General features: G+C 43.9%; 1 protein-coding gene and 1 non-coding gene across 4 annotated transcripts; one reads left to right on the forward strand and one right to left on the reverse strand.

The window, feature by feature from the left end:
• Positions 1–2,030: 2,030 nt before the first annotated feature.
• Positions 2,031–36,108, forward strand: STYXL2 (serine/threonine/tyrosine interacting like 2). 3 transcript variants are annotated; one of them, XM_057725468.1, is made up of 6 exons: positions 2,031–2,146; positions 2,933–3,058; positions 17,753–17,847; positions 25,522–25,753; positions 27,579–27,796; positions 32,738–36,108. In XM_057725468.1, the coding sequence occupies exons 2-6, from the start codon at positions 2,949–2,951 to the stop codon at positions 35,557–35,559; spliced, it is 3,477 nt and encodes a 1,158-aa protein (XP_057581451.1). In that variant the 5' UTR covers positions 2,031–2,146; positions 2,933–2,948; the 3' UTR covers positions 35,560–36,108. The 3 variants fall into 3 exon arrangements, with proteins under 3 accessions (XP_057581451.1, XP_057581452.1, XP_057581453.1); XM_057725469.1 differs by lacking the exons at positions 2,031–2,146; positions 2,933–3,058 and adding an exon at positions 4,108–4,140; XM_057725470.1 differs by lacking the exons at positions 2,031–2,146; positions 2,933–3,058 and adding an exon at positions 12,103–12,121.
• Positions 36,109–43,351: 7,243 nt separating this feature from the next.
• LOC130850557 (U6 spliceosomal RNA) lies at positions 43,352–43,458 on the reverse strand. Its single transcript, XR_009052929.1, has one exon. It is a non-coding gene; the product is annotated as a U6 spliceosomal RNA (small nuclear RNA).
• Between the last annotated feature and the right edge of the window lie 28,631 nt (positions 43,459–72,089).

Here is a 72,089-nt window from a genome sequence, read left to right on the forward strand (position 1 = left end):
CCGTCCCAGGCAAACTGGGATGGTTGGTCACCCTACTTAAAGAGAACCAGTGCTGTGGGGAGCGTGACCTGGGAACTGACATAGATAATGAAATTGGAGCAGTGGAAGGGGTCCCACCTTGGACTGGGTGGTCAGAAAACAAAATGGGAAAATGAGTATTGGGATTCTTTATGTTACAAACAGACATCTAAGTCTCAAAGTAGGTAAATGGGTTCTCCAAGGTCACACAGCTAGTAAGTGGTTTTCTGATTTCTAGTCCACGATGCTAGTGACCCAGATGTCACCCTCTGTGAGTTCAGGGGTGGTGAGTGAGCGTCCTCTTTCTTCCCTCCTCCTGAGTGGTCCCCTCTTTATCTGCTTCCTGTTTTAGGTGTGTTGTCTCTCCATCTTTCTCTCCCCCACCCCCCCATCCACCTTCTGCTTCCCTACCCTGGGGGTCTGTCATCTTGATCCCCACCCTGACTGATGCCACCCTTTAGTCCCCTGCCCCATTCCCACCCCACTCTCCATCCCTCCCTCCTTCATCTCACCTCTCTCTCATACCACTTTTCATCTTCATGGAACCTTGAAGCCTGGAGGTGAATTGGACCCCCATGTTTACTCAGTTGTGGTCATTCTTCCATTCTTCAGCAGCCACACACTGAGCCCCTAGTTTGACGTTCAGGATGGTGGTTTGGCAACTGGCCAGTGGTGGTGCCATGTGCCTCCTCAGAGCTGCCTTCCTGGACCACTCTTATCCAAACAAGCCCCCATCCCAGCTTTACCAAGTCTCTGTACACAACCTTGTTTTCTTTCTTCAAAGCTCTAACCGCTATATGAAATAAATTTTTCTACTCCAAAACTTCTTCCATGCCATCCCCTCTGGAATTCCTTTCCCCCACCATATCTGCTGTTGTAATCCAACATGTGCTTTAAAGGCCAGCCCATATGTGATCTGTTCTTTCATGTAGCCTTTCCTGACTTCTTCAGCCAGAAGGGCTTTCTCCCTTCTTTGCACTCACACAGCACTCTGGATCTCTCTTAGGACACTAACTACATTCTGCCTTATGCTTGAGTTATTTTTGGTCTATGTCTCATCTCTCGTAATAAACTGTGAGCTCACTCATTTATTCAGCCAGTTGTTAATGAGGCTACGCGCCAGGCATCGTTCCCCCTAGCTGGGAAAAAACACCATTTTAAGCATGTGATTAAGTGTCTTACTATGTTTGGTCAAGTATAGAGCCTGATGCATAGTCGATATCAGTGGATATTTGTGAATGGGTAGACAAATGGGTGGATGGATGGATGGAGGGATGGGGTCAATGTGTGGGGTAAGGGAGCAAGTTATCGGGTTATTGGGCTTTGCTTTGATCGTAATGATGGTGGGAGTTGGTGTAGTGGAGTAGGGAGAGTTATGAGCTCATTTGAAATTAATGAAGCTCATGGAATCTTTATATCACCCAGGGTTGCCAGTTGACCATCACCTTGGGATGTGGGTGTGGAACAGGGGTTGTGGAGGGAAGTGCACCTGCCTAGTTCGCTGTGCAGAGTCATCACCTCTGTCCAAAGAAAGGGAGCCCTGGTCAAAAGCTACAACTGTACTTTACTCCCACCATGGTGCTCTCCCAGCATCTATCAGAGGACACCCCCCCTTTCCATAGATCTGGTATTTTTTCCCCAACCCCCGCTATGCTGACATGGGGCTGAAGTACAGTTCATTTCATTCTTCTAGAGCTTTGGCTTTAGATTATCTTCTGGAAGCACAGTGAATAGGCAGCCCCAGGCAGGAAGGTATGGAGAGAAAGCTCAAAGCAAACCTTTTCTTTAGGCCTCTCTGCCTACGAAGCGAGAACTTCTCCCAACTCTGCTGCTCAGGGTCAGTGTCTAGAAATCAGCCAGGAGGGAGAGAGTTAAGTGGGGCCTGCATTCAGGTCTGGGTCCTGAGCCTGCATTCCTTCCTCCCAGAGATCTGCCAGGCTGTGGGGCCAGAGGCTAAATTTAGAAGGTAGCTAAGGTTTCCTGTGACCAGCTGTCCTGCCCCTCAGAGAAGAAGCACTGGAGAGACACAGTCGGTCCCTCTGGCTGGTCAGAGCTTCTGGCTGTTTCGTCTGGGTCCCTCAGCCCTTGGGTGTCTGCTTCTTGGTGTGGAGATACAGGCAGATCAGCGGTAAGTGTGCTTTCCCTTCGTTTTGTCCTGTGAGCCCAGGACTTACAAACAAAAGGGCAGCAGCTCTGCCCTGAGTGTCAGGGCCTGACCATGTCTGGGGCCAGATCCTGGGGGATCTCACATTCTTTCATAGGCTGTGGGATGACGTCTGACCCAAAGGCAGCGGCTCCTGTGGCCTTGGGTAGAGACACTGAAGACAGCGCCTTCCTGGTAAAGACAAAAGATGTGTGTGTGTGTGTGTGTGTGTGTGTGTGTGTGTGAGAGAGAGAGAGAGAGAGGAAGAGGGAGAGAGAGAGAGAAAGAGGGAGAGGGAGAGAGAGAGAAAGGGGAGGAGAGGGAGAGAGAGAGAAAGGGAGAGAGAGAGAGAGCGCGTGTGCACACGCGAGGGCACCAAGGAGGCTCAACAGAAAGATCTTCCTGGTCTGGGGAAGACGCTGTTTTCCAGCATTAGCTACAGTTAAGGCGAGCTTCTGGTTCCCTCACCGCTTTCTTGCGGGCATCTGTGGAAGGAGCCAAGCTGTCCCTTCTTGAACCTTGTAACTCCTGGGTGGGCTGCCTACACGGCCGGGGGTGTGCCCCTGGTGTCCTGATAACAGCAGCTGGATCCAGTCTGACTGGGGTTTCCTCATGGGTTGTTTCCCCACCAGACTGTTAGCATGCGGTGACTTTCCCATTCCTAGTTCCACTGAGGTGACGTCACTGATACACTCCTTCCACCCCCAGCCCCCCCCCACAAAACCTCCAGAACAAGGTTTTCTAACTGCCTTTTTCATGCCAAACCTACAGAGGCGGACAGGCCGTCATGGCGACCGGTGGGGACCCAGAAGAGGAGCAGGTAGTCCCAAGTGAAGAGGATGAAGCCAGTGTGAGGGCCGTGCAGGCTCGCTACCTCCGGAGCCCCTCCCCCAGCCAGTAAGTGTGTACTTGCTGAGCTGCATGCGCCTCCAGCCATGGTGGGAGGGACTAGGACGCATGATGACAGGTGGGCCCCAGGGAGCTGCAGCCACCACCTCTAGTTCACTCATTCAGCAAACACTGCTGAGTGCTTTTTATGTGTCATACTGTCTGGAGGAAGCAAACACGCAAACAGACGCATTGCAGCATGGCATGGTAAGTGCTAGAATCAGTATGCCTAGGGTCTAGTGGGGGTGGAGGGCAGGGGAAGGAACACCTGGCCTTGGCAGGGTCATAGGAGGCTTCCTAGAGGAGAGATGATGCTGGACTTGAACCTCAAAGGATGATTAGGAGTCTGGCAGGTCTCCCTGGATGACAGTGCATGAGTCCCTAGGACTGAGGCTGGAAATGGGGATGGTAGACCACAGATAATAGTTGCTTTATCTTTTCTGTTTTGGTTTTAGGGTTTTTTTTGTTTTTGTTTCGTTTGGTTGTTTTGGTCACATCATGCGGGATCTTAGTTCCCTAGCCAGAGATGAAACCCATGCCCCCTGTAATGGAAGCGCAGAGTCTTAACCTCTAGACCACCAAGGAAAGGTAGACCGTAGATCATAGATAGATAAGAGAAGGCATCAGGATAGGAAGAGGGCCTTAAGACATCAGAGTCTAGTACTGAGATAATTTGTGTGGGTGATCAAGCTGTGTCTTTCAAACCGGGACACGTGCATGCCTGGGCGTGAGGGGCAGTGTGCCAGGCAACAGTTGGACACGTGCATCTTCCCGGAGGCTCTTCTTTATTTTGTGACAAGCACTTTTAAAGTTCCTTTTACATAAAATCATTGAGGATATACGATGATATAGAATGAAAACTTTGCATAAAATGTTAAGAAAAACCATGAGGCATCAAAGAAATGCTTAATTGCTGCTAAAGCAGTAGTGTGTATGCCTATCCTTCTTCTTCTGCCATAAATAATAGCATGGGACCTGACTTCTAATCTTAGCTCTGTCACTTAGTTTATGTGAAGAATCACTTTAATTCCTGAGCCTATGTCTCCTTATAGATAAAAGAGGAAGGAAAGACTCCACTCGAACATCTCAAGGTACATTACGTCCGAGTATCTCTGATTCTGCTTGACTTTCTTTTCTCTCAGGTCTCCTGGGGTCTTGCTGGCCCCTGCTTTTCAGAGCTCAACAGGCTTCCCCTTTGGCGTAAGATGTGAACAAAAGCAGGTGTTCATCACCCATGGGCCAGGGCACTTTGTCCAAATGGAGCTTGGGGACGTTTCCTTTAAAATTCAGCCTTGCGTTCCCACTTAGGAAAACTGTCAGGATTGAGAGATTTAAAATATGCCCTCCCCTCTCTACACTCCCACACAAGGCAGAGGTAACTTTGTGTGTGGTTGGGGTAGGCGATGGCTTCGTGCAGTCGTTAGGGTAACGCCAGCTGTTAAAGCAAACGGACATTTCTTTCTTACTCAGATACGCTTCATAACAGGTACCTGAGCAGTGATTCAGGGACGGAGGCTCCTTCTATCTTGTAGATCCTCCACGTTAAGCCCCGACCTCTAAGGTCATGGTGTTTGTCAGCGTCAAGAATGGGGAAGTGCACGAAGACGCTCTCAGGAGGTTTTTATGGGCCAGGCCTAAAAATGGCCATTTTGCTTCCGCTCGTATTTCACTGGCTGGAACTCAGCAAGGCCATGCTTTCTTGTAAGGGGAGACGGGAAATGAGGTGCATGAGCCCAGGGAAAAGAAGTGGGTTTGTTAACACACAGCATTCGCAGCGCCAGTAACCCCTCTAGCCAGTTAATATTCGTTTCCACTCGTAGAGCATACCTACTGCCTCCCAAGGGAGACAGCCCCAAATCCCATTCACCAACTGCTGCAAAGTTCAAAGGCTAGGTTCTCTAAAAGGGATGCATCCTCCTTCTCAGGGCTGAATGCAGCTCCTCACGGTCTGACCAGGATAACTGCAAAAAAACAAAAACAAAACCCCCGTACGATAAATGGAGGAGTGGTACCACAGCCATCAGTCCATATGATTAATGAGCCTGCTGAGCGTCTTTGCCCCAGAAGTGGGGAGCTCTCCTAGGTGTGACCTTGATGTGGCTCTCAGGGTGGAATTCCTTTGTCTGTTGTTCTCTGTGGCTTCCAGCTCCATCCCCTGGGCCTTTTTCCTTGTCTGTTATCCTCTGTAGCCACATCTGAACTGAGGTTCGAGAGGGGCTCTTCCTTGAAGGCTGGATAGCTTTTGCAGACTTGTCCTGCTTATGGAAACTTGGGGGTCCAAGGCCTGTTTTAAGGCTTTTACCACCCAATGGCCTTTTTTCCCAAAGGCTTTTAAAAGCTCGTGGTTTCTTGGAAAATCTGATCTCTTCGAAAACTTTATTGGTTTCTGATCTACAGAGACCAGACAACGCCACACGCCAAAAAACACACCTGTAGTTTTTTCTTAGGTATAATTTTCAATCCTAATGTATTCCCTTGCTTGCTTGTCTACATGCTTCACTCTCAGCTTAATGACAGGTATCTTGAGAGATTATCTGAAACTTTATATTTGAGTGGGAGGGTCGGGATGCATTTGTAATTTCTAGTATAATTGTTAAAAGTTATTTGGAATGTATAACCAATAAGCTAATGAGGGGAGAATGCAATAATAAAATATAATCAATCAAAAAAAGGCAAGAGAGAAGAGAAAAAATAATATAGAAAAAGCATAACAAATAATAAGAAAATAGTAGGATAGAAGATTTTAAACCCAAATATATAAGTAATTAGGTTAAGCATAAGTAGACTTAATACTCCAATTAAAAGAACAGAAATTTTCAGACTCAATTTTTCTACAAGCCTACACATTTTTTACAAGAGATACACCTTAAAAATAAAGATGTACAAAGGTTAACAAAGAATAGAGAACTTATACTACACGGTTCCAGTTTCTATTGCTCATAACCAAACTTAGTGGCGTAAAATGACCATTTTATTATGTTCACAATCTGGAAACTAGACAAGGCACAGTAGTGTGGCTTGCTTGCTTCAAGATGTCTGGGATCTCAACTGGAAAGACTTAGAGACTGGAGACGACTTTAAGGCTGGGGGTGACTCACCAGCTGAGGGCTGGAGTCATAAAGGCATCTTCACTCGTTTGGCACTTCATGTCAGGACCTCAGCTAAGCAATTGGCCTGAACACCTAACATGGTCTTTCCATATGATCTCCCCATGTGGGCCAGTGTGGGCTTTCTCAGAGCCTGGGAGCTAAATTCGAAGAGAACAGGACGAAAGTGCATTGATTTTCATGATCTAGCCTCAGAATTCACATGAAGGACCACAAAGGTTCAAAAGGAGGCAACAAAGCCTCCACCATTCCATTGAAGGAATATCAAAGTCACGTAGTAAAGAGAGCATGTGGGATGGAATGCATTGTGGCCATCTTTGGAAAGTACCAACTGCCATAATCCCAAACACTAACTGAAAGCAAGCCAGTGAAGTGATTTATTGATATCAGACAAAGAAAACTTTAGGGTAAGCATTACTGGGGACAAAGACGGATGTTTTGTCATAATCAAAAGTTCATTTCACCATATAATAGGTATATTCATTTTAAATTTCTGTGATCTGATAAAGTAGCCTCAAAATATATAAAGCAAAAAATTGACAGCACTGAAGGAAAAATAAATTCACATAGTCAAACACACATTTTAAAAATCACAATGTCAGCAACTGATAGAATGAAGCAAAAAATATCATCAAGAATATAGAAATGTAAACAAAACAATAAGCAAAATTAACCTAATTGGCACTTACAGAACATGTACCCAACAACTGCAGGGTATAGATTCTTACCACGTGCACATGGAATTTTTACTAAAAAGATCATGCACTGGGCTATATGTATATCAACAAATTTTTAATGCTTGAAATCATACAAAAATATGTTCTCTGACCTTTGCAGAATTAAACTAGAAATCGCTAAAAACAAAAATATACAATGGAAATTCCAAGAGTTTGCATCCAAGAGAATAGGACAGAAGTGTGTTGATTTTCATGACCTAGCCTCAGAAGTCACATGAAGGACCACAAAAATTCAAAATGAGGCAGCATAGGCTCTACCACTCCATTGGAGGAGTATCAAGGCGACACTCTAAAGAAAGCAAGTGGGATGGGATATATTGAAATATATGGATAACAGAAATTCAAATTAAAACCACAATTCACTACTACTACATACTCACCAGACTGCCTAAAATTTAAAGACTGACAATAGCAAATATTAATGAGGATGTGAAACAATCAGGACTATCCTGTTCATTGCTGGTAAGAGTGTAAATTAGTACAACCATTTGGAAAACTGTTTCGTAGTATCTAAACACATGCCTGTCCTATGACCCAGCAGGCTTACCCCTGATACATACTTAACAGAAGTAAGTACATATGTGCACCAGAAGAGAAGTACTAATACTAGAATGTTTTAGCAGCTAACAGTCATTAAGAATATAGAATGTTTAAACAACATTATAAACTGTCCAATTAACAGTAGGCTAGATAAATAAAGTCTACTATATTTAAATATTGCCCTAAGGAATAGGCATTTTTATTAAGTGCCTATCACTTTGGTGTGACTGAGCTTCTCAGATTATTTGTTAGGGAGGGCGATCAGTAAGTGAGGGCTGGCTGCGAAGGTGGAAGGTGGGTCACTGCAGGGAAGACCATTTCTGCTGGTTTCAGAGTTGCACATAAAGTGAGCCTGCCAAAGAATGAAAGCATTTATTAATAGAGCCTTTCTAACAGCATTGAGTCCTTAGCCCTTCCAGCTGCCAGTCCTCCTCCTAGATAAAAACAGGCTCAACCTGAAAGCCCCGCTTACCTGTGGAATGGGCTGAGCTCCCTAAAAGCATGGTCCCACATACAAATCAAATTTTCTCTGGGTCTCCAGTGACTCCTCCTGAATCCTATTAGTTTTCATGCTCTTCTTGGTTTGTGTATGGTATACTCCTTAGCAACTGGTTTTTTGTTTTTTGTTTTTTTTTTTTAGCAACTGGTTTTTAGAAGCTGATCTCAAATTGGCTAACACTTTTCAGAAATTTTCGAGGAAGGCAAACACACAGTAACACTTCAGGGACTATCTCTTCCTGCAATTATCATCATAAAATCTGAGGTACAAACTAGTGCAGCTGCACTAACTTTTGAGTCATTATCCAGTCAATCCCACTGCCTTACACAGAACCAGGCTTAAACCAGCCCCGATGAATGAGTCCACGGTATCTTTAAAAATGAAAAGACAGCCCACAGACTGGAGGAAAAAAATTGCAAATCACGTATCTGGTAAAGAACTTGTATCCAAAACATACATTTTTAAAAAATGTTCAAAACCCAATTAAAAAGAAACAACTCAATTTAAAAATGGACAAAACATTTGGACAGATACTTCACCAAAGAAGACACATGGAAGGCAAATAAACACATGAAAAGATGTTTAAAATCCTAGTCACTAGGGAAATGAAAATTAAAACCACCATGGCTACCATTATATACTTCTTAGAATATCTAGATTTAAAAAGACTGACCATAACAAACACCAGTGAGAAAGTGGAGGACCTGAAACAATCCCACTGCTGGTGGGCATGTAAAATGGTACAACCATTTTATAAACTGTCCATCAGTTTCTTTAAAAATTAGACATACAGCTACCTAAACACTCACATATATCTATATGATTCAGTCATTCTACTCCTAGGTGTTTACCCAAGAGAAACTAAAGCCTATGTCCATACAAAGACTTGGACATGAATGTTGGTAGCAGCTTCATTTGTAATAGCCTGAACCAACCCCAATGTCCGTCAACCCCATAAATACGTTGTGATATACTTACTCACTGGAATACTCTTCAGCAGTAAAAAGGAATGGATTATTGATTCGCACAACAACATAGATGAATCTCAAAATAATTCTGCTCAAGGAAGGCGGTCAGACAAAAAGACTACATATGATTCAATTTACAGAAAATTCTAGAAAATGCAAATGAATCTCTGTAGTGACAGCAAACAGATCAGTGGTTGTCTGAGGTGTACAGGGCAGGGAGGGGGTAGAGGGAGGGCCTACAGAGGGGGAGTGAGGGGTATCTCCATCTTGATCGTGGTGCTGGTTTCACAGGTGTGTACATACGTTAAACTTTACCACTGCACATTTTAAATATGTGCTGCATGTGTAACAATCATACCTCAAATAACAGCTGTGGATTTTTTTCAAAGCTGTGAAAAGAGAATTAAAACTCTCTTCTAGGAGGCAGTATGGTGATGGGGAGAACGTAAGCGGCGTAATTAAGGCCAAAATTAAGGTCAGCTCTGCTTTCCCACTTATCAACCATGTGAGGTTACATAAATTACTTAGTCATAAAAATTGGAATACCAGTTTTACCCAGTGATAGAAATTAAACAATATTATAAAACATATATTATTTATAATATATTACATGTAATATGTAACTTTCATTATTACAATACAATACATATACAGGCATATTAGGTATTAGATAAATGGTGCTATCTGACAACCAATTCTTTTCAGTAACTCATGATATCAAGAAATTTTTATTTCAGCAGAGTCCCACACACTGTGGTTAAAACGTTATGTTTCTCTAATTCTGCCACAAGCAATTACTATATTCTAAGCAACTGATCATCACCCAACTCTGAGCAGTCCCCCCTGTACTTAATAAGTGCCTGAAATTCCATCCTTCTTGTTTTATCTCTTTAGCTAAAGGCTTGAGCCTTTTTAAAATTAAATTATGCACTGAGTCAGCAAATATTGCACCAGCAGACTCTCAGTGTTAGTTTCCTAGGGCTACTATGACAAATTACCACAAACTGAGTGGCTTAAAAACGATACAAATATATTCTCCAGCAGTTTGGGAGACCAGAAGTCTGAGATCCAGGTGTTGGCAGGGACACCCTCCTTCCGAAGCCTCCAGGGAAGACTCCATCCTTGTCTCTTCCTAGCTTCTGTTGGCTCCAGGAGTTTCTTGGCTTGTGACAGCATAACTCCAACCTCTACCTCTGTCTTCACATGACCATCTCTTCCCTGTCTCCTCTTGTGTTCTTTTTAAGTGACATCTGCCACTGGATATATGGTCTACCCTAATCCATGACGATCTCTTCTCAAAATCCTTAGCATAATTACATCTGCAAAGATTGTTTTTCCAAATAAGCTTGCATTCACAGGTTCTGGGAGACATATCTTGGGTGGGGCCACCATTCAACCCACTGTAACTTTAGATCCAACCCCGGGGGCAATATAACGGTACTCGTTTCTGTGGAACCAGGATAGGGCCTTGCAAAAGCCCATCCAGTGCAGCAAACAACCATTGTCAATCAACCGGAGTTAGTTGGGGGAAGGAGCGTGCTTGCTGTTTCAGCAGGGAGTCTTAACATTTCCAGCCTCATCTGTAAATCTCATCCTAGGGTGAATTAAGAACCCAACAAAGGGGTGTAGACAGTGGATAGAGGTGTCAAGTCTCCATTTTTGCCTGACTTAGGCATTGACCTCAAATGCCTTAAATTCAACCCTAGCGGCTGTGAGTCACTCTCTCTGGAGGAAAGCCTGCAGCTAGAGATTCATCCATCTCCCTGCTAGGCAAATTTCCCGAGCTAACTCATGAGTTAACATTAAAATGTAAAACCCCTATCCAGTGGGACAACTTGGTGGGGCCTTCACCCTGTCCATAACCTCCATCAGACGTCCCCAGTGACCCAGGTGAGCACAGTTTAAAACAATGGTGTGCTTGTGATGCAAACCAACCTCAAGACAAGCCCATCCCTCCCTTACAGGAGACCGCTGCCCCCAAGCCCTCCCACACAGGTGGTCTAGAGCCTACTACTGCCCTTTCTGCTCCTCCTCAGCTATGACCAGTTTTCTCTTCCTTTCCAAATAAAGGATCAGACTTCTTTATCCTTCTCTTATTCTGACTTGAAGAATATTTTTGTTTTCCTTTATTTCTTTCTAAGTCAAAAATCCAATTCTTACTCTGGCTTTGGATCTGAATTTTTCAGGCCTTTGCAGTGGTTGAGAACTCCTCAGTGATTTGGTCAGGCCATCTCTCTTGGTGGCATTTTCCCCTCCATTTCCAGCAAAGAACCTGAGCTGTGCTCTGCTTGCCTTTCTTACCATGAGGTCTGCATGCCTGGTGGTGGCGGTGGGGCAGGAGATGGGAACACGGAGTGTCAGGTCTGTGTGTCCTCATCATGTGTCCTTAGCAAATGGCTCCTTGCATACACCCTTTCTCTTTTATATTTCTTTTTTCCATGAAATTTTTCTGCCTTGGCTCTTTCATGATACCTGCTGGAAGCAGTTTGCTAAAAATCAATTTGCTTTACTGACTTCTCTCCTTCCTTGGAGCCTGAACTTTGCCTGTGCGGTCACTTTTTTGGAAGCTCAGAAACCTGTTCCTCTTTTGCAAAAGCCAAATCAAGAAAGACACCCCCTCCTGGGCCTCCGCCTCCATTTCATTTCCAAGGGACTCACAGAAAGGAAGTGATCAGCTGTCAGGGGGTCTCGGTTGAAGGACCCAAATTCCACTCCATTCTGGGTCTTGACAACCTGGCAATTGGCTTAAAGAGCTGGCTTTCAAACTTTGCCAACTGTAATCCTCAGTGGGACATACCATTTACTCAGAGCATATGCATATAGGTACATGTAAATTTTAAAAAGTTTTCACAAAATTATACCTATCTTTACAATGGATGGTGCTATACTCTATTTTATTTTATTTTATTTTTTTCCTTTTTTTTTTTCCAGAGGCTAGGCACAACCCATGATTTTATGATACACTAATGGGTCACAGTCTGCAATTTTGAAAAACACAGGTTTAAAGAAAGCTGCCCCCATCTCTGCTCTTGGTTAGGAAGTCCATCAAACTCTGCTTTATTGTTTCTCTTCAATTCACCCTCAAGGCTTTTTAGCTGCTGCTTCCTGATCCTATGATGAGGTGTTTATCGATCCTAGAGCCTCTCTTCCCCTGCCGCTCTTTTTGAACAGCCGGCCCTTGCTGCTTTCCAGTCACAGTGTGTCATCACACTCCATCTCAGGTATGCAAGTGGAGGCACAGACATGGTCATAAATCAGAACCTCTAGGGCCGCTGTCTCACTCACCTGGCAAATATAAACAGGGCCCCTTGTCCAGATCTCACCCTCATTCCTCCTCTCTTTCTCTGCAATCCTGCTTCTCAGTGGAAAACAAGAGCGGCTTCTCAGTGCTGCTGGGACACTGCCCTCCTCTCAGGTCCTACCCCCACACCTTCTTTATTAGACTCGGTAAACCGCATCTCTGGCAAAACAGTCTTCGGACTGTTAGGTTTACATCTCTTCCTTTCATAACAGGTTAACTCATAAAACTGCTTGGGATTTACATCCTACCTTCAACCCTGGAGGATGCAGAGCTGAGTTTACTATTGCTCGCATTTTTGCATCAGCAGCCAAAACAGATGCATTGTGGGGTTGGGGAGGGAATCTGATCTTAATCCCCCTCTTTTTCTCAATCATAAAACCTCCAACTTCTCAAAAGTGTACTGGGTAATCTTCAAACATGATTTCTCTGATTCACTGACTCATGAGCTTCCTTCTTCCACCAACAAGAAGGAAGGATGTTTCCCCGTCATTTCTCTTTTCAGATTTTAATTTCAAATTCTCCCCTATCAAACGTACAGCCTCAGAGTTTAGGTATATTCAGGACAGGTTGTCAGTTCCCGGTATTTGTCATGTGAAACCAAACCCACACAATCTGAAGTCAACGTGGCTTAGGGAAAATGGCAGGATCAAAGGCTCACAGAGAGATAGTACCAGGCGGGGGTCCAGGGGGCCACTACCCACTGGGTTCCTGGTCCAGGTCTTTCTGCACACCTGACAGGTGAGGACTTCTCCTGTATCTCTGTTCAGTTTGCACCTGTAACCTCCCCAGAATGCAGAGCCCTGGAGGCCTGCAGAGGAACAAAGGAAACTGACCTCTGGGAGAACTGAGGTGCCAGGCCAGGAGGAAGGCCTTATCATCCCCATAGCAACCTGAGAGCTTTTGGTTAAATACCCTTTCAGGGTTTTGTTTTGATTTCCACCCCAAACCTCATTTTTAAATAATGCTGATCCTTAACAAACAAAATAATTACTTGAGCTGATTTACAGAAAAACCTGAAGATTTACAGAAAAACCTGAAGAAACATTTTGGACAACCCAATATTTTATTAATAGTAGTATAAATAATATTAACTATTAATAAAAAAATAAAACTCCCTTAATAAATATTGTTGAAATGGAAATGTGATTCACATTTATACAAAGTTTAAGGCTCTGACATTTATACAAAGTTTAAGGCTCTGACTCTAGTTTCATGAAACGTTGATATTTTAAAACTGAGACTGTCCTGAATCCTGGGCCCAGGATATCCCCAGGGTCTGGCAGAGCTCTGGGGCTCACTTTCATATTGGTATTATTTTGTTGTTACCTCCCAACTGTGACAAATTGAGCTCAGTCACTGATATTTACTAAGTTCTGTATTACTATCGGGGGAAGAGTGCCTTAGCATTTGCTCAGAATTCACTTCTTAGCCCTTGCAATAGTGCTAAGCTACCGCAGCCTAACAAATCACCCCGAAACGTAATGTCTTAAGACAATGATTTTATTTTGCTCCCGTCTTTGTGGGTAGGAATTTGCGCAGGACAGAGCAGCGTGTCTGTGTTTCACATGGTGTCAACTAGAGTGGCCCGAGGGGTGAAGGATGCCCCTCTAAGAGGTTCCCCCACGTGGCTGACTGTTGGCTGGGAGCTTGGCAGGGAGTGTGGACCAATGGCCTCTCCCGCTTGGCGGCCTTGGGGTGGCTGGGGTCATCTTGCTTCTAATGTGGCAGCTCAGGGCTTCTGAAGAGAGAGCGCCAACACCCAGGAAGGGGGAGCTGCCCTTAATGCTCAGATTCAGACACTGGCAGTGTCACCACCATATTCTATTGTGAGAGCCGTCACAGAGACCGCTCAGATTCAAGGGAAATGGACATAGACCCAACATCTATGTGAGGAGTGTCGCAGATCTGGGACCACATTTAATTCGCCATAAGAAAAAATTCCTAATTGCCAGTATAGGCCTCCGAGATTGTATATATGTGGGCCTCAGAAGGGCAGAGAGTGAGCATGGACAGAATACAGCCAGGACCCTGGATCTGCTTCTGGGCTTGCTGCTGGCATCAGTAGCAAATACTTGATAAGTACTCTTGTGTTGTAATTGTTGTACCTGCCACATTCTCTGAAATATGGCACTGTGCTGAGGACAAATTCAGAGAATCAGAAAATATCTATTAAGCAGATATTAAGCTAGGTTCTGGGAGCCCAACAGCTCACAAAATACCCTAATAGTCCTAAGTCTATTTTGCCACAGACATGGTTTAATGAGTTTAATAAAGAAGGTGTGGCCTCTGTCTCATAAAGAGTATGGTCTCATATAGGAAACAGAATTTATCAAATTATTTCATAAATAAATGTAAAGTTACACCAAATAGAAATGCCATAAAGGAAAGGTGTATGGTTCAATGAGAGGTGGAGATCAGGGAAGACTTCCCTAAAGAGATGATGATTGAACTAATATCTGAAAGATCGGTGAGGAGGGAGGAGGACTGATCATCCAGGCATTGGAAATGGGCTTTGGCAAAGTGCCTGGGCAAAAGGAAATTTGGTGAGGATGGGAAGCCAAAGGAGACCAGTGTACTGGAAAGGAATGAGGTTGAGGGAAGCCAGTGCAAGCTGAGACTGGAGAGTAGACAGGGACTGGAGAGTAGACAGGGACCAGAGACTGCAGGGCCTTGGAGGCAATTAGGTTTGATCCCCAAGGTGGTATGTGGACCCCTTGCCCAGTGCCTAGCAAATTCTATCCATTTATCCAGCCAGCCATCTACCCATCTGTCCACTCACATTCTATTCAGTCATCAAATCCTGCCTGGTTACTCATCTTCCATGTGCTGGAGGTACAGGGATAAATGACTCCCTAATCTGTACCTCTACAGAGCTTGTGTACACCCCCACCAGGTGTTCTATTCTTTATTACCTTTACCAAGCAACCAGATCTCTAAAAACCTCTCTAGTTCTTGCATCCAAGGATAATATCTCACAAACCTCACCCTTAATTCACCCTCACTCACCAGTCATGTTTATTTCAAAATGCAGCTTCTGGTCACAAGGAGTCCTTGGGCTAGATCAGGAATGATCTGACACAACTGCTCTTGGAAATCCGTCAGGAACTACCAATGATGATGCTACATCATGCTGCCCTGCATGGGCAGGTCTAGCCACATCCTGGATAGAGTTACAGGCTGCTCCTTTTTTCTGTCAAAGACATTTCTTTCTTCATAGCCTCGCTGGCTCTGATCACATCATTCTCCCAAGGGGGAAATCTGATGTGGATATCTACTACGAGGGAATTATTCTGCTAATCAATTCAACCAAACTTGTCTTAGCACAAAGGTCCAATCAGTTCAGCTGGACTCAGCTCAACTCAACCCAATCCATCCATCCATCCATCCATCCATCCATCCATCCATCCACCCATCCATCCACCCACCCACCTATTCATGCTTTCAATAAGTATTCTTTAAGTACTTTCCTGTGTCAAAATCTATGTTGGGCCTTGGGATCCAGCTGGGGGTTCTTCCACCAACCAACTCACCTCCCCCTTCCAATCAAAATGGTATCAGTATATTGTGTGGAGAGAAGACTGGACTCAGAGCAGGATTGCTCTATGTTTGCAACTTAGCCCTGGCACTTATTTACTGTCTTGGGCAATTCTGTTAACCTCTCTGAGCCACAGGTTCCTTACATTAAAGCTGGAATAATAATACCTACTTTGTGAGGGTTTTGTCAGGATTAAATTCATAAAAGGCACTCAAAAATGGAATCCAGGAACTTCCCTAGTGGTCCAGTGGTCAAAACTTCACCTTCCAATACAGGGGGTGCAGGTTCGATCCCTGGTCTGGGAGCTGAGATCCCACAGGCCTCATGGCCAAAAAACCAGAACATAAAACAGAAGCAATGTCATAACAAACTCAATAAAGACTTTAAAATGGTCCACATCAAAAAAAAGAAAAAATCTTAAAACAAAAATGGTACCCATACCCAACACAGTGAATGAACATAGACCAAGGAACATCACTGGGAAACTTCTAAACACTGCAAACCAAAAACAATCCTACAGGTTTCCACAGAGGTAAAATAGGTCAATTACAAGGACCAGGAAACACATTGACTTCAGACCTTTAAAAGCAAAAAGATAATGGGCAAGTGTCTAGTTCTGGGCAAGATGGCAAACACACCCTCCACCTGGACTCTCCCATGATTACCCTTATAAATCCCAGACAGAAGGATACAGCAGCTGTTTGAGGACTCTGAAAAGTAAATAGTAGCAGGCAGATTGAGGAAGAAAACCAGAATCCAAAGTACTACCAAATCAGCAGTGTGTCTACCTTGTTTTCTTCTGGAATACCCAGTCCTGACTCAGGGCAATGTGACAGTGATGGCAGCAATTGCCTGAGGTGCCTAAGAAATGGAATGTCATTTAGCAATAAGAAGGAACAGATCATTGACTCCTGCAATAGAATAGATGACTCAGATGCATTTTGCTAAGGGAAATAAGCCAGATCCAGAAGACTACTGTATTATTCTATTTAATGAACCTTCTGGAAAAGGCCACACTGTAGGGAAAGAAAACAGATCAGTGATTGCTAGGAGATAAGGTGCAGGGAGGGTTTGACTATAAAACAAATGAGGCATGATGGAATTTTTGTGGGAAAAAAATGGTATCCATTAAGTCCTCTTGCTTTTTTAAAATTCTCTCTGGATAGAAAGGAAAGACTATGCAAAAAAAGACCCAAAGCTCATCATGACACCGGGAAAAGAGGTGAATCCACTAGGGAGGAGGGCACCCACCACTGTAGGATGGTCCTAACCCTTGTTTTTGCTCTTGATTCACCTTGTTCCTCAAAGATCCCTTCGGACACCTCTCCTGAATTCTTTCCGGGAAATTGAGATTTACCTAAGTTACTGTATTGCATCCCTGGGCTTAGGCTGATCCTGGATTTCTTGTGTTCAGAACCAGGACTGTGCAGTTGAGCACATCTTCACATTTCCCTCGGTGCTGTGCCAGCCCTTCATCATCAACCCATGCGCTTAAAGCACGGAGAAGATATGGGGCAGGGAGGGAATGGTGGCAGCCTACCCAGCCCACCAATCCCGCAGAACCCTGGTGGAAGCACAGTTAGGGACATCCTATAGTATTGATAACAGAAGAGCAGGGACAAGAAAAGAAACAGGGACATCCTATAGTATTGATAACAGAAGAGCAGGGACAAGAAAAGAAAAAGGAGCAGCAGTACATCCAAGGGTGGAAACACACAGAGAAAGTGAAGCCACATCAGTGTGAGTTCTCCCCAGTCTCTTCCTTCCACAACCCAGGCTACCATGTCATTAAACATCAACTCACATAGGTGCCAACGCTGGTCTAAAAATAGGTGACTAAGCCATAGCATACTCAGGGTTCTGCATCCTCAGGTTCCCTAAAGTTAGGAAGGCGTTCCCTTTATCTCGTTGTTTTCCACTCTGGCTATAATCAGATCTAGGTTTCTTGTCTAAAACGATTGCCTCTGATTCAGATGCTGCCCAGAGTTATCTCACGTGAATATCCTCTTCTTTCAGGTACTCAATGGTCTCAGATGCAGAAACGGAAAGTATTTTCATGGATCCCATTCACCTCTCCTCAGCTGTTGCAGCTAAACAGATCATCAATGAAGGTGATGTTCTCAGACTCTGGGTGGGAGAAGGGGGAGCCCATGGGTCATCTGGAGACCCTCGGAAGGGGCCCATTGGAAGGTGTCATGTGCTTCTCACATGCTTCCCATCCCATTAAGAGGAGCAGATCCAAAGAAGGCAGTTCCTCCAACCCCTCATCATCAACCTTCACGGGACAGAGGTGGAAATTACTATGCCTCAATGTGAACAGTTCTCTAGTCAACAGCCAGGGAGGCAGCTCCAGTCTACCCCTATGGCCCCTCATTTAGTTTTTCAGTTAACCTCAGGGATCCTGGGATGGCTTATGCTAGAGATGCAGACCTGAGAGTCCAAGAAATGGCAAGGAGCATCCCCAGAGAGTTCTGTTCAAAACGATGTCTAGATTTAAACCTGCATTTCCACTAGTGATTAAAGATGGTTTTCAAACTGAAGAATGAATGGGGAAGAGGCGAGGAAAGATGGGGTGGCAAAAGATGTTAATGTTTACAAAAAAAATTTTAGAGCGGAAAACGCACTATGTTTCATTCAAGGATACACAACCCGATTGGATGTATTTTTTTTCCTAATCAATTTTGGGCAAATAATCTTTCACAATTTCATTCCTCTCCTTTATCCTCCCTTTGCCTTTGGTGTCTCTGTCACTTCTGATGGGTGGGGTGAAATAAGACCATCCTGTTAATGACACAGGGCCCACCTGGCCTTTGGGCTTAATCTGGCATCCACAGCTGGTGGCCATGCTCACTTCCCTAGTGATGAGAAACACACAGGCTACTCCTTCTCCATGTAACCCCAGGTGTTTCTCAGTCCCTTCGCCCTGTGGGTCCCCACCAGCATCCCCAAGGACATCTGAATCTCCTGTACACCTCATGAGCAATGAGACATTTTATCTGATGTTGCTTGTTGATCTGGGAACCCTAGGAGGCCCCATCTTCTCAAAGAACTACTTTTTTCTGTTTTCTTTTATCACCCTACCTGGGGTCACTGTTACCTTGCTCCAAGCCAGGCCAAGGCGTCTTGACCCCAGTCCAGTTTTTTCTAAACTGCTCCCAGCATCACCCTAACTCTGGAAGTTCTTTTTTGCTCTGTGTGGTTGGGAATCTCCTGAACCTTCTATCCTGCATCATCCTTGCTTTGTGGCTACTCCCTGTGCCACTCTCCAGGCTTTGGCTCTTGATAAGTAAGAGTCCAGCTTTAGGGGCTGTGAGAAAACCATGTCCTCTCTTTGAAAGCTTCACTTTCTGGTCTATGGGATGCTAGGGACATTCAACATTTATACTGAGACCTGAAGCTGAGCAATGCCTTTTTTTATCCTAAGTCTTATCTAGGCATTAAGCCTCAGTTTCATTAGTATGAGTGGCTGAAGGGTGGTGGGGGAAGAAAACAAAAGAATAAATTACAATAATTACAATAAAAAAGTTGCAGTTTAAGTGATAATTTGTATATCAATTGGTACTTGTGTGCGCTCTTAGACCCCATTCGTGCCATCCTAAAATCCTGTGATGTGAATTTTCCATTTGGTACAATTAGAGATGAAGCATTGAAGCAGAAGGGTAAGAAAAGTCCATGGACCCCAAGTTGTGATTCAGTGTTTCATTCTGCCTCTAAACCATCCTGTTGGTGTGGGTGTGGATGTCCGGGTCTAGCCTGACAGCTTGCTGGTAGAATCGGGGCATGTATCTATCTGATGCTGGGTTGATGGCCTTTTATGGATGTTTGGCAGAAGACGCTAGACTGACCCAGAGACGAATGCTCATCTTTGGGAATGTGTGAAGTCTTGCCTGGTGGAACATATGCTTTAAAAATGTTGTCCAGTGTGACAAATGCTTGGAAAGAGCTGTGGAAAGAGTTATAGGAAGATCAGACTCTAGTCTGCTGCTAGTTTCCAAAGTCCAGGGACATTCCTGTGGAAGGTTAGTTGGGCAAGAAGGCAGCCCTTCAAAAAAAAAAAAACAAAAAACCATCAGGTTCCTCGCTGGGACATATGGGGAAAGGGGCAGGGTACACAGTCATCCCCTTGCATTATTGGAGGCAGAAGACTGGTTCTGATGGGATGCAGGCATCTTGGGCTTTTGTCTTTCTCTGTTTGTTTGGTCCCCTGTGATGTGCCTGTGCTTTAAGACCCCAGAGAGAGCTGGAACAAGGCAAACAGACCTCCAGCATGCCATTGATAGCAGAGCTTGGAGGACCAGGGTATCTTGCAGCCTTCCTTGGAGAAATGGTCTTTCCAGAAAAAGGACCTTTGTCCCTCACTTCTGGCCGGCATTTGATGTGGTGAGGAGGCTGGCCAAGAAGGCAAGGGAAAGTAGGCAGTGGAGGAAGCCCTCTAGCCCTTCCCACCCCCATGGCTCCCTCACAGACCCAAGCAGTCACCTCCTCATCTCCATCAGCACGGAGGTGATTCTCTGTGAGAAGCACAACCCGGAGACTTCTGTGCCAGACTGCCTCGTAGAGGTTTCGTCACCCCATTATTCTTGGCTCCACAAAGTCGTGGTGCTGAGATCACTGACGCCTCTCTTATATTTATTTTCCAGGCGATTTTTGCTTGAGGATGTGTTTTACCTCAGGCAGACACACGTGGACAGGTTGAGACCTGAGCACGTGGCAGTGGAGTGGAAAGTCACCCCTGTTGACTGTCCCTGGGCCGGGGAAGTCGAAGGTTCCATTCATCTGGGTTAGAAATCCAGGCGAGGGCAGAAGAGAGAATTCCTAGAAATTGAGCAGATCTCAGATGCAGATGAGGTTGAAGAGAGCGCAGTTGCGATTTGCAGCAAATAACGGACACTGCTTGTCCTTAGCACGTGCCGGATCTCCAAGAAGACTGTAGGCTACTCTGCTCAAAGCAAGGAACCACTGCTCCTGCTCGAGCCAGATTCAGGGTTGGGTTTTATCATTTTTTTAAGATTTAACGATGATTCCTGGTGACCTCAGATAAGTGCGATTATGGACGTGACGGGCTCATATTTTACTGTGCTGCTCATTGAACCCACCACACACCTGTCTTTAGCTGAAGTGACAAAACCAGCACAATTCTGGGGGTGGTGGTAAATGTAACCTAAGGTTGTCTTCATGCCAAATTTCAGCCACACCCAGAGTGCATCCTACATGTTGTTGACTTGAATGTGTTTTCTTGGTCGCTGTCCACACAAGGGAATTAAATGCACACCTCCTGCTCGTTTCTTGTGAGGCTGCCATTTGTATTGGGATGACAGGCAGTTCTGTTCAGAGAAGGGCACAATGCCACGTGGTGGTCTCTTGGGACGGTATCAGCCTAAGAAGCACCCAGAGGTTGTGTGACTTGGCCCTGCCGTTTATAGCATTGAAATCATGGGCACCAGGTTCTGTTTTGATGCTATTCATTGGGTTGCACAAGAGTCATTCTCTGCCCTGTGTCCTGAGCTGGGGAGCGTGGAGGGAGAGCCAGTTCCCGAGCAGCCCGTCTTCTGAGAAGAAACGCCATTTAGAGCAACCAGCGTAGAGCCCAGTTTTGACCCCTCCCAGGACCCAAACAGATGAGGCCAACACAGGTCTGCCTGCGGTCAGGGTGGGGCACACCAGTCCTGATCCCCGCCTTCCCAGACACCTACGTTCAAGGTCTGTGGACACTGAGTAATCTCATCATAAGGCTGGAGCAACACTGCTTTGGCCATTCCTGTCTACAAAATTATGCTGGGAATTTGGGTCTACCTTCTCACTCTCAAGAGTCCTCAAGGTACCACCAGATTGAACACGCCCTCTCACTTACTGTGTTTTCTCTATTGAGACGGCATTTCCCTCAAATTTACCTGCCATCCCCCAGGCCAGACCTACAGATTGAGCTGGGTGTGTTGGAAGTTGTTTACCTCTGTGGTTTTTTAATTCCGTGAATAAACCAGGAACCTGATTTTTCATCAACGCACCCAGTAAGTGGTTAGCTTTCTGTGTTAAGGAATCTGGTCTCCCCATAGTTGCACAGATCAGAGTGTGCACAGGGCTGCCTACATTAGAAAAGGTTTGGTTGGGGGGCTGTTACAGGGGATGTGACTGTTCTTTCTTAATCATATGTGTTTGAAATGCTGTCTGGGTGTGACTGTCTAATCCTTTCTGTATGACAAAAAAAAAAAATGTTATCCAAGTAGTTTTTGCTACTGTAGACAGCCTGTAAATAAGTGCTTTGAAAAAATAACTACCAAACCAGTAAGATACTTGTCTCATTCATAAATATTCTGTGTTTCTAGCACTTGAAAATCAACAAATCCAGACTTTTAGAAGTGCCACAGACTGTTAAAAGCCTAACTCTACTTTTGGAGAAGTTGTCAATGCTAATATGCCTTATTCTTCAACTACGGTTTTTTAGATTCTGGATAGAAAGGGTTTTCAGAGATGTAATCAGTTGTTCAGTTTAAAGACTTGAGGCCTAACGTAGCCAGTCTTCATTCCTCTTAAAGAAACAAGCAAAAAAAGTGAGGTTCATAATTAGGGCTGCCTTTTGGGAGGAGAAAGTATCACTATTGCCAAATGATATTTTTGATAATGTAAGGAAACACAGGGACCACAAAACCTTTTTTGGGTGTTGTTGTTTCAAAGTATGAAAGATTAATTTAGTGCCTTGGCACATTTTTAATTGTAAAGGATATTATGATATCAGAATCGACAAATCACATAGATACAGAGAACTCTATAGTTTATGACAATAGCAACTGTTTACCCCGATTCTGCAGAACAGTTTTTTAAAAGATACTGTGGGGGCCTCAGAGCAGCATATTTTCACATAGAAATTCTCTACAGGTTGAAATGCCGAAAACATAAAACATATGGTATTGACTCACATAATTTAGTCCTTTGTCTTGGAGCTTTTACTATTAAAACCAGTGATTGGGTATCACACGTGTGCCTCTCCGGACAGCACTGCCCTCTCACCACGTGATCCTGGGCTCCCTGTAGGCCAGATGTGAGCAGGTAACACCTGCCAACACCTCTGTGTGACAGGCTGGCTCACAGTCTCGGACCATCCCTCCAGTCACAAATGATGCTGGAAGGAGGGAAGGGGCATCGCTTGTTCCCCAGTGGGGAAATGAGGGGGGAAGGTACATTGCAAACAAAAACGTGACTCGGTGGGATAAACCGAGGCCCCTGTCAGCTGGGCCCTCATCGAATACCAAACCAGCAGCTCTCAGCGGTCAGCACCGTTCCCCTGGGCACCCCTGAAGTTTTGGTCCTGTCCTAGCAGCCTGTCCGTTGTACTCGTGTGACTGTTCCCTTGATGTCCGTGTGTCGGGAATGTGTTCAGACATGATGTACGTCTGATATATTCCCATGAAATAAATTGCCAACAAACTTTCTAACTTGTATTTTAACTGCTGGGAAAAAAAAAAACACTTTTGCTTAGGTTATGTCCAAATGATAGACGGTTTTTATTTTAGAAACCATTCTTTACATTCTGTTGAAAAATTTACGTTTAAAAATTTAAAAGGAAAACCCTGAGGTATTGATAAAGTCCTCCTTGTAAACGTGTTCTCTTGTCTCCATGCTGCCATTAAGCCAAATCAAAAGCTGTGAAAAAAGAAATGTGCTTGAGAATGTGTTATAGACGAGAAAGTGATTTATTTACAGATCAAAGTCTTTGTTTCATGAAACTACCAAACTTTAAAAAAAAGTCACCTTTTTTTTTTCCTTTTGTTACAGAACCCAGAAATTATAAAAAAAAAGTTCTTTTTGCATTTTTGATGCTGGCATGAGGTTTTTGTCCACTTTTTTTCATATATCTGTGTATAAAAAATTCTGTCCTTTGTTTACTATGGGATTAGTATTACATTTCAAGGTAAACAAAATAATTTGTATTGCTTGATAAACTAATAGCTTGTAAATTTAAAAAAGTTTTCTTTACCTCCATTAACTTAAAGTAATGGACCAATAAACCTATAAAAGATGGGAAAAAAAAGAATAAATTACAGAAAAAAAGGGAACATGTACCAAGTGATACTTCAAAACATCACACTACTCAGTAGTGATTAGAGGGGTAAAAATGGATGTCAAAGGACCCTCCAGTTTCAGGAAAGCCTGTATATGCCACACATCTGAGAGTGCAGAGGAGAAATGTCTGGGCTTTAATATCTGCTGAAGGAGCCTCAGGGAGTAAAAATAAATGGGAGGAATTGATGCGGCTGAGGTGTGGACCAGAGACCTAGGGAAAGTAGGAGCTCCCAGTGGAGATGAGGGGCTGGAACATTTGTTTTTAAACAGGAAGAGGAAGAAATCAAAACAATAACCTGCTGTATAAATAGCCGAGGAAGACATCACTGTATGTTTTAATGAGGCAGTGGGGAGTTTTATTCTTTTTTCCATGTAGTAGAGGAAAGATATCTAAGTAGGAGAGGGAAAGAGAGGGGCTTTTACATTTGCCATGTAAGACCCCAGGAGAGCCAAGAGTGGTGGAGAAAATAGGAACGCTTCGTCTATTTTTAAACAAAATAGGGCACTGGGATTGCAGAGGTTTTCTTCTTCCTGCTTTTGAAACAGAGATCAAAGAACATTTAAAGCTGAGACCTGTGCGGGGACGTGGGGGCCCATCAGGTGGTTAGAGGAGGGAAGAGAAGAGAGGGGAGTTTTAGGGAAATGAAGTCCTCAGCCCTGGGCAGAACCTAGGACTCCTGGACCCACAGATCTTGAGCAGCAAGCCCGGCTTACAGACACCTGCTCATTCCATGAAGGGCGGGGCCATGTCTATTTGCCAAATGTGGCTGCACTCTTCACCCACGTGGGAAAGAGGTGGTGCCCTCAAGAGGCTATGGCCAATATAGAGGACACGCCTTTCCTATTTACCCTCTTTTTTCCTTCTCTCTACTCAGTATTTTTGGGCTACAAAGTGGAAGGAAAGGTTTTGCTCTCTTGTATACCTTTTTAGAGAAAGGAAAAAATCTCACTTTCCTCCAAATTTGATAATTTGGGAGCAAATACATTAGGAGGAGAAGATAAAGTTTCACTCGCGAGGCAGGTGAATAGAATTTGAATTCTTTCGAAATCTGAGCTTTTCTGGGCTGTTGTCAGAAAGGGCTTGAGTGCTGCTTTGGGACTGGCATCGGAGCTCACAGCAAACTTTTGTCACCCGCCAGAGAGCTGGGAGGTTGAGGGTCACAGGCGCCTACACTCTAGTGAGGGGGACAGACAATAAATGAAATAAGTAAATTAAAGGTGTATTAGAAGGTGACCTAACATAAGTGAAAAGTTTTACATTTCCCAGAGTGATCTGCCTTCCGTATGTAAAGGAGTCAAACTAACAGAATGAATTATATTACGAAGGAATGCTATGTATTCATTTGGTAAATGCTTCTAAGCATTTATTTTGTGTGGGTCACTGGGGGATTTACAAGTATAAATTGGACATATACCAGCTACTTAAGGACCTCAGTCTAAGAAATTATAAGCCAGATTTAGAGACATATGGGAGGAAATGAGGGAAACGGATGCCCTTTCTCCCACCCTAGTACACCTGTGCCGCGGCTCATCCTGACCACAGGTGTCCAAGCCAACACAGGATCCCCCAGGCCCCCACTAAGTCCTTCCTGGCAGGTCAGATTCTTCTGGCATTCAGCCCATAACCAGAGTCCTGGCAACAAATGGGCTGAGAGGGGATTCTCGCAAGGAGCGGGGAAGGCCGTGGTGCTCCTACTCTTTGATGAGAATGTTTCCTGTCCCCCTAGAACTCAAGCCTCGCGGGGTCAGAGATGAGGCAGAGTGTCCAGGCATGCTGGAGTCCGCTGAGCAGCTGCTGGTGGAGGACCTGTACAACCGCGTCAGGGAGAAGATGGACGACACCAGCCTGTACAACACTCCCTGCATCCTGGACCTACAGCGGGCCTTGGTCCAAGACCGCCAAGAGGCCCCCTGGAATGAGGTGGATGAGGTCTGGCCCAACGTCTTCATAGCAGAGAAGTAAGTCTTACAGCTGGGGTCATCACCCTTTGTCCTATGCCTCTGGGTAGTACCTGAGAGAGACAAAATTTTCCCAACTTTGACCAAAGGCTCCAGTAGCTCCATCCAGAAAACTTATGCTGCCTGACCACTCTCCCAGCCCCAGCCTTGGAGAAAGGTCCTGCCCACCCACCTGCACGCAGAGATTCCCAGACAAAAATGCCCGCATGATTGCCCATCCTCCACACTCCTGCCAAGAGCTCTCCGTCAGAGCCTGGCCCCGCCAGATCCCTTCTCAGGGGCTCCTTTCTTGTCCAGAGTCTTGCCAGACACACTTCACTATCACCATCATCCCATAACATCCATAACAACCACATAATGGGACATTCAGAGCCATTGACAAGACTGGTGTTATATGTATTTACCAGTTTATGAAAATGTCCACAATATATTAAGAGGATAAATAGATTACAAAACAATATATATACAATATGATGCTAATTGATATAGTGTGTGTGTCTATGCTTTTACACAGACAACAAATTAGAAACAAATGCTATCAAAAGGTTATAGTACTTCTCCCTAGGAGGTGGTTCTGTAAGTGATTTTCATTTTGAATTGTACAGATTTCCTACAGTAAACATGTGTTGTTTGTATAATCAGAAAAAAATGTTATTTTTCAAAAGTTTATCAGTGGTTTCCAGACCAAAACCCAAAACAACTCACTCACATCCTGTTCTTTCGTCATGGTCTTGTCAGTGCATAAGTGGTAGCAGTAGGCTGGTTTGTGAAATTCACTCTTGCCGATCTACTGGCTATTTAATGAGCTCTTTTCCCAATGTAATTACCCATATATACCTATATATGCAAGGAAGGGATTTGGGGTCCCTGGGGCAGGCAGTAGGGAAAACAGCTTTGGACACTGGGTCTTGTACTCTACCATGGTGTAATCAGTTGTCTAGGACCTGATTCCCAGAGCTGAGCACCACGTCCTGAGCAATCCCTAATTAGCTCTGTAGACTCAGAAACATCACATCATGATCAACAGGGACCCTGGGCATCTCCAGATATCCCCAGCTAAAGGCCACTGCTCCTTCTTGGGCAACCCTGTCCTCAGGGCCTCTTCTCTTATTCCGCTGCAGTAAAAAGAGCTCTGAACTAGAAACCCGACCCCCAGTTCTTGTTCAGAGTCTTTTTCTCTGAACAAGTCATAACAGCTCTCTGATTCATTTTTACAATCTTCAAATGTGGAGGAGCTATATGTATGCATATAGTTGATTCACTTCATTATACAGCAGAAACTAACAGAACATTGTAAAGCAACTACACCCCAATTTTTTTAAAGGGTGGGGAGAATAATAATACCTTAAAACAATAGTTGTCCTGTCTACCTCTTAAGTTTATTATTAGGATAAAATAAAATAATGCATGCGAAAGCACTCTGAAAAATAGAGCATGCCATATCAATGTGAAGCACACCTAATTTTATTATTATTTTTGCCTGCCACTGTTGTGTCTTGATAACTGCCCATCCAAAATGCATGGAATTTTAACTAGAGGTCTCTGGGCCAATCAAAGGCTTCCTTACACAGCAGTCTCGTTCTCTTCTTTCTCCTGCCCATCCCTGCCCAGCTCCCCATCCCTTCTCTTTCTTGCCAGAGCTGTCACTGGTCCCTTTTCATAACAACATTTTCAGTGAGCCCCAGACACATCAGGGAGCAAAGGGAGAGGTATTCACCCAGCTGCGGCCCTCGTAACCCGGCTGAAGCAGGCATCCAATCTTGGTGGTAAGGCACCTTTCTAGTTCGGACTCTGGCAAAAAACGCCCCTGCCTCTTTCCCTTCAGGAGCGTGGCTGTGAACAGGGGGAGGCTAAAGAGGCTGGGAATTACCCACATCCTGAATGCTGCTCACGGCACCGGCGTCTACACTGGGCCTGAATTCTACACTGGCCTGGAGACCCAGTACCTGGGTGTGGAGGTCGATGACTTCCCCGAGGTGGACATCTCCCAGCATTTCCGGAAGGCGGCTGAGTTCCTGGATGAAGCCCTGCTGACCTATAGAGGTGAGGGGGTCTGCCTGCTCCAAGCTTCTGGAATTCCACAGGGGGAGGAGCGATGTTAGGAATATTATGAAAACCTCCAGGTTATCTGCTGTCTGGAGGTCATCTGTCTTAAGATGGTTGTTGTCTCATTCTAGGACAAGGGGAAAGGAAGGGACCATCGTTCATCCAATAAGTAATTATTGAGGGCCCAACAACTGCCAGGTGCTATTCTAGGCATTGTGGTGAAAGATACAGACAAAGCTTCTGGCCTTTGATACTTACACTGTAGTGAAGGCGGAAAAAATTAAAAAGAAAACATAAAGAAAAAGAAAAATATCAGATGCTGATCAGTGTGAAGCAGAGGCGATAACTGGGATGATGTGTTGGAGTAGCTGGCTAGCTCCTTCGAGAGTGGTTGAGAAGGCGTCTCTGAGAAGGGGCATTTAAGCTGAGTGACAAGAAGAACTAGCCATGGAAATATTGGAAGAAGAACATTTCTGGCCCAGGGAAGTGCTAGTGCAAAGATCCTAAGATTGAATAAGCTTGGTGTATCCAGGAATCACAAGGCGAGTGTGGGTTAGCCTTGCAGATAAGGGTGGCAGGGGCCCATTGTGCAGGAAGTTGAAGGCCAAGGTAAGGGAGTCGAAAGGCACCTTGATCTGACCTGCATTATGGAAAACTCATTCCCTGGGCTTTGGAGGCAAGACTGGGTGGGGAGGTGCGAGGAGGCGTGAGGAGAGCAGTGCTGAGGCTGTCACTGTTGTCCAAGTGGGATGTTAGGAGACTGTCAACACAGTTGATGGGACACCGATCTCAACAAGGATCTCAGCAAGGAGAGGCCGTAGCCCATGCAGTGTAGGTGAGTGGGAGTTCAGGATCTGGTACCTAAACACCCAAGCTTCAGTCCGGGATTTACTGTGCTCTCTCCATACAAGGAACCGCAGTTTCCTTACCTCTAGAGCAAATAGATCTAAGCCTTCGAAAATTGCTGTGAGGATTAAAATTGTAAAAATGCATATAAGAGCTTACTTAGTACAGAACCAGGCAAATAATAAATGTTTAAAAAGTTATAGCCATTACCATAATGAATATCATTAATGATTCCTTGGAAGAACATTTTCTGTCATCACCAATGGCCAGGAAGGGTAACTTTTAATGAAAATACATACATATATATATATATATATATACACACACACACACACACACATAGAGAGAGAGGAGAGAGAGACAGAAGGGAGATATGTTTATATATGTATACATTTTTATTAAATTATAACAAATTTATACATATTTTGCATGTATAGTTATATGTCCATATCTATATAAAATAATATTCTCTCCTTTTAAATGCTTAAAAAAAAAACCCCTACTTTTAAGAATGTATTTCTTCTGACAAAAGTGGACTTGGGTGTGTCTGCCAAGTATCTGAGGGAGAAGGGGTTTCTTCCGCTGCTTTTCCCTGTGCTGTCGGGCCGCCTTCTTGGCGGAGCGAATGAAGTCATAGACGCGGCCACCGGCCGGCGGGGCTCGCGCAGCATCCCGGGCGGGTGAGGCTGCTCGCAGGGCGGAAACGCATCCCCAGAACCAAGAAGCTGCCCGGAGGGTGGCGGGGTGGCAGGCAAGCGCCGGGCTGGGCGTTCAGGGGCTGAGAGGCTGGAGCTGGGAAGTGTCCTGTCCCGGGCAGAGAGAGACAGCAGCACTCCCTCCAGGGCTGGTGGCCCCCACCCCCGCCCCCTCCCCCGACCCAAAGCGGTGCAGCAAGGCCTGCGGGTGAGCACATCAGCTCTGCCAGGTCGACCGGCTGGTCTCTATCTCCTGCCCAGCCTGCACATCCTGCAGACCATCTCTTCCCCCTTGCTGCCATCAACTGCCTTCAGCCGCACCCTCCCTTGTCTCTGCACCCCTGCAAGGCAGGGAAAGGATGGTATCCTCACAGTGGCTGTTGCCTTTGTGGGCAGTTCCCACCCCGGGGCAGACAGTTGTCACCATCACTGGAATTAACCTCCTGAGCCTTAGTTTCTGTGGTTTTCTCCACTCTAGGATGCTTCTGAGTCAGTTCTTAACAAGGAGGAAGGCAAAACATACACCTGGTGCCAGGCATTTTACATAGTAATCACAGTGACCCCTGTGATTATTCACATTTCACAAACTGGGAAATCCCCACTTATGGAAGGTTAAGTGACTGCCATCGTGGAATAATTAAGATTCCCTTGGTTGCCAGTAAGTAGAAACCATGTCAAACTACTTAACAACTAGCAAAGGCATTAATTATAGCAATACAAGGAGAAATGCAGAGACAGGAATGTGGCCCCAGGATGGTCTGGAACAAGGACTGGACAACCTCAGGACTCTTGGTTCCATCTTCTCTTTCTCTTTCCACCTCAGAGAACGCGGCCCTCCACAGGCCAGACAATAACAGCTGACGTCCTGCCTCAGTTCCATTTCCACATTCCCTGGACAGAGAATTTATTTGTCAGATTCTGGTGCTTTGTCTACCCAAAATCTATCCACAGTGGCAAGGGAGGTGGCTTCTGGGCAAGTACTTCTCATTTCCCTGGGATGCAGAGGGGGGGAAAGATCTGAGGAAAAAGAGAATTATGAACTGGGAGAATACAACACAAATGCCTGCCATATAAAGGCATACTGAGACTCTGAGAGAACTTGAACCCAGACTTACTCAAGTTCAGGGCTCTCTCCACTAGCCGTACTCTTCAAATTTTTAAGCACATCTAGACAGACCACCCCTCCAGGCCCCCCCACATCAGCTCTGCTGCTAATCAAAATGGCAACCGCAAATGAGAAAAAGACCACCTCCCTCAAGTCATTTTACCGCTGGAGAGTTTTCATCATAACCAAACAAATCTACTTTAATTTCAAAGTGAAAGGCACCCCCTGGAATTCTGTCAAACACAAGCTATACCTTAGTGTGCCTAATAGAGAAAATAGAAAATCCTTTCACTGCTCTGGGTGAATTAGGTGGGACCCCCCCCACCCCAAGTCTGACCCACCCAGCCTCTCCCTTTTCCCTTAGGCTACCCCTGAGGCTCCTCAGAGGAATCCCAGGTGCAGTGAACATAGCATGGAAAATCCTGGCACCCCAGCCTGGCCTCTACCACACTGAGTCTAATGGTATTTGATATCCTTATAAGGAAGCCTGGCTCCCTGTGTCCTGAAGTGTCCTGAATTGAGCTGGCCTAGTAACCACCTCCAAAGGAATGGAGTGTGACTTTGGTACTAACAGTAGTAAACTGTGGCCTGGTCAACCAGTTAAAAGGGACAGCTGAGCCCTGAGCTAGAGGAGGGAGGATATAAGACATTGAATCTGTAGATGCTCTTTTAGTGGCTTTGATTCTGTTTGTTTACCTCCCCCTGGTGGCTGCTGGCCCTTGCCAATAAGGTCTCAGCATCTCTGAAACTCGGGTGTCCTCAAGTCTTGCCTTATTCTCTGACCTTCTCTGTGACAAAGACATGGTCTTAACTGGTGCAGAGATATAATAATAAAAGTCACCCCCATCCCATATTGTGAGATAGGACTCTTAGCTGATTTTAACAAATATCTCCAAAGACTGCTGGCAAATAGATTGATGACAGCCTGGAGGATCTCTCTAGTGGTCCCAGTGTGCATTTTAAACAGTCATTAGAATGAAGGCATAGAAGGCATGTTTGTCATGTTTAAGAAGGAGGCAAAGCAGAGGTGAAGACCAGGGAATAACTGATCTATTGAATGGTAGCGTTGAGACTTGCGAAAGCTTCTGTTAGGCTATAAGAATAGGCTATATCTACCAAAAACATTAATAGGAATTCATAAAGTTATCCTTATGCTTTAAGAATGCTACAAGATAAGAGAGGCATGACTTAATAGCAGTTTTTAGAAAGCTTTATAGGTTTTGGTTGATACAGAAGATAATTTGAGTTCATTGTGTGATATATCCACCTGCACTGCAAGCTCAGATGGCATCCATGAAGGCCTGGTGCCCAGCACAAGAGTGGTGAGGCCCTCTTTATCCTGTATGGGTCAGTCCAAGCCTGAAATGTCTTGCTCCATACTGACACAAATTCCTTAGGAATAGAACTGATAAATTCAAATTTGACCTGAAGAGTGGCTAGTATAGTAATGGAACATGAAGTAATGTTTGACTAGTGATTGAAAGACCCAGAATAGCCAGGGAAAGGGGAAAAAAAATCAACAAAACTTTAGTGAAGAATAGGATAGGGATTTTCTTAAAGATTTCTGTATTGAAGACCTGATCCGTACAGATGTATTTATTATTTACCCTAGTATGTCAGAGTAGGAACACTGGATGCCTGTTACAGAAAGTTATTCTTTGCCCTAACATGTGAAAGAATTTTCAAAAAGTTAGAATGACCTAAATATGGAGTGAGGTGTGCATGTGTGTGCATGTGTGTGTGTGTCTGTCTGTCTGAGATACTGAGCTCCCTGTCACTGGAAGCATCTGGCAGAGTCTGGATGATGGATTATCCAGTATCAAGGATGTTGTAAAGGGAATTCTCAAGTGACTTGTGGTCCTTTCCAACACTGAGATGCTACTTCTCTGTGATTCACCTTAGCCCTGTTCCTTTTCTACTTTCTCCCCTGTTCCCCCTATTCTTTTATTTTTCCTCCCTCTGAGGCTCATTTTGGTGGAGAGAAAATAGAAATGCCCTCCCGTGTTTCAAAAGTGGGGACAGTGGTTAGTTCTTGTTTTCCCTACGCACTCCCCACTCCTTGCCCCTATTCACAAAATGCAGAAAATGTTTCCTCAAGCACAGGGCAGCCTCACTGCTCTGTCTGACATCTGTAATGTGGGGACAATGATGCTTGTGCCTCATGGGACTTGAGCATGGATGCATATTAGAGGCAAAGGAGACATATTCAATCCAACACATCAAAACAGCTCTTTAAAAAAAGACAGGGAAACCAGTGCTATTACATCACGATCTCTCACGTTTTCTTCTCAGGGAAAGTCCTGGTCAGCAGTGAAATGGGTGTCAGCCGCTCAGCAGCGCTGGTGGTCGCCTACCTGATGATCTTCCACAACATGGCCATCCTGGAGGCCTTGATGACCGTGCGCAAGAAGCGGGCCATCTACCCCAACGATGGCTTCCTGAAGCAGCTCCGGGAGCTTAACGAGAAGCTAATGGAGGAGAGAGAAGAGGACTTGGGCAAGGAGCGGGGAGAAGAGGAGGCGGAGGGGGGCGAGGACGCCGGGAGCACGGTCGGGGCCAGGGTGCATGCCCTCACCGTGGAGGAGGAGGAGGACGACGCCACCAGTCACCTGAGCGGCTCCTCCTTGGGGAAGGCCAGCCGGGCCTCCAAGCCCCTCACCCTCATCGATGAAGAGGAGGAGGAGAAACTCTATGAGGAGTGGAAGAAGGGTCAGGGTCTCCCCACAGGCAAGGTCCCCCAGGGCGGGGACGACAGGCGCTCGGCCTCCTCCGGCCGGGCTGAGGAGGACCCCGAAGATGCGGATGTGGAGCGAATCATCCGGGAGTGGCAGAGCCGAAATGAGAGGTACCAGGCAGAGGGGCACCGGAAGTGGGACAGGGAGGAGGAGGAGGAGGGCGACGACGGCTCCTTCGTGAGGAGAAGAAGGAGGCACACGCTGAGTGAGAGCAGCACCTCCGAGAGCGTGAGCAGCCACGACATCCGGGTCCTGAAGCAGCAGCTGGAGATGAGCAGCCGGAACCGAGGTGGGAGGCGCCGCTCCGACTCGGTGTCCACCGAGAGCACCTGGGACATGTGGAACCAGAGGCTGCTGGAGATTGAGAAGGAGGCTTCCCGGAGGTACCACGCCAAGAGCAGGAGAGAGGAGGTGGACACGAGCTCGGAGGAGGGGAGCAGGGTGCAGGAGGATGACGAGGAGAGTGTGTCCTCTGAGGCCAGCTCCTTCTATAACTTCTGCAGCAGGAACAAGGACAAACTCACCCCCTTGGAAAGGTGGAAGATCAAGAGAATCCAGTTTGGATTCCACAAGAAGGACTCGGAGGCAGGAGGCGGCAGCAGTGAGCAGGGTGCAGAGGAGGCCGAGGGGGAGAAGAAGAACCTCTCTGACGTCAACCTGTCAGCCTACCAGGCCTGGAAGCTGAAACATCAGAAGAAGGTGGGCAGTGAGGACAAGGAGGAGGTAGTGGAGTTCAGCAAAGCAGAGGACTCGGCCTTGGCCAAGAAGAGGCAACGGAGGCTGGAGCTGCTGGAGAGGAGCAGGCAGACGCTGGAGGAGAGCCAGTCCATGGCAAGCTGGGAGGCGGATAGCTCGGCTGCCAGTGGGAGCATCCCCCTGTCTGCATTCTGGTCCGCAGCCCCCTCAGTCAGTGCTGATGGGGACACAGCATCGGTGCTCAGCACCCAGAGCCACAGCTGCCATCCCTCTCAGGCCCTGAGCAACGTAGGGGGATGCTTGGCCTCCGCCCCCACCACACCTCTACCTAATCTGCCAGTGGGGCCTGGAGACACCATTTCCATCGCCAGCATCCAGAACTGGATTGCCAACGTAGTCAGTGAAACTCTCGCCCAGAAGCAAAATGAAATGCTACTGTTGTCCCGCTCGCCATCCATTGCAAGCATGAGGGTGGCACCAGCAGCCAGCTGCCTGGGGGATGACCAAGTCTCCATGCTCAGTGGACAGAGCAACTCCTCCCTGGGCGGCTGCCTGCTGCCTCAAAGCCAGGCAAGACCCAGCTCCGACACACAGTCTGTGCTGTCCTCCCACACCACACAGAGCTTGAAAGCTGAAAGTACTGGGAGCAAAGTGAGGGGGACCAGCAAGCCTATCTATAGCCTCTTTGCTGACAATGTTGACCTAAAGGAGCTTGGCCGGAAGGAGAAGGAGATGCAAACAGAGCTGAGGGAGAAGATGTCCGAGTACAAAATGGAGAAGCTGGCCTCCGACAATAAACGCAGCTCCCTTTTCAAGAAGAAGAAGGTCAAGGAAGATGATGATAATGATGCGGGTGATAAGGATGAGGACACTGACAGTGCCATAGGGAGCTTCAGGTATTCTTCCCGCAGCAATTCCCAGAAACCAGAAACAGACACCTCCTCCTCCCTGGCTGTCTCTGATAGCTATGGAAGTGGCAGCAGAGCTGGCAAAGAGATGGACAGCAGTATTAGTAAGTGGCTCAGTGGCCTCAGGACAGAAGAAAAATCTCCTCCCCAAAGTGATTGGTCTGGAAGCTCAAAGGGGAAATGTACCAGATCTTCCCTGCTCCGGGAGACAGAGTCTAAGTCCTCCAGTTACAAGTTCTCCAAATCTCGGTCAGAGGAGCAGGACACCTCCTCCTACAACGAGGCCAATGGCAACTCTGTACGAAGCACTTCACGGTTCTCTGCTTCCTCCACCAGGGAGGGCAGAGAGATGCACACATTCTCCAGGTCCATGTTCAGTGAGACCTCAAGCTCCCGAGAGGAAAGCCCAGAGCCCTACTTTTTCCGCCGGACCCCTGAGACCTCTGAAGGGGAAGAGTCCCCAGAATCACAGCGTCCGAACTGGGCGAGACCCAGGGACTGGGAAGATGTGGAAGAGTCATCCAAGTCAGACTTTTCTGAATTTGGAGCCAAGAGGAAATTCACCCAGAGCTTCATGAGGTCTGAAGAGGAGGGAAAAAAAGAGAGGACGGAAAAGAGAGAAGAAGGGAGGTTTGCTTCAGGGCGGCAGTCCAGGTATCGGAGAAGCACTGACAGGGAGGAGGAGGAAGAAATGGACGATGAAGCCATCATTGCTGCCTGGAGACGCCGGCAAGAGGAAACCAGGACTAAGCTGCAGAGAAGGAGGGAAGATTAAGCTGGGCAGAGTGGATCTGGGAAGAGACTGAGAACACAGGGAGAAGCCACACAGCTTAGCACAGGGCTCAGGGCACACATTGCCACAGCCCATCAAGGGACAAGGATGTGGAGAGGTTCATATGGAGGGACAGAGGTGAAATGAGAGGTATCGGGCAGAAGGTCACCAGAGGTAGAGTAGGAAGGAAGCAGAGAAAGAGGAGAAGAACCATAAATGTGAGGTCCAAATAAGGGACCAACCGACACCATTTCTGTCACTCAATGTCCTCTAAGCTTTGGTGCTTCACTTACATATTTGATTTTGTTGGTCACAGACGAGAGAGATGACCTTACAAAAACACTATAGGTTGTTGGAGACTCCAGCTTACATCCAAGAAGGCTGTGAATACAGGACATGGTTCTACTTGTAAAGGTTTTATAACGAGACCCAGGAAATCTATCCTGTGGCAAATGTCACCTCTCCCAGCAATGCTGAGTTCTGGTTGTTTCTTTTGAATGTTTTGGATCTCCATTAAATTGGTATGTTGTCGAATATTTGTTCTTCATTCTGATCCCTTTTAGCTCTTTGGATATTAGCGGAAACCCACTTTAAGAGACACAAATGTGTTATCAGGAGCCAGCCTCACCTTGTGCTGCAAAAGCTGTCTTCAGACAATACCATTATCATCTTATTATAAAAAATAATAACCAAGTATTTAGTTTAGGATACAGTGCAGTGGGAAGACACTAGCGGGACCCTTGAGAGTAACAGCAGGAACTCGGGAAAGAGAGAACAGGTTTTATTGTAGTGAGAGTGGTGAGCTAAAGGTAGAGAGTCCCTCTGGAGTGGCAGGGAAAAAAGCAAACCATGAGGGAGAGAAGAAAAGAAGCCCAGTACAAGGAAATGGAGATGTGTTTTTATGAAATCTTGTGGTCATCCTTGCTTTTCATTCCTTGGAGGATCATTGGACAATGCAGCGGGCAGTCCATTTGCAGTCCACTGCACTCCCATCCAGTGGGCACTCTGGATGGACTAGGTTGGTGAGGTTTCCTTACCTTTTGTTGCTAAGGGTTTCCACCACTCCAGACACAGGTTGAACTGCCGAGGCAAGAGGCATATTTTGGGCACCTACCTCAAACATCGGTGGACTGGTGTCTACCGGTCCTTTCAAGCTGCAGCATCTTGTAGGATTCGGAAAGAGGCCCGAGCCATGCAGGGGTCCAAGATGTCTTGATCAGTCAAAAAATCCAGTTATGAGACACAGTTGGGAGGGCAGAAGAATAAAGAGGAATCCACCAATGAGATGAATAGTAAGTGATCATTAATAATGCGACCATTTTTACGAAAAACTGAGTTTCATGGGGCATGGAGATAATGCATCGTTTCTACGTGGATGAGTTCAACATTACACATTTCAGTGAGCACAAAGATGTTAAGGCAGAAGGAGCAGACTGGAGCTCAAATCCAGAGCTGCACATTAGCTGCTGTCAAAGTAACTGAATTAATTTGCTCGCCTTCCCTCTAACACTTCAGCCTGCAGGTCACCTGCTGACGGTACTCATCTCCCGGCACTGGCTGAGGGAGAATGAGGCCTTAAAAACAAACAAACAAACAAACACACTTCTCAGCCTTTGTCCCATTGCCCCTTTCCTTCTTCCTTTGCTCATTTGACTTAAGCCAGCCTTAGTCCCTACTTTCCATGCTCAACAAGTCATTCTCCTCGTCCGAGATGGCGCTATCCTCATATGCCCGCTGCAAGAAGGCTGGTTGTGGCCGGTTTTATCTTCCGGGTGAGCTCAAGGCTTCCTCTCTCATTTCACCCCTACAGGGAAGTTTCTGATACAGGCACAGGAAATAGTTGGGCATCCATTCTAGGAGGCTGATCTTCTGGGGAGAGGATTGGGAATATCCCTGGGACAACAGCTCTCTTTTTCTTTTCCTGGTCTTCTCACCTTGAATTATTTTGCAATTTGACCATCAATATTTAGAGAGCCAAGTTCAGGGACTGAATTAACTGACAGGCTTGCTAAGCAGCTGCCCCCAGTGTCCATTCACAAGGATCCAGTTAACACAGGTCTCTACACATGTCTTTTTTTCTAACATAACTAGAAAATAAATAAGTTGATCTCAATCATGTCCAGCAATTTAAAAAAAATTTTTTTTCTAGTCAATCCTAATTAATAGCCCAGTAAACAGACGTTGAACAAACATGTAAAGCATGTTGATTTGAAGAGTCACCCAGTCTTTCTCCAGACCTGAATTTGAGCCTGGTGGAAACAGACCAGGGAGACCACCTAGTCTGCTTTTAGTTGAGTTCATAGGCTAGGAGGACAACAATGGCCCTCATGGTCCATACATGGACTAGCTCAGAGGAGGAAACCTAAGAGGCGCCAAGGTCAAGACCTAGAGAAAGGCGTTTGCTTGCTGTGTCTCCAAGGGTAGCTCCTTCAGAATCCTGTGCTCAGGGAGGTATCTGCCTGAGAGTTCAGGACTCTGAATTCAGCTTATTCCTGGAGTCCAGCCTATATTTTGGTAAACCACATCGACGGAAATTGTATGTGAGTTATAATGAGCTTGAAGGAATAGCTGGGGTTTGAAGTGTTAGGATCCCAGGTGTGACTTCTGAACTAGACCCAACCTAGGATGATAGGTTGCACTTCAGCCTTCCAGTCTCTGAATGACATTAAAAGGTAGGTATTATGTCAGTAAAGGTCTCAGTAACTGGCACACCTGAAGTGGACGGGAAAGCGTTCAATGGAGGAACTATTTACAGAGGCATGGGCAGGGTTAAGGGATCAGAAAGGAATAGTAAAGCACCCAGGTAATAGAATCGTGAGATATTGGTACCATCCTAGGACTGAGGGGGCAAAGTGAGGGACCCGTTTGCAGAGCCCAGCAAGAGGAGGGCCACCTGGCAACTTTGCAGGGGGGTGAGGAGAATGAATACCACGACCTCTTTCTCCTCCTAAACACTGATCTCACACTAGTAACTTTCATTGGTCAAACCTAACTGGAATCCAGCAAGTGGGAGAGCCCAGAAGTCTGGAGAAGAACGAAAAGTGGATTGGGAGGCACAAACAGAGAATTACCAGCACAGAGGTTAATACACTTAAATGGAAAGGCCACCTCAGCAGAGCCTTTCCAATGATGTTGTTTTAAATGACTGGGAACAATGTGCACTGGACACAAGATTGATCCACTCTTAAGAATTAATTAAAGACTAGAATAGGGTTCTAGCTACACAAAACCAACTGATAGCGCCAGTGATTTTGTTTTATAGGAAAGAAAAAGAAGAGAGAGATCAGAATCAATGACCTTCATCTACCTGTGAGTTATATAAAAAGCTCACTAAGAGACTTCCATGATAAGGGGAGAATAGTGTACAGAAAGGGGCTCCACAAGAGTGGAAATCCTGCACAGGATGCAGGGGTAGGTAGTGAGAGAGAGAGAACATATTTTTTAACCTCCAAGGTGAGGCCCTGGAGGGGACATGAAGTCATGGAGTCTATAAAAAAATAAGGTGGATCCGAAGCACCCCAGCAAGAAACAGAAGACACACCCAAATTAGGTAATTCAAAGAGGAGTCTCGTAAAGGAGCCATTTGCAGAGGTGGATGGATGGAGAGGTACAGTGTGCGCACCAGGGCTAGCGATTAGCTCCTTGGTTCTGAAGAGGCAAGAGCAGGGAGCTGTTACCAGACCCCTAGAGACAGAGGGGACTGGGTGGAGGGGGCAGTCTTGCCGGAGCCGAGACCTTCGGTCTAGGGAGCCAGCCTGACAGAACCCCATAGGGAAGGAGCCAGAGAACTTCAGCCTCCAGCCTTCTGTCCCCTCCACACACCCACACCCCCCCCCCGCGACAAAACCCAAAGCGAAGGCAGTTGGTGCATGCAGTCCATTAGGTCAGCCTCCCGGACGCCGAGGACGGTGAGGAAGGGTAGACAGTGGATCTGGGATGGCAGCTGGAAGATACCCAACAACAAGGGCAAAATTTCAGGCCAGTGCAGGAGTTATCTTGTGATATATTGTTGATGCTGGGTTATGAAGACTCTGCTTTTAGTGTTTGGAATATTACCAGAAGAGGGAATATGAATTTCTCTGGACTCCCTGAAACCTTTATCCCTGGTGTCATTAACCAACGACAGTTAAATTACTTCTTGCCACAACCTGTCTGAAACATGCTAAACAGAGCTGCCCTTGTGAGAAGAATCTTGCATACGAATTTATAGCTAGTCTTAGGATTGTCTACCCTTATGAGCTTTGGTTCACGGCTCACGTTTTAAAGCATTGTCAGTTTTCTGTGTCAGCTGCCGTTGCTATGTAGGATGCCTGCCATCTGTTTCAGGTGCCAAGCAGAAACCACCTCTCCAACCCTGCCACACACACACTCACAAGTAAATTTCATGTAAAACCTGTATTTTAAGTCATATCATCCCGCCCAAATATCTGCCAAATGTGGTATAAGTACATCCATGTGCATATGAAGGTATTTAGCAATGTAGCTTTATTTTTATAGGTTCCAATGCCACCACTGTCATTTTTGGACATCATGGCCCCAGCTAGCATCTGTGAGCATCTGTGCACGCAGATCAGCCGCTGCAGCAGCTGAGCCACCCACCTCCCCCGACTCGCTACGCCCCACCCCCCCCCACACCAGCCATTCCGTCACCTGGATCCCAGGTAGGTGTGGCCTCTCAGAGCCGGTAGGGGATCCACTTACTTTAGCTTCATTTGTCTCTAAGTTCCTGCAGGCAGAAGCTCTAATCAGCTTTGGTAGCAACCCAGACAAGTGGCCACAACCAATAATTCAATTCAATTTGGCTCAGTTTGGTCAACATTTCTTGAAAGCCAGCCTTGTACCAACACCACCTTGCTACTGAGAACACGCTACGTGAGGTAACGGAAGATAGAGACAATCTCAAGTAAGAGAGAGTCCTAAGTCCCTCATGAGAAAGGATTTTTGAAAATTGCCCAGGTTAGAGAAATAGCAAGGCACCTGAGTCTGAACTCAGTAGCGTGCCAGGTGTATCGGAAGAGCACCCACCACTGCATCGTGAAAGCGCACGGCCAGCTTTGACACCTTGGTTCCCTCGTCCCTCACCTGAGCCAGGTGATTCTGCTGCTTGCATTTGCTCTCTTCATTGCATGATCACCACCACCTTCCCAAACCGGGACTCATTCACCACCTGACGATTACAGCCTCATTTCCTCTCCGTCTAGTCTAGAACCAAATTAATCTTCAGGTTCACAATTCTGGTTCTTTATATTCTTCTGCTTAAAAACTTTAATGGCTCCCTGTTGCCTATGAAATGAAACTTAGGTTTCTTCCCTTGGCATTCGAGGGCTGCTTTCCCCTCCACTTTCGGCCCTACCTATCATTCCCTTCACGTACCACACCTTCCGCCTCAGTGGGAGCAGCACACCACTCCATACACTCTTCTGTGCCCTTTCTCAGGCTTTCCCCTCTGCCTCGGGCTCCCCCCGCCCCCACTATCTCCATGCTCAGACCCCCCAGCCTCCGAGGTTCTCCTCTATCAAACCTCTTCTAGCCACCCTGGCCACATGAGTCTCTTCCTCCTCTGAAATCACACAGCATTTTGCTTGCAATTGTCTTTGGCACTTACCACAGTCTGCTGTTTATTATAGGAATTTGGTGCATAAGGTTAAGAATGTCTACCTTGGACTTCCTAGGTGGCACAGTGGTAAAGAATCCGCCTGCCAATGCAGGGGACACGGGTTCGAGCCCTGCGCTGGGAAGATTCCACATGCCACGGAGCAACTAAGCCCATGCGCCACAACTATTGAGCCTGTGCTCTAGAGCCCGTGAGCCACAGCTACTGAGCCCAAGTGCCACAACTATGGAAGCCCACGTGCCTAGAGCCTGTGCTTTGCAGCAAGAGAAGCCACCACAATGAGGAGCCTGTGCACCACAATGAAGAGTAGCCCCCGCTCGCAGCAACTAGAGAAAGCCCGTGTGCAGCAACAAAGACCCAACACAGCCAATAAATAAATAAATAAATAAATTTACTTTAAAAATTGTAGTTTGATATATGGAAGTCTATAATAACAATAACACAGTATTATTGTTATAGTTATTATTATAATAGACTCAATGTGGTAAAGTGGTTAAGAACACAGCTTTGGAATCTAATTGAAAAATAACCAACTTATTAAATGTTTACCATATTCCAGGCACTATGCTAACAGCTTCAAGCATAGATTGTCTACTCTATTCTTTTCAAATTTTTAACCTTATTTACTTCATTACTTTAAGCATATGACGTGCTAAACACTATGCTAGCTACTGGGAATTCAGCAGAAGTCAAGATAGATGAGAGTTTGCCCTCAAGGAGCTAGTAATTTTATTGAGGGAGATAGATGGTAAAAAAGGAATTTAGAATATTTAGAATATTACTTATATATTCATTATCTGTTTTCTTATTTGTCTGTCGGTGTCTCCCTACTAGAGTGTGAATTTCATGGGGCAGCTGTTCCCTGTTGTTCCCAGCACTAGTAGCCAAACCTAGCAAGAAAGGACTCTCGACAAACATTTATTGTGGCTAAAAACAATAGTGCCCTGAAAGATGGTGGTGGGGAGCGGGGTGTTACTTTAGATGGGGTGATTAAGGAAACATCTCCCTGATGTTTCAAAGAAACTGATAGGGACACTGAGGCTTAGAGAGGTGAAATAATAAATTACCCAAGGCCACATGGCTACTGTATGCCAAAGCCAAAATTCAACTTGAGACAGTCTGACTTCCGACTCCACACACCTTGCAGGGTAGGTGACATCTGTAAAGTGCTCAGGGCAGTGCCTAGCAAACTATAAGTGCTCAATAAACATCTTTTTCATCTTCTACTGGATTGTTAGTCTTTAAATCAATCTTGTTTTAAAAGCATAGAATTATTGATTGGCTAGTGAATTAATGATTCGGCATGGAACATTTTTAGGACCCAAAGAAGTCAGTTTGTTTCCCTTTAGTGATACTTTTCTTTTTTTTTCCCCTCTGATGAGTAGGCAAGATGTTCGGGGTTGATGGGAGAGAGAACGTCACAGGATGCTGCAGGCTGGGGGGAATTCCAGGCATCTCTGGGAGGCACAGAGGTTCAGCCAGCAGCTTGGGAGAGCAATCCCTGCTTTACCAACATTGACTGCTGGGTCAGAGTTGCTGGAAGCCTTTCTCTCCAAACCACAGTAACTCTGCAAGGGCTTCAGTAGAGCCCAGTCTTGACAAATGTCCATGCCCTCCAAGGAAGAGCAGAGACCAGGGAGGAGGGACTGGGAGAGGAAAGGAAAGCCATCAGAGTAATAACTACTCCTGGCCCAGCTCTGTGCCAGCTGCCACCAGCCTGTTCTGTCCCCATTCACATGCGGCTGCTAAGAACTGCGTGGGGAGAAGCAGGCATTCCTCAAAGGAACACAGAGCAATGAAGACCCCGTAGCAGGCGAGAGGGCAGACAGCAGGCATGGCTCACTGCCCTCGGGGGACACTGAGACCCTGTGGCTTAAATGGGTCATTGCCATCTTAGCGTTTCTCAAACTAGGAGACAATGCAAACAAGTGCCCTGGTGACCCCAGAGAGCACAGAGCAAGAGAGGCCGCAGAGTTCTGTTGTTCTTCCTTATGGAATCCCATTTGGAAAGCTGGCTGACCACCTCTAAACCACATTCCATTTAGCCTGCTGGCTGACAAAATGATTCTGCAAAGCCAGGGTTAATATCCCCATTTTACAGATGGGAAGAGTCAGACTGAGAGGGATTAAGTGATGTGCTCGGAATCACAGTGTAAGTAGGGAAACAGGGATTTTTTTTTTTTTAATATGGAATGCTTCACGAATTTGCTTGTCATCCTTGCGAAGGGGCCATGCTAATCTTCGCTATATCGTTCCAATTTTAGTATGTGTGCTGCCAAAGCAAGCACAGAAACAGGGATTTGAACCTAGATAAGTCTGATTTTAAAGTCACTTATTCTATCATACTATTTTGCTCTTAAAAAGATCTACGCCCAGGGAGGGATTAAAACCGCAGTTGCAGAGAAATCTGAAATGTGACTGCAGGCTGCTGACAGATTGGCCATCCAGAAGATACAGTCCCTGAACAAAGCCCACGCTCAGGCTGGCCTTCCTCCATCCCATGTGTTAGCTGTCTCACTAATAATCAGTCCAGTGCGAAAGAGTGCCAGGAAGATGACAAGCCCGGAACCCCCAGGGACTGCTCTTAAATAGGAGCTTTATTTAAAGGATGGGATGTTCAGAGAGGTTGAGATTTCCACATGCTCTCTCTTCTGACTCCCGGGAGAGAAGCTTTCATTCCAGGGAGTCACAATATTTGTACGTCTTTCAGACAGCTTTCTCTTTTTAAAGCTGCACAGCACAGGCAATTGTGGCACTCTCGATTTATTACAAAGGCTGCTGGGGGAGATGGCAGAGAGCTGGAGGGTGTGTGTGTGAGAGAGAGAGAAAGAGATAGAGGGAAAGAGACAGAGGCAGAGAAACAGAGACAGACAGAGATATTAGGCAAATCACTCATCCTTACAGTCCCTCAAGCAGAAGGAAAATGCCCCCTCTTCGATAGAAGTGGAGTCAAGATGAGTGAGGATTTCAGTTATTGAAACCGAGTCCCCCCAAAACCAAATTCCTCTGCTGAGTTTATGATTCCAACACCTGTTCCCCTCCAGACTGAGGAGTATCAAAAACAGGCGGGATTGAAACTGAGCAGGACTCTGTGGGTCCCTCCTGGGTACAAAAGTTTTCTGTGTCCCCTGTTTCTTGTTTTTAGGAAAAAGGCTTCAGCCTCCTAGACTTTCTCTGAGTTCCAAAAGGCAGATTCAGACAGTTACTAATTAGGGAAGGGAGGGGATGCAGAAACAAAGGAGGAGCAGTCAAGAAACAATAGTGCAGCGTAAAGCACGGTCCTTGTTCCTCCTCAAGGGGTATACATAACAATATATCTCTGAGTTCTTCTACTGGAACTAAGGCCCCCCCAGCCAGGTGGAGGTTGAGCACTAGCACTTGGACTCCCAGACTGGTTGGGATCAGATGGCTGATGATTGAGATCTGACCCCATTACCTCCCCACCAACCAATCAGAGGAAGGTGACACACCCTGCAGCCCTTCTCCCCCAAATGTTGCCTATTAAAAACTCTTCCCTGAATACAGAAGATGTGGCATATATATACAATGGAATATTACTCAGCTATGAAAAGGGATGAGATGGAGCTATATGTAATGAGGTGGATAGAACTACAATCTGTCATACATAGTGAAGTAAGTCAGAAAGAGAAGGACAAATATTGTATGCTAACTCACATATACGGAATCTAAAAATGGTACTGATGAACTCAGTGACCAGAACAAGGAAGCAGATACAGAGAATGGACTGGAGAACTCAAGGTATGGGAGGGGGCGGGGGGTGAAGGGGAAACTGAGAAGAAGCGAGAGAGTAGCACAGACATATATATACTACCAACTGTAAAATAGTCAGTGGGAAGATGTTGTATAACAAAGGGAGTCCAACTTGAGGATGGAAGATGCCTTAGAGGACTGGGGCAGGGAGGGTGGGGGGGACTCGAGGGGGGGGCATCAAGGAAGGGAGGGAATATGGGGATATGTGTATAAAAGCAGTTGATTGAACCTGGTGTACCCCCAAAAAAAAAATAAAAATAAAAATAAAAATAAAAAAAAAAACTCTTCCCTGAAAACCATCAGGGAGTTTGGGCTTTTTGAGCACAAGCCACCCATTCTCCTTGCTTGGCCCCTGCAATAAACCTTTCTCTGCTCCAAACTTTGTTGTTTCAGTTTGTTTGGCCTCACTGTGTGTAAGGCACCCAAACTTGGAATCAACAACATGACCAAAATTCAAATAGGTTTAATACTAGACCTATTCAGTAGACAAACATTATATTTATTAATCAACAATAAAAGATCCCCCCTTGTTGGTTTCATCCTTTCATCCCTTCTTTCATTCAACAAACATATATGGAGTCCTTACTAGGGGACAAGAATTGTTCTGGGTGCTGGAAATGGAAGATGAATGAAATGCAATGTCTTTCTCTGAAGAGTTTGAATATAGTCTAGCAGATTCTTTAACAAAATGCACTTTGGAGCCCAGAGGCTACTTTGGCTTGAAATCCCAGCATTAGACTCTTTCCTTTGAGTTAAGGCACCAGCTACAGTTAAAGTGTCTGTGAATTAGGGGTAACTCAGTGGCATGGATTAGCTAGTGTCCCTTTGAAATGAGACAGACACTGAGAAAGAAAGTTTTGATGGAGGAATATCAAAAAGTCCAGGAGCCTATAAATTGTGTGGAATAACAAGGGCCATGTGAGGCCATTTGCAAATCAAGAAGAGGACCTCCTTTCCACTTTTCTTCTCTGTTGTTTTACACCTCTTAAGATACACACATCTCAGCACACGCTGCAGTGAATCACAAGACAGAGCACAGTTCACTTTCAATCTACCAGCACTCCACTACAAAAACATTTTTTTTTAAGTCTGTGTGTGTCAGCCGTTCAGCCAAGCCAATAAAGGCTTTTTATTTGATCCTGAAAATTATGGAGTTTTAGGTCATGATGTTCCTGGGCACAAAAATATTGTTTCCGATATGATTGCAAACTGGATGATTTTCTTAATTGTACTTACTATTATAAAATATTTTCACTGCCCTGTAACAATAAACAATGTAAACCAGGCACTCTAAACTCTGGCCTTGCAGGCCTGACTCTCAGTGAAATCTCAGCTTTTTTTTTATTAGAATATAGTTGATTTACAATGTTGTATTAGTTTCAGATGAACAGCAAAGTGATTCAGTTATACATATACATATATCCACTCTTTTTTTTTTGTTTTTTTGTTTTTTTAGATTTTTTTCCCATATAGGCCATTACAGAGTATTGAGTAGTGCTACACAGCAGGTTCTTATTAATTATCTATTTTTTATATAGTAATGTGTATATACCAATCCCAATCTCCCAATGTATCCCTCCCTCTCCTTATCCCTTGATAAACCATAAGTTTGTTTTCTGCACCTGTGACTCCACTTTTGTTTTGTAAACAAATTCATTTGTACCCTATTTTAGATTCCACATATAAGCGATATCATATGATATTTGTCGTTCTGCGTCTGATTTACTTCACTCAGTATGACAATCTCTAGGTCCATCCATGTTGCTACAAATAGCATTATTTTGTTCTTTTTTATGGCTGAGTAATATTCCATTGTATGTATGTACCACATCTTCTATATCCATTCTTCTGTTGATAGACATTTGGTTGCTTCCATGTCCTGACTTTTTAACAGTGCTACAATGAACGTTGGGGTGCATGTATCTTTTCAAATTATGGTTTTCTCCAGGTATATGCCCAAGAGTGGGATTGCTGGGTCATATGGTAGTTCTATTTTTAGTTTTTTAAGGAACCTCCGTACTGTTCTTCATAATGGCAGTACCAATTTACATTCCCACCAGCAGTGTAGGAGGGTTCAAAATCTCAGCTTTAAGACTGAGTTCTGTACAACTTTGCTGTACACTTGAAACCAATACAACACTGTAAATTAACTATATGAAAAAAACAGTTCTATCCAGATGAATGCCATATCACTGTAACCGCGTTGGCCATCAGATTCCTACAGTAACCCCAAGTGTCTCCAACATGCCTGGCAAAGCCAACAGTGCTTACTATGGAAACAGATGAACAGATTAATTTAATTCCATGGAGAACACTCAAAATGTTCTTGCCTTTAGCCCAGAAAATGCTATTTCATTGACTTGTGCATCTATGTATATAAGATGACTGCCATGATGTGTTTATTTCATTATGATAAAGTTAGGAAATGATAAGAAAATTTTAGAATAAAATGGCATCAGACATTATACTGTTTTTTGTTGTTAAATAAAATTATGTTTCCTCAAGTCTGAAGTTTTAAGTCAATTTTCAGAAATTTCCTCCTAGACTTCCCCCAAGGATTTAGCTGCATTGGTTGCATCCCAAACTGTCCCCTCCTGTCACCACCACATCTCCCAACTCATCTTGAAGATGACTCCATGCGGGTTTCCAGGACTCACTGAGAACTTTATGTAAAGTACAGCCAGCATATCTCAGTTTTTGTGACTCTACGTAAGCTCAGTGATCAAGCAATGGCCAAAGATAGGCATTTTAATTGCCATTTTACAGATGGAAAAACAGATTTAGGAGTTAAATAAATCACTCAAGGTCAATCAACTAGGAAAGACAGAGTAGGGAACCCATCTCATAACTCTGACCCTGGATCCCATGATTTCTCTCCTGTGCCACCCTGATTGATTTTCATTCTGGACCCAAAGCATGATGCGAAGGCATTTCAAATTTTTAATAAAAGTAATTAATTAATAAAATGTATCTATTACAACATCATAGACTTTTTTTTTAATGTTATGTGTCAGCAATATGACTTTTCACATTTTTGACTTCCATGCCAACTCTCTAGCCACTAGGAGCTTTCTAGAAAATTATCAATTTCCTTGGGGTGATTTTTAAAATTTCCTCATTAAGTAAAATTTGATTTTCCTCAAGAGTATCTTTAAAATTTCTAGACAACACGTTTTTTCCCCAAGCCTTTTTCTGGGGGTGGTGATATATTTTGGGCACATTTTGAGTGTGGACTTTAATATGGAAGAGTTTAAGATTCTTATAAACATATGAACGTCATTTGATTAGCTATTGCTACAACCATGGTCACTCAGTGGACTAGCCTCATGATTATTCTTAAACAAAAGTGTGCCGTTATTTTCTTCAATAAAGAACTGGATGAGGATGAATTGAGAGATTGTGATTACCATATATACATTACCAATAAGAAAAAAATATCAAATTGTACACTTTAAAAATATGCAGTGTATTGTATGTCAATTTTATCTCAATAAAAGTTCTTTAAAAGAAAAAAGAACTGGATGACTCTGTAAAGCACTTGATCATTTCTGTTTATCAAAGTCCACTTTGCTCCTCTGTATGGTGTTGTGCACTGGTCTCTGAACGTTACCAATAATGTTCCATGTCATCATTGGTGGAGTGTCTACAGGACCTATGCCAAACATTTTTTACAAATTCTTTTATTCATATTTACAATAATCCCATGAGGTAGATATTCCACACTCATTTTATAGATGAAGTAAATTTAGAGAAATTTAATTACTTGCCTAAGTTCACACATCTAGGTTGGCAAAATTGGTCTTAAAACACATTTCTGCTTGACTCTGGAACCAATACCCTCTCCCATAACTTTATTTGACCTCCCAATTACAAAATGCTCTAACAGGTATGGCATGGGATTTTGGAAGTCCACAGGCTGTTCTTATTTTTTATTTTATTTATTTTTGGCTGTGATGGGTCTTCATTGCTGTGCATGGGCTTTCTTTACTTGTGGTGAGTGGGGGCCACAGCTTCATTGCTGGGGGCGGGCTTCTCATTGCAATGGCTTCTCTTGTTGCGGAGCATGAGCTCTAGGCACAGGGACTTCATTAGTTGCAGCAGGCAGGCTCAGAAGTTGTGGCTCTCAGGCCCTAGAGTGCAGGGTCAGTAGTTGCAGCACACAGGCTTAGTTGCTCCACAGCATGTGGGATCTTCCCAGACGAGGGATCGAAACCATGTCCTGCATTGGCAGAAGGATTCTTAACCACTGCGCCACCAGGGAAGTCCCACACAGGCTGTTCTGTTTCTCTTAATTTATTTTTTCTATCATTCCCAGATCTCCAAATCAAGGACTGACATCTTAACAAACCCTGGGCATGTAATTTTTAATTGAATGATCTCTATATTGATGTTTCCTCAGTTGGATGTCCTGATCATGTCTGGAGTTATTTTCTATGTTTATTCCTTTTTCCTCTCGGGAGATATATTTGATCTGAGAGCATCTGTTATTTTCTGGAACAATTTTCTCATTTGGCTTTGAGCTTCTGTAGGTATCAGATGTACTTCCTCAGATTTGTTGGTTCACACCACAAACATTATTAATACCTACTGCTTGAGAATGTTAGGGTAAAGTGAGAATGGCCTTTGTTCGTAATGCCACTATCATCTTTCTTAATTAAGTTGCTGGTATGCTATGTTCTAGGTACTATCCTCTTCACAGTGCCAATAAAAGAGATCTGCATCTATTACAGACAATCAGTAATTCCACTATGGAATTATGGGGGGCTGTGGCGGAAGGATATTGGTGAGTTTAGTGGCTTCTGCAGACTTCTGCTGTCACTGGAATAGAGGCACTGTTTAAAAGAGAGGTTGGGCTTCCCTAGTGGTGCAGTGGTTGGGAATCTATCTGCCAATGCAGGAGACACGGGTTCGAGCCCTGGTCTGGGGGAATCCCACATGCCGAGGAGCAACTAAGCCCCTGCGCCACAACTACTGAGCCTGTGCTCTGGAGCCTGTGAGCCACAAGTGCTGACCAGACACACCTCAACTACTGAAGCCCACGAGCCTGGAGCCCGTGCTCTGCAACAGGGGGAGCCGGTGCACCACAGTGAAGAGTAGCCCCACCCCCCGCTCTCCTCAACGAAGGGTGGCCCCCGCCCTCGACAACTACAGAGAGCCCACGTGCAACAGCGAAGACCCAACACAGCCAATAAATAAAAAGTAAGTAAATAAATAAATAAAATTAAAAAAAAATAAATAGAGAGGGGTTGATTGCTCTGGTCTGAAAGAAACATTGGGAATAATAAGGAAACCCCTCCATATCAAAAGTGTTTTCTGTAGACATACAGTTTCCAGGTTGGAAAAGACAAAGCTACATTCATTAATCAATTAGAGAATAAAGTAAAGAATTAAAAGAGTAGATGATGAAGTTTGAACTTGAGTGAAACAGACCTTTATACTTTTTTCAATAACATTATTCAGGTTTTTTTCCTCCATTACCAAAAAAGAAAAAAAATAGAAAAGAAAATTTCAGTGAAGCAAATTTGTAACATACAGAAAAACATACACAAAACAATCATACCACCTGGAGATAATCACTGTTTTGATATTTTTCTATGCATATGCATAAATATGTACTTTATATATTTAAGATCACATTATACAGACTATTTTTAAACTTACTTTTCACTTAATTGTTTTCCCATGTAAGACCTTTCTAACAATTTTATAGTATTTCTGTCTTTGGTCTGGGACTCACTTTACCAATTTCTATCATTGATTAGTTAGTTACATTTTCTGGCTTTTCCTATTATAAACAACATTGAGGTAAATCACCTTATACATATTTGGTTGTGTATCTATCTAGTTGTTTCTTCAGGATAAATTCGAATGAAGTTACTACCTCAATGCATACATACCTAAAAAGTAAAACCAGAAACCTCTTTGTAATATATTGTCAAGTTGCCCTCTAGAAAGTCTGTATAAATGCAATATCAGCAACAGTACCTAGTTCTCACATTCCCACCTGTGCTTGGTATTATCAAATACACACACTTTTGCCAATAATTCGTATGCTAATATAGCTAAGATTATTAAATGCTTCCTGCTGCCAGCTGCTGTGCTAATGCTTTACTAAGAGCTCATTTGAGTCTGCCATTTTTAGGTTCTCCATCAGCCCAACCTAGTGAGATCAGCCTTCTAGTCCTGGGCTATTCATTATCCACTGCTCTCAAAGAGACTGGAAACTAAAACCCCAATACCTTCGATTCCCTCTTCCATCTGAGTCAGCCACTCTGGCCATCTGTGCTCTACGCATTATCCCCAGGATGCTCTGTACTTCCCGGCTATACCTGCACAGCCATTGATCCGCACCTCCAAACCCTCCCTCTGCAGGTACTGCTTATAGCCAACACTTCCTTACAGATCCACCCTCTTCTCTGGGTGCTCCCATCCTCTCCTAGCCTTAAAAGAAACCTGGCTCTGCATTCAGGACACGGCTTCAGTGGCAGCCCTCTCAAGCAGTGGCTATTTATTCCCATACTCATCACATACTCAGGGCCGCATGTCCTATTTGCTAGAAGAAACAGCTGAAGGTGGTTGCCCAGAGAAGGCAGAAATTCACAGTGAGGAGAGCAGAGGCAGGTGGCTGCTGATTTTTGTTACTATCTTTGTAGTTTTATTTAACTTTGAAAATGACGTACAAGTAAAACAACACACATGCATTAGTTTGATAAAAATAAAAATTAAATTTTAAAGAAGAAAATGTAGAGAGTATCAGTAACTTACCCAAAATCACATAATAAAATGTTATCTCTTTGATTTGCAGTAATACATAGTGTGTATTACCACTGAATTTGATTTTTTTCCTGTATGTTTACTGATTGTTGATGTTTCATAGTGTATAAATTGCATTATTCTCATCTTTTTATTTTGGGATGTTTATCTTTTGACTAATAACTCTTTAGTTATTATGCACTTTGACTCTGTCATAATGTTTTGTAAATCATTTCCTTTCTCATAGTTTTGCTAATGCTATTTTCCATATATACAAAAGTTTTATGTTTTCATATAGTCAAATTTTTCAGTCTTTTTCTTTATAGTTTCCGCTTTGAAAAGTCTTTCTTATTCAGTAAAGCACACATACCCATTTGTATTTACACATACAGTTATTCATCGTATTCCTTCACAACCCTTTGTATTTTTAGAAGGTTGCTAATGATGTCTCCTTTTTCATCCTTGACTTTAGTAATTTCTGTTTTTTCTTTTTTTTCTGTGCTCAGTCTAGCTAAAGATTTGGCACTTTTGTTGATTTTTTTCAAAGAACCAACTTTTTATTGACTTTATTGTTTTCCTTTTCCTTTTTTTTAATAAATTGATTGATTGATTGACTGATTGTCTGCATTGAGTCTTCCTTGCTGCGCGAGCTTTCTCTAGTTGCAGCGAGCAGGGGCTACTCTTTGTTGTGGTGCGCAGGCTTCTCATTGTGGTGGCTTCTCTTGTTGTGGAGCACAGGCTCTAGGCACACAGGCTTCAGGAGCTGTGGCATGCGGGCTCAGTTGTTGTGGCTCACACACTCTAGAGCTCAGACTCAGTAGTTATGACACAAAAGCTTAGTTGCTCTGCGACATGCAGGATCTTCCCAGACCAGGGATCGAATCTGTGTTCCCTGCATTGGCAGGCGGATTCTTAATCACTGCATCACCAGGGAAGTCCCTCTATTGTTTTTCTATTTTATTTATTTTAATTTTTTTTAAATTTTCTATTGGAGTATAGTTGATTCACAATGTTGTGTTAGTTTCAGGTGTACAGCAAAGTGATTTAGTTATACATATTCATATATCTCTTCTTTTTCAGATTCTTTTCCTGTATAGGTTATTACAGAGTTTTGAGTATATCTCCCTGCCCTATACAGTAGGTCATTGTTGATTATCTATTTTACATACAGTAGTGTGCATATGCCAATCCCAATCTCCCAGTTCATCTTTTCCCCTGCACCTTTCCCCCCAGCATCCACAAGTCTGCCCTCTAAGTCTGTGAGTCTGTTTCTGTTCTGCAAATAAGTCCACTTGCATCACTTTTTTAGACTCCACATATAAGTGATATCATATGATATTTGTCTTTCTCTGACTTACTTTACTTAGTATGATAATCTCTAGGTCCATCCATGTTGCTGCACATGGCATCATTTCATTCTTTTTTATGGCTGAGTAATATTCCATCATGTATATGTACCACTTCTTCTTTATCCATTCATCTGTCAATGGACATTTAGGTTGCTTCCATGTCATGACTATGGTAAATAATGCTGCAATGAACATTGAGGTGCATGTATCTTTTTAAATTATGGTTTTCTCCAAATATATGCCCAGGAGTGGGATTGCTGGACCAAATGGTAGCTCTATTTTAGATTTTTTAAGGAACCTCCATATTGTTCTCCACAATGGCTGTACCAATTTACATTCCCACCAATAATGTAGGAAGGTTCCCTTTTTTCCACACCCTCTCTAGCATTTATTGTGTAGACTTTTTGATAATGGCCATTCTGCCTGGTGTAAGATGATACCTCATTGTAGTTTTGATTTGCATTTCTCTAATAGTTAGCAATGTTGAGCATCTTTTCATGTGCTTTTTGGCCATCTGTATGTCTCCTTTGGAGAAATGTCTGTTTAGAACTTCTGCCTAGTTTTTAATTGGGTTGTTTGTTTTTTTGTTATTGAGCTGCATGAGCTGTTTGTATATTTTGGAAATTAATCCCTTGCTGGTCACATCATTTGCAAATATTTTCTCTCATTCTGTGGGCTATCTTTTCATCTTGCTTATGGTTTCCTTTGCTGTGCAAAAGCTTTTGAGTTTAATTAGGTCTCATTTGTTTATGTATTTCATTTATTTCTACTCTTATATTTATTTTTTCCTTTCTTCTACTTGCTTTGTGTTTACCTTTTTTCCTTTTTTTTATTTTTTCAGTTTCTTAAAGTAGAAGGTTAGGTTATTGATTTGAAGTTATTCTTTTTTAATATAGGTGTTTACAGTTATAAATTTCCCTCTAAGTACCACTTTAGCTGCATCCTGTGTTTTGGCATGTTGTATTTTCATTTTCATCCATCTTAAAGTGTTTTCTAATTTCACTTGTGATTTCTTCTTTGACCTGTGGATTATTTTTTTAGGAATGTTTCATTTAATTTCTTCCTCTGTCCATCTGTTATTGATTTCCAATTCAATTCCACTTTGGTCAGAGAGTATATTTTGTATGATTTTGATCTTTTTAAATTTACTGAGTCTTGTTTTATGACTTAGCATATAGTCTATCCAGGACATGTCCTATGAACCCTTGAGAAGAATGTGTATTCTGCTTTTGTTGGGTGTAGTGCTCTATAGATGTCCATTAGGTCTAATGGGATTATAACGTTCGAGTTTTCTATTTCCTTGGTGATTTTCTATCTAGATAGTCTATGTAGTATTGAACGCAGATCTTCCATGAGTTTTGGCTTATTACTTTTTACTTCTTTTTCAGGTAATTTTAATTGTTTATGTTTTCTTAGAAAATTATGTATTTAATGCAAATTTCCAAATTTATTGTATGAAGCGTATTCTTGTAAATCTTAAACATTTCTTCTGTATTTATGGCTATACTTTCTTTCTCATTCCTAATGTTTTATATTTGTTTATTCATTTTATTCATTTTTGTTTTAGATTAGATAGTAGATTATCTACTCTCTTGCATTTTGTTAAAAGAAGCAACTTGGACTTCCCTGGTGGCACAGTGGTTAAGAATCTGCCTGCCAATGCAGGGGACACGGGTTCAATCCCTGCCCCAGGAAGATACCACATGCTGCGGAGCAACTAAGCCTGTGTGCCACAACTATTGAGCCCATGCTCCACAACAAGAGAAGACCCAATGCAGCCAATAAATAAATAAATATAAAGAAAAAGAAGAAGAAGCAACTGTGTTTTTACCATTTGTTTTCTAATTAATAAATGTCTGCTTTTATCTTTTAATTCCTTCTTCCCACTTGCCTTGGGTTTGTTCTATTATTCATTTGGTAACATCTTCAGGAGAACACTTAGTACATTTAGTTTATGTCTCTATTTGTTTCATGATAAACTTCCTTAAGTCCTCAACTTCTACTCTGAGTGTGGCTTTGGCTACCTCTCATAGGTTTTGCCATTTACTACTCTTACTACCATGATTTTCTGAATATTTTGCAGTTGTAATTTTGATTTCTTCCTTGACCCAGGAATTGCTTAAGAGAGTATTTTAAAATCTCCAATTGTTTGGGTGTTCATTTTTTTGTTAAGTTTTCGTGGCTGAGTATGTGGGCCAGTTTCCATAAACAGTCAATGTCTACAGGTTAGAAAGTAGGGATCAGCAAACTAGAGCCAAATCCTACCCATTACCTGTTTTGTAAATAAAATGTTATTGAAACTATCCATACCCAGTCCATTTATTCACTGTTTACAGCTGCTTTCATGCTACAACTGCAGAGTGGACTAGTTTTAATACAGACTGAATGTCCTGTGGAGCCAAAAATGTTTGCTACTTGGCCCTTCACAGAAAAAGTTTGCCAATCTCTGCAGGAATTGAGTATGTATAGTATAAACACAAAAAAGATAGTTTTTAACTAAAACTTCTTTTTCTAAACAAAATTATTTAAATGAATATAAATTACAGCTATACAATATAATTTAATAAATAAATAAAACACAACGAAAACATTGACTGTCACAGAAGTTACTATGTTGCTGCAAGAATTCTTGCAGAGTGTCTCAATCCAGTTCAGGTAACCATTACTCAATACTGAAGCGTAACCAAAGAAAGCTCAAATTGGATCATGCATACCCTGGAATTATACAAATAATATGGAAAATCACACTCCAACTTTCTGGAATATCAATATTATGAGATGATTATTAAGTTAAAAGTATTAATGTAAATACAGAAATGCCAAGGAGTAAAATGTAGAATTTGTATCCATTTCTAAGATAAAACTAATTTCTGGACAACGTTATCCTTGATTGTGGTAGGTTAATTAAGCTGCACCCTAGACCCCTAAGAGGATTCCTTTACTCACACTGCCTTGGCAAGTTACTGCAGAATTGTGGTATAAGAGCAGGATGTTCTTTGTAGTAATTATCAGTATGTGTTTATGTGGGTGTGCAAAGTACTAAATTCACCTCTGTTTAATAACAGAAAGCATGAAACAAAACATTCTGCAGTTAAAGCAAAAACTGGCAATATGGATAGAAGCCAAAGAAAATCCAATCTAATACTAAGTAAAAACTTCATGTCAAGGCAGAGTTCAGAGTACTGAAAGGGCAGCTAGAGCACCCCCACAGGACAGGCAAGAATGACAGGACACCATCCTTGGTGCAGGGTCAAACTGCTGGGACCTATAGCTGTCAATTATATCACACCCACCTCAAGTGAAGGGGCAAAAGCTCTGAGCAGCTTCCCAGTTTCCATCTTGAAGAACCACAGAGAGTGCTCCTTCTGATAGCTGATCCCAGGAAGCCAAAATTCTCCAGCATTCTCTCTTCCCTTCCTCTTGGTTTCCTTTCCTTCCATTTTCTCCTTGTCTGAGTTAAAGGGTGTAGAGAGAAGAGAAGAGAGAATAAAACTTCCTCAGAGATTCACAAGCCTCTGATTTTTTTCTCCCCTTTCCTAGAGTGAAATGATTGGCTAGAGAGGAAAAAATTCAACATTCTGCTTATAATCATCATGAGTATTTCAGTGGAAATGCTTGAGAAGCAATGCCAGTACAAGCTGACAGTCCTACTGATACAGGAAGGGGACAGGGCACAACCTTTAAAAGGATGAGCGCCATTGAGGACATGACATAAATTGGTTGGAACCAACTAGGTCCAAGATGGTGGACCACTGACTTCCACTAGAGCTTGAGCCTCAGTATATGCTCACTGTAATACATCAGCATATGATAAATGACATACCCACAGGAGCCATGACAGTTCTGAGGCCAACAACAAAAGGCCAAAAAGCGGGCAGTGGCCCAATTCCTGGAAATCCCCACCCCTTCCCCCAAATAGTTGGAATAACCCTCCTACTCATTAGCCTTTGAAATTACCCACCCCTATAAAAACTGACATCCCAGTACTCTGGTGCCTCTCGCCTTCTAAGATGGCCCACACTGTCTGTGGAGTGTGTATCTCCTTGAATGAATCTTCTTTCTCTTTACTATGGCTCGCTCTTGAATTCTTTTCTGCTCAAAGCCAAGAACCACACTTGGCGGCTGTCCCAGGGACTCACCAAGGCTCAGGCGAGTCCCTGGGAGGTGACCATCCTCTGGTGCCCCACTTTCTTTCCTGTGACACTACTTCAGTGTGGTCTGCATGGACGGTATGAGGAGAAGAATGTTCTTTAGACTCCATCTGTGTTTATTCAATCCCACAAAAGGGAAATGGACCCTGCATTCCAGGAACGAATAACCCTGGGTGGGGCTGGGATGTTCACCTATCTTTTCCATAGCCCAGATGAAATATCACTCAAAAATACCTACTCGGCTAATCTCTGATTCTATAGTTGCTAAGATATAGTCCAATCCTGTTTCCTCAATAATGGCAAAGGTTGCTAGCTGTCTGTCCAATATTCAGTCTCTCCCCCTTTTCTGTATAACATAATTCTGATTTGGGGAGGAGGGGGAGTGGTGAAATGCCCAGCCAAACAACTGAATTTCCCAGCTTCTTACAGAGACTGGGTAACTATGACTAAGCTGTGGCTTATAATACATTGGGTCATTGGGGAAAGCCCCTTGAAAAGGACTGTTGACTCAGTTGGGAGTCCCCGTTGGCCTTCCCCTTTCTTTTCTTCTGCCCAAACTGTGGATTCAATGGCCGGACCTGCAGTGTCTAACTTGTGGCCTTGAAGTGCCCTGTGAATGGTAACCACACAATTAGTTTGGCTGCTAGAAGGAGTCAGGAGCAGTAATGGCTCTACAGAGCCAGCAGATGAGCCCTGAATTGCCCATATCCAAACTTTGCTTACATGAGGGAAAAATAAACTTCTCTCGTTTTTAAGTCACTGCTATTCCAGAGCTCTGTTGCTAACAGGGGAACAATTCCTAACACCCTATATGATAGGCAGCATTGTCCCTGGTTAGGTGTATTTTCCTTTGCAAAAGAAAATGGGTGATACAGATTTATACACCAGTCTCCTTTAAGTTTGGTTAGTAGGAAACAAGCTCCCAAAGACTTTCAGTGAACTACAAAGTTGAACTTCTGGATCCTGTGGTGCATGGAATATGAGATAATGTTACCTGAAAACCAGGTTCTCCTCTTGGTGGGTGTTGCGTCAAAAGATACAATTAAGCCAAAGAGTGGGAGGAAGAAGGATTTATTGCTTGCAGCAAGTAAGGCAAACGCCAGGGATCTTTCCCAAAGCAGAGTCTCTCCAAATAGCAAAATTGGGGAAGTTTTAAGCAAAGCGTACATGTATATTCATGAAGGGGCTTGGCGGGGTGGAGGGTGGGGGTGGCAACAGAGCTCAAGCGTTAGTTGATTGAAGTCATGAGGGTCAGAAAAGGTCAGTATCATCATCCCTTGGGTTCCAGTTGATCTGGGGATTGAGCACTTCAGGCTAATCTTTGGTACTTCTCTTGCCTGATAAACAGTTGTTCATTTCTGCATTCCCTTACTTCCCTTAAGATCATTAATTACTGAGACCTGTTTAAGGGCAAGCATTGTGGCCAGGCTTAGACCACAAAATGGCTTAGGCCAAAAAGGGCTTCTCTTATGTCAAGAAAGCCATGCCTGATTCTCTTTCTTTGGGGACCCCCTACATAGTCTGGTTAAAATAAGAAGATTCTACTTAGAAGAGCAATTAAGACAGGTCCTTGAATTGGGATCAGCTTTTAGATAAAGTGGGAGAGAAGTTCTGTGAAAAGCTGGAAGATAAGAGAGAATTAACTCACACAGGTAGGAGGGTTCTAGGTGACTAAAGCAGGAGGTATTTCATCATTCTCCATGCAGATCCAAACTGCCATCCACCCATCCCAACCACTGTCACATTTACATACCCCAGTGAGCCCAGAATTCATTCATGGTCCCCAGTTTCAGGAGTTGGTAGTGCAGCTGTAAGTGGATAGGGTAGGGGGCCCCTGGAGAAAGAGAAACAGGGACGGCTTACTTGATAGACGAGAAGCCATTTTGTGATCTAAGCCTGGCTGCAATGCTTGCCCTTGAATGGGTCTCAGGAATTAATGATCTTAGGGGAAATGAGGGAATGCAGGAACAAAGGAAAAGCAGTCAAGTAACAATAGTTCAGCAATATAAGGGAGTCCTGGTTCCTCCTCATGGAATGCACATAATCTGATACTTTGAGTTCCACCCCACCCCCACCCAGACAGGAGGATGGAATTGATGATGTTGACCCTCCTGACTTCAATCAACTTAAACTTGGCCTCTGTCGACCTCTGCCCCAATTCTATACTGAATTCTCCTTTACTCAAGCCCCTTCGTGAATATGCATGTACCCTTAGTTTAAAACTTACCCATTTTTGCTGCTCAGGGACACACTGCTGCGGGAAACATTCCCAGTGTTCTCCTTACTTGCTGCAAGTAATAATAAATCCTTCCTTCTCCCGATCTTTGACTTGGTTGTGTCTTTTGTCTCAGCACCCACTAAGAGGTGAGCCCAGTTTTCTGGTAACAGAGCCACCACTGACTTTCCCAACCGGAAGAAAGTTTCCTTTCCTGCCACCCAAAATGACCCTTTACTGTGCGTGAAGTAACCCCGAGAGCTCATACTGGCCAGTTCCAGGACTTGACTGTTGTCCAGTACTCGTAACCCGTGCTTGGTAAATATTGGTTGACTAATGGAGGACAAAAAAGAGAATCGCTAAAGTAAAAGTGGCAGGAATTTCCAAGGGTGGGTGAAAAGGTTGAGGGAAATGTATTTTTAAATAAATGCAAGCAATTTACAGCTGGGATTTGTGTTGGTAGCTGATGGAAGGTAAGGGAAAAGTCCCGCGGCTCTGGCCCATGATGTCAGCATTTTGAAAGAAACAAGGAGGGAGGTGGGGCTGAAAGGGAAGTGAGAGGACACTGATGACCAATTTTCCTGAGCCACAAGTCTGCCCAAACCATGGTCTGACCACAGTGGCCATTTCTCTCCTGGGTGACCCCTCTCCAAGCCAGCTGCCCATTCTGTCCCGCTTTGCTTCTACCCCCACCTCCTGAACTCTCTTGGTGCAGGGCTGGTCCCATTTATGTGTTTACTCAGGGTAGGAGGGGATTTGACTAGGATGTCCACGACAGCAAATGCCTGTGGCTCCCTCAAGTGGGAGAGTCAGACCCAAGGTGACCCAGGCAGTGGCCACCTCAGAGGCTCTACGCAGGGCTGGTAGAGCCAGTCCAGAGAGACCCACTCTTCCAAAGCGATGGTCGCTATAGTTACTTTAGCTACTGAGCACCACAGTTCTCCGTGCGTGTTAGCTAAGTAATACCTACTCTATGAAGTCAGTTCTATCATGGTGCCCATTTTGCATATGAGGAAACAAACTTATACAGGTTAATTCATTTGCCCCAGATCACAGATCCTAAGTGGTAGCTCTAGGATTCACACCCGGCGTGACTGAGGAGCCAGACTCCAGCCAGGGCACTATTATTCACTGTTTCCTATGAAGTATAGAAAGGGAAAAGGAAAAGAATAAAAATCACCTGTGACTCCAGCCACAGAGATAACTATTTGTTTTACTTCCTACCTGCTACCCTTATTGTAAACCTCACCTTTATGTAGCAGTAATGTCGGCTTTCCAGGCACTTTCCTGGAAAACGGTCTCTCTTCTTCCCTGTCAGTGGCATATCTTGAGACTAGCCTTTGACAATCCCTTGACAGAATCTGCACCCCTGTCCCCTCCAGGGGATCCCTGTGAAACAGGAGGGAAGGGGTAAGAGCATAACCTCTAAAAGAATGACATAGCCTGGGAGGACAAAGACTGGTTAGAACCAGTTCGAATTCTGGTGGAACTTGAGCCTCATTTAGCACTCATTGTAATACATTAGCATGCTAAATGATACACCAGCAGGTGCAATGACAGTCCCGGAGGCTCACCCTAAAAGGCCAAAAAGTGGGCAATGGCCCAAATCCTGGAAATCCCCATCCCTTCTCCAAAATTGTTGGAATAACCCTCCCAGTTATGAAATTACCCAGCCTATAAAAGCTACCACCCTATATTTCATTGCCTCTCAGCTCGTGAGATGGCCCACACTCTGTCTGTGGAGTGTGTATCTCTCTCAACAAATCTACTTCTTACCTATCAGTTTGTCTCTCACTGAATTCTTTCTGTGGCAAGACGTAAAGAACCTGAGTGTCGTTAAGTCCTGAGACCAGGTGTGTGATTTCAAATAAAAGATGTGGGGTTTAAGTCCCAGTCTGAGTTTTGGCTGGGTTCAAGTCCCGGCCCACGGGTTCAAGTCCCATCTGAGGTGCGTGGTCTCACCTGCAGTGCCCATACCAGCTGTGTACCAGACCTGAGACCTGACCCTCTCTCCCTTCCCACACCAGGACCCTATTTCCGCAGAAGAGATCTGCCCTCTCTTGCATAATATCTGGCTAACCTAATCTCAGGTAATATGCGCTGAAGCTTTAGTAAGCTTCTCCTGGCAGGTGACGTGTTTCTAAGAAGACAGGGATTTTTGAGATTTTAGCCAAAAGTCCAGTGTAGAGATACATCAGTCTCTCTGCAGGTTTTTGGTGTTCTCTTAAAGCATACCATTCCTACTTTGCTGTCTTACCAGTGAGAGAGAAGTGTTTTCATAGTGGAACCTCTGGCTGCCAGGTGGTAATGGGGGCGGGGGGGCAGGTAAGATGTTTCATGTTGCAACACAGGAAGTCTCAGGAAGTTGATGACCTTGGAGCCCTTGAGGACTCTGGTGAGGTCAATTCATCTTGGAGGTTGTTCTTTCCTGCCTAAAATCTAAGGTTGATAACAGAGCTCCTTCCACGTCCAGAGCACAATCAGACAGAAAGCAGAGTGCCAGGACGTGAAAATGGAGCAGGGCAGGGAGAAAGAAAGCCTCGGACAGCCCTCTCAGACACAATAATTTCCTTTTATAAGAAATATTTAGTAATATCCCTTTACTGCCTAGAAATGAAATTTTTAGATAATATAACCAATTTATACATATAATTTTTAAAATCATTATAATGTCCTACCTAGAATACAAAGCAAAAATAAAAAGAAAGGGATATGTAATAAAATAAGATATATTTAAATATGTAAATACTAACAGAACAACCACACTAGAAGACATAGCAAGAGCCAGATGCTTGCACCTTTACTTAAAATCATTGTGAATGCAACAGCTACAGATACAGATTAATATAGTTGTGACTAAACTGGTGATTGAATATCATGGGAAGTGCTGCTGTCAGAAACTTGTGTTTCCAAAATTGTGAACAACTTTTGGTAAAAACAAAATACCACCTTCCCTTGATTCACATAGTTACACTCTAGGCTCAGATAATTATCTGTAGGATTTTCAACTACACAAATGTCAAGTGTAATTTTCCAAAGTCATATGAGACACCCGCCCCACAAACAGCTACCATTATGGTGAATTACTTTGTGCATTTCAGGAAGTAGAGCGTCCCTAGTCAGCTGTACCCTCCAGTCACTGTGACAAACAAAAATGCCCCTATAAATTTCCAAAATACTTCCAATGGTATTACCCTCATTGAGAATCAGTGTCTGGGGATACTCCCAAGAAACGATTTGCAGGACGATCACACACCCTAACTCTGTGTGTGGCATAATATTTCAGGCGCATAATAGAAAGTGAGAGCTAAATGCCGATCAACAACATGGACCTAGGTAACTGACATGTTTTCCAAGAAGTTAAAAATATGCTTGCCTTCAGAGTAAACTATAAAATCAACACAGTAAAGTTCAATTGGGGATTTGCTAAATCATCTTAAAGAGCTAGGAATGCCTACAACTGGAGATTTAATGCTAACCTAACTGATGGTGGTAATAGATCCAAAGAAGAATTTTAGGTAAATTTGATGAAAATCAATTGGTCAAAGATGAATTTGCCAAAAGTCAAGTCCCTAAATGACAATTTCACCAAAAGCCAATGTGATGAAAATTAGTTTGCTGAATGATTAATTCACCCCAAACTACCAAGTCTGGTACCTTAAACCAGCTCTAGAATAGTTTACTGTAGGGATCCCACTACAAGCTGGTTTGCTATAGTTGTGTTACTGAGACTGGCCAGTTCCTAGGGTATTTGGCACTTGGGGGTCTCTGTGATTAAGTAATGAGAGGATCTTATGTATTTCAAATTCCACGTGTTGTGCACGAATCCAGTGCTGAGGATTTTATAAATACTAAGGCAGGTTTTTCTCTGCAAATACATTTAGTCCACTTCCTTTCCTATTACTCTTAATCACAGCCTTATGAACAAGCTCAATCAAATAAATATTTTGTGCATGTTTCAAACTTCAGACTCGCTTTCACTTCAATGTCATATACATGAAAGGATGGTTTGCCCTTTAAACACAATTTTATACCAATTTGCCCTTCCCTATTTTTGCTGACTTTATCAGTCTTTTGAACAAAGATTTTTGCCTGCTTGTTAATTTTACATATCCACAACAAATGTGGAAACTGGCAAAATTATTTGCATGAAATGAGGTCTATATATAAATTTAGGCATGTGGCCTATAAAATCCAAGTTAGGCATAAGGCCTCAAAACTAGAGTAGGCAATAATCTGTTTGAAGGGTGAGCTCACCCATTAATGTATAAAACGTTGTACATTAGAGAAGTACAGGCTCTAAAAGGTGAAAAACATAAAACATTCAACTGAGGTAGCCTCACAAATTCTCAGTGAAAGAGCTGGAGTGAAGCGGCGCCCATGAGTCACACCAAACAAAACTGAAAATAATTCTTCAAAGAGTACTGAGGCTTCCACACATAAGCGATATCATATGAATATGTGGAATCAAAAAAAATGGTACAAATGAACTTATTTACAAAACAGAAATACAGTCACAGATGTAGAAAATAAACATGGTTACCATGTGGGAAGGGGCAGGGAGGAATAAATTGGGAGACTGGGATTGACATATACACACTACTGTATATAAAATAGATAACTAATAAGGACCTACTGTAAAGCACGGGGAACTCTACTCAATACTCTGTAATGGCCTATATGAGAGAAGAATCTAACAAAGAGTGGATATATGTATATGTAAAACTGATTCACTTTGCTGTATACCTGAAACTAACACAACATTGTAAATCAACTACACTCCAATAAAATTTTTAAAAAAAAAAGAGTCTTGAAGAAGTATCATACAAGAAATCTGTTATAAGCTCCATAGGTAGTTAATAAAAGTCGGGTTTTGATGAAACAAGAATTTGGTCAGTTGGTCATTCGACATGTTGATGACCTAGAACATTTCTTCCGAGGAAACAGAAATATTGCCTTTCGGAAAGTTGGTTGGCTTCACTCAAAATCTGATGTGACAGGCAAAGGGGAGTTGGAAATAAAAGAGTGACAGAAGCAAGCGTGGGGAGGGCCCACTAATGGTCATGTCCCATTCTCCATTCTGGCCAGCACATATATCCCCACCGCCGAGACAGATGCCTCTGGCGAGCTCGGCCTGCGGCCAGAATGGCTGAATCATGTGACCAATTCCTCGTGATTCCACACTCACCTGGAATGCCTCTGATTATAAATGAGCATCACCAGTAGTTTTCCTTCAGAGAGAATTTGTAGGCCAAGGGTAAGGAACACCTAGTCACCTTGGTGGATATAAATCTAAACGTGCATTAATAAATGGACATCTTTGTTTTTACATCTGTATTTTATGAGCTTTGTAAGTGGGGGTCAACGCCATGGAGTCTGATCACCCCCAGGACCCTGGCAAGATTAATTTTTCACAATGTCTGTGAGTAATGGTCAGGTCTATTCTGAATTCATCTAGTTGGCTCTGCAGGTTCATTTTACATTTCTATAATCTTTAAAACATAGTTCAGGAAGACTCTACATTTTAAGGTAGACTTAAAATCATTGTAGACAGAGAGGATAAAATATTTTTATTATATGTGTTATATAAAAACCCTGAAGTGATAACCTGTGTATCCAAAGTCCCATCAGCCTGGCGTCTAAGACAGGGTCTTAATACATTAACAGAAATAAATAGTGTTTCTCTGGATCTAGCTTCAACCTACTATTGTGGGCCTTGCATCTTTCCATGCTTCACCCCCACACCTCCCACAGCCCTACCAGTTATTTAGGGGGGCTCCCAAGGGGTCCTTGTGGTCTGATAAAGAGGCCCTCTGAGCTCTCCCTGCTGTTGCCCTGCTCTGCTCTGCTCCCGTCCACTGTATCTGCTGCCCCGGAGCTTCCCTGTGATGCCCACAGCCAGGGCCAGCACTGAAGGGCAGCCTTCTGCTTCTGGGCCTCTTCCCTCTACTTCCCCAGCTGGAGTCATGGCGGTAGGAATACTCCAGGTCCTGCAGGTGCCAAGCTGGGCTTTATTTGCTGCTCTCCTCACCTGGACACCTTCTGCACTAAAGGGTGGACAATGAGTATCTCTCTCTTCTCCTCCACGTCACAGTGGACACAGGACCCTGCAGTGCTGCCTCATGTTTCCAAAGAGTTGTCACAACAGTCCATAGAGACTCAGATAAGGCCCATGCTAGGCCCACCTGGAAGAGAGAGAGACCACTCCTACGCAGAAATGGAATGTAAACAAACTCAGGTGCAGCAGAGAATCAGGAAGTGATTCAGAGCCACCCAACCAAAGAAGGGGAGGACCGTTGGCAACAGGGTAGAGATGGGAAATGTCCTGCCCAACCTGGAGGGAGATGAAAGTAAGAGTTACCATCAAAACCACATTGAAGGGACTTCCCAGGTGGCACAGTGGTTAAGAATCCGCCTGCCAATGCAGGGGACACGGGTTCGATTCCTGGTCCAGGAAGACCCCACACGCTGCAGAGCAACTAAAGCCAGGTGCCACAGCTATTGAGCCTGCACTCTAGAGCCCGTGAGCCACAACTATTGAGCCCGTGTGCTGCAACTACTGAAGCCCACGTGCCTAGAGCCTGTGCTCTGCAACAAGAGAAGCCACGGCAATGAGGAGCCTGCGCACCACAACGAAGAGTAGCGCCCCCCTCCGCCCCCGCTCTCCACAACTAGAAGAAAGCCTGTGTGCAGCAACGAAGACCCAACACAGCCAATAAATTAATTAATTAATTAAAAAAAAACACACGTTGAAGAACATAGGTCACTTTTACAGTCATTTTTTTTTCTTAGCCACACCGTGCAGCTTGCGGGATCTTAGTTCCCAGTCCAGCAATTGAACCCAGGCCACGGCAGTGAAAGTGCTGAGTCCTAACCACTGGACCGCCAGGGAATTCCCTATAATCATTTTTTTAAAACATAACATTTCAAACCATCATTGCAAGAAAAGAATCCATTCATAAGTTTGATGCTTACAGTCGTGGGTACAAACTGCCATCAGCTGCTCTCAACGAATCATTTTGCTATCTCAGAAAAGTCACAGGGGAACAAAACCCTTCAGGTGGTGTACAAAGACACCAGACTTAACTGCACCCACCTAATAGTTGCATTCGTTCCATCCAGGCCAGGTGAATAGCTTCCTACACTCCTGTCCCTTCTCTCCACCTTCAGAATGGAACCTCAGTGAGCTTCGTCCTGCCGGGGACTGCCCAGGTTGTATTTCCAAGATCAATGACTTTTCAACCATTCCCTCCCTCATCGTGTATCTACAAATGATCATGTGCACATACACACGTGCACACACATGTACACACATTTTGCCCTTGATCCAGGTGATTTCCAAGGCTTCTGGTCAACCCTGGTGCTGCTTTCCTGATTAATAATTGCTCACTCCAGGCTTCACCTTGTAAATTTAAAGAATTTTCCCGGGTCCTGCTCTGCTGCTTCAGGAGGCAGAGAACCTCTGAGCAGCCTGGAATCTCACCTTTCCAACATCATTTCCAGACAGGATTCACAGAGGACATCTGTGTCCTACGGGAAGTCTAAATTCTCATTCTGCAGGTACCTTTAATTTATTTCAGCATTCTGTTTTCCCTTTCTTGTGAAATCTTTCTTTTATTTCATGTCTTTCTCTCAGTCTCACCCTTCCTTCAAACCAAGTTAAGAGAGGGACTCTGCTATTTATGGTTGACCTTATCGGGTGTTTTGTAAGGTATGCTAAAGGATTTTCTCCCCACCCCTGCCACTGGGTTTTAAAATTAATTTTAAAAGGGAGCACAATTTCTGAGGCTGTCCTTCCTTGAAGGACATTTTTTTATTCCCTCTGCAGAGTGTGCACTGGGGATTGATTGGTCTATAGAAGAAAAATCTTTCGGGGCCTTTGTTTTGTTTTATTCCCTGGGTTGTTTGGGGGATGGGTGACCTGGTAACACAACTAAGTGGAGGGAGTCCTCACTCTCTGAGCTTAATTTGCCACATAATCAGGATGAGCAGTGGATATTTTGAAATGCTAACAACCACGCCTACAAAAAACATCCTTCTGCCTCAGGCCAGGCATATTCACTTGGATGGTTCCTCTTCATCAGTGTCTAGCATCTTGCTCTCAACTGCAGTATTTGGTCCCCTAGTGATTAAAAAGAACACACACACACACACACACACACACACAAACATTCTGGGAGAAGTGTGCCCTCCAGAAGTGTTCCTTTTATTGCTACCCAAACCTGAACCTCCCGCTTGAGAAGAGGAGCACAAAAGGAGGGAGGTGTATGGTGATGTGTGAACGCAGCTCTGAGAGGTACCCGTGTTTCCTCCACCTCTCTGGTGGGGGTCTGGAGTTGGATGTGAGAAGGAAGCAGTCAGAGGAGAGGAGAGAGCTATGGAAACACCTGCTGTGGGAGAAGCACCTCACTCCCTCTCTACTCCATAGAGAGCAGATGCTAAAATCCCTCAGAGGGGTAGGAAGAGGAAATGGAGAGTTCTGCTATTTCCAGGTTTCTGTTGGGGGGCCTTTCCATGCTGAAAACCAAAACGTAGCATATAAGACCCTATGCTCTGGGTTCATTCTAAAGAGTTGGCAGGACTGTTTACTCATGTTAATCTGACAGGGTTAACTGTGAGTCATATGGATGCTGGTTGAAGGTGCACACAATGGAGATGGGTGCGTGCCTGCTCTCTTGCTCTGTTTCCGTCCCATCCGTCTCCCATTGCTATCTTCTTAATTTCACATTTGTCAGTCACGGTGAGGGGGGAGAGGTGGGGGAGCAATCCTTCCCAATTACTACCAACCATAAGCACACAGAACTGAACGCAGACCACTTCAGTCACTGAGCACTGGTTCTACCCAATAATATAGGGCCATCTCATAATGGGGGTCAAGATAACCATCATTCACAGTAACCCCCCAGAAAGCCGCCACGGTAAATATGTGCGAGTATATGTGTGAGTATCAACTATATTCTTTTTTCTGCCTGTTTGGTTTTTTTCTAAATTGAAGTATAGTTGATTTACAATCTTGTGTTAGTTTCTGGTGTACAGCAAAGTGATTCAGTTTTACATATATATATATTTTTTTTCCGTTAGAAGATATTATGTAGTTCCCTATACAGTAGGAGCTGGTTGTTTATCTTTTTTATATACAGTAGTTTGTATATGCTAATTCCAAACTCCCAATTTATCCTTCCCCCTTTAACTATATTTTTAAAAACAAATGAACTTAAAAGAAAACCCTGCAGTTAGTTGAAATCCAACTGACTAGAACTCTTAGTTAGGATCGTAAACTATAAAGAAAAGAAAGAAGCAAAATGCTTTTTTTTAAAAGAATAAAATAATAGCTATTTATTGTGTCACTTCCATGTGCCAGGAAGTTATTTTCTATAATAGGTACACCAACTCTAGGGAAACCCTAAGTGTTAAAGAGGTTAAGGAAACTAGCCAAAATAATACCACTATTTGCAAGTGGCAGAATCAAAATTCAACCCCAGGTTCTATGATCTAATCTGCTATGCTGTATTTATCTTGTTTGTTGTTGTGGTTTTTTTTTTTTCATTTTGGGTTTTTTTTTTTAAGTCCCAAATCATGTTCTAGATAAGAATTTCACACCTGCTAAGGTAGTCATTAGTGCTGTTCACCAAACATTTTCAGATCCCTACCTTTGAGACACAGAAAAGGAAAACACTTCCTGTGTGCTGCTGTTTGGGTGGGGCCCTGTGACTGTCTCAGCCCAGTGAGTTGTGAGAGGAAGTAATAGAAGTGATGTGTGTCACCTGCGGACGAGGGCGTTGTAATCGCTGATGGGAGACCTCCCAGAGCTCTCTTCCCTGCCCTGAATGGCCACGTTCCAGCTCCATCAGCACAGGTCCTGAAGTGAGGACCCAGTGACTCAAGGTAGATGTGTTGTGTTGTATTGTGTCCTGAAATTTGGAGGTTATTCTCTGCTACAGCATAATCCAGCCTACCCTGACTGATACAGTCACAACCTAGATAGTACAAAATGTAGCTTTATTTCCCTTTAACTGAACTTATCAAGTCCTCACTTCTACCAATGTGAAAAAGTCTAGTCTTGCCCATTCAACTCACTTTTCAATTTAATACTTAGCCATGGTCTTTTTTAAAGATTAATTTTTTGATGTGGACCATTTTTAGTCTTTATTGAATTTGTTACACTATTGCTTCTGTTTTATGCTTTGTTTTGTTTGTTTGCTTATTTGTTTGTTTGTTTGTTTTGCTGCAAGGCATGTGGGATCTTAGCTCCCCCACCAGCGACCAAACCTGCACCCTTGCATTGGAAGGTGAAGTCTTAACCACTGGACCACCAGGGAAGTCCCTCAGCCATGTTTTAAGGAAGGAATACTTGGTCAGCTCTAGGTTCTGCCCCTTGTCTTCCTTGTCCAGTGGGGGCTGGGGGGAGTACATCTAAGCTTTGCATAATGGAGAGAGTAAGAAGCATAATTAAGGACCCCACAGCAAGAAGTACAGGATGGGACCTTTGCCCTAAGGCTGTCTTCTCATCTGCAGGCCATCATGGCTACATGACTTTCCTCTTGACCTTTGCAGTAGATGTCCAGCACTGCCTTGACCTCCGAACACCAGACAGACCACTTTGCCCCCTCCTCATCCCAACCAAAGGCCTCTGGGGTCTATGACACTCTCACAATATTTCTTCTCCCTCCTAACAAGACCTTTAAAGTGCTGTGAAGTAGTCCCCAAGTAATTCATTCATCTACAGAGACCATCACTAGCACCATGCTACATTGGCGGGGAGGGGGCAGTGGTTATTTCTTTAAGACTCATGCCATCCCCCGAGGCCACACCTTGGGGAGCAAGGCACAAGTGCCTGCTTATCTCAGGCCCCACCCCCTCAACTATCTGAGGTTTCTGTCAATCTTGTCCTACATCCAGCTGCTGAGATTAAACCCAAGAGAAGGGAGTAGGGGTCGGCGTGATCAGGACTCTTGCACCTTCTCACAAGGAAGCTCAACAATGAAGCTCTCTTGCTCTCCTTTCCCAACTCTCTCTTCCCTCCTCTTCTGGGACAGAAAGCTCCCTCTACTGGCAGTGCTATTCAGGGTGCTGGTTTGCAGCAAGAGAAGGACATGGTGCCGGCACATAAATAAACACATTGCCTCCTTCATCCAAGAGTCCAGCTACCAAAAACAAAAGTGCCAGCTGAAGGAAACAGTGCTCATGGTCATAAAGTTGATTTACATTCTGTGATGAGCTCCTTATCTCAGGAATAAACAGTTCCCAGGAGGCAGGCTGTTCTGTGCCGCATTCCTCCCTACTCTGGTTTGTGGAGAAATGTTATGCCCAGCTTCCTTCCGGAGTCAGCTTTTGATGGTCAAAGCCAGCTTTTGGAATTTAAAAAACCTTTCCACTTCCTGGTACCTAGTCTTTTAAGGCCATTGTTTCAACTATGAGTTTAAAACAACCCCATTCAACCATCCAATTGTCTTCTTTGTTCCATCCTGTATCTGTCCTCATCCTGAGAATCGTTTTTAAAAAATCATAGCTGGACTTCCTAGGTGGCGCAGTGGTTAAGAATCCGCCTGCCAATGCAGGGGACACAGTTTTGAACCCTACTCTGGGAAGATCCCACATGCCACGGAGCCACTAAGCCCGTGTGCCACAACTATTGAAGCCCATGCACCTAGAGCCCGTGATCCGCAACAAGAGAAGCCACTACAATGAGGAGTCCGCACACCACAATGAAGAGTAGCCCCCGCTTGCATCAGCTAGTGAAAGCCTATGTGCAGCAATGAAGACCCAATGCAGCCAATAAATAAATAAATAAATTTATTAAAAAAAATCATAGCTAATCTTTCTAACTTGGGCTGTTGAGCTTTTTAACTGTATTTCCTATTTTCCCCATTAGAACACTGCATGGTTTTTAAGGTAAAGACTTATTCTGTAAATGAGAATTCATTCTTTATTCAGATTAATAAAAATTTGCCTAGCTTTTTGTGTAGATGATTTTTTATTGCTAGTCATTTTTAAAATTTTTATTGAAATATAGTTGATTTATTCATACAATTCTGTGTTAGTTTCAGGTGTACAGCAAAATGATTCCATTATACATACATGCACACACATATTATTTTTGGGGTTCTTTTCCATTATAGGTTATTATAAGATATTGAGTATGGTTCCCTATGCTATACAGTGGTCCTTGTTGGTTATCTATTTTTATATAGTAGTGTGTATATTTTGATCCCAAACTCCTAATTTATCCTTCCCCCCTTTCCCCTTTGGATTGTTAGTAATTTTGAATCTGTTCTCTTCTAACAACATACATAGTCAGAAAGTTGTCTGACTTACATAATGTTTATTGAGAATTTGTAATGATATGAATAAATGCTTCTGATGACATGAACTGAAAAAAGTGGGTTACGAGATTGGGTTGAAGTGTGAAAGTAACTTCAAAAATAATCCCCAAAAGTCTTGCTAAAAACAATAGAAATAAATACATCTGTTCATATTTTTAATTTATATAATATTCTTTAATAGAGAGCATAATTTTATTTTTAAAAGGATCTGAATTTCCCAGTTGACTTATAAATTGAGCAACACATTACTCTTATATTTTGCCTTACATTGTTCTTTAGGTGGTTTATCTCCCCAGGTAATTTACAAGTACCTTTTCTGCAATATTTAAATAACCTTAGAAGGTAACCAAACAGTTG

The sequence above is a fragment of the Hippopotamus amphibius genome, chromosome 3 (genome assembly GCF_030028045.1).
Source record: "Hippopotamus amphibius kiboko isolate mHipAmp2 chromosome 3, mHipAmp2.hap2, whole genome shotgun sequence".
Taxonomy (NCBI): domain Eukaryota; kingdom Metazoa; phylum Chordata; class Mammalia; order Artiodactyla; family Hippopotamidae; genus Hippopotamus; species Hippopotamus amphibius.

Coding starts and splice junctions, on each gene's coding strand:
- STYXL2 (XM_057725468.1), top strand. CDS start 2,949: ATGGCGACCGGTGGGGACCCAGAAGAGGAGCAGGTAGTCCCAAGTGAA. Junction 3,059..17,752: donor CGGAGCCCCTCCCCCAGCCA/GTAAGTGTGTAC, acceptor CTCTTCTTTCAG/GTACTCAATGGTCTCAGATG. Junction 27,797..32,737: donor AGCCCTGCTGACCTATAGAG/GTGAGGGGGTCT, acceptor TTTTCTTCTCAG/GGAAAGTCCTGGTCAGCAGT.